This window comes from Lachnellula hyalina (assembly GCF_007821495.1).
Source record: "Lachnellula hyalina strain CBS 185.66 chromosome Unknown contig00129, whole genome shotgun sequence".
Classification (NCBI taxonomy): domain Eukaryota; kingdom Fungi; phylum Ascomycota; class Leotiomycetes; order Helotiales; family Lachnaceae; genus Lachnellula; species Lachnellula hyalina.
Genome location: NW_022157243.1, coordinates 12,030 through 80,362, shown reverse-complemented (window position 1 = coordinate 80,362; position 68,333 = coordinate 12,030). Strand labels below are relative to the sequence as shown.

At 47.0% G+C, this 68,333-nt stretch overlaps 19 protein-coding genes across 19 annotated transcripts; 12 read left to right on the top strand and 7 right to left on the bottom strand.

Moving 5' to 3' along the window:
* Positions 1 to 1,539: 1,539 nt before the first annotated feature.
* Positions 1,540 to 3,378, bottom strand: PAP29 (putative inactive purple acid phosphatase; the record flags this gene model as incomplete). Its single annotated transcript, XM_031152183.1, has 2 exons — positions 1,540 to 2,291; positions 2,451 to 3,378. Coding segments are annotated over 2 exons (1,680 nt in total), but the record flags the coding sequence as incomplete, so codon positions are not given.
* A 1,059-nt stretch (positions 3,379 to 4,437) lies between these two features.
* rhaM (L-rhamnose mutarotase) lies at positions 4,438 to 5,115 on the top strand (the record flags this gene model as incomplete). The annotated part of the gene is made up of 2 exons (XM_031152182.1): positions 4,438 to 4,741; positions 4,889 to 5,115. Coding segments are annotated over 2 exons (531 nt in total), but the record flags the coding sequence as incomplete, so codon positions are not given.
* A 76-nt stretch (positions 5,116 to 5,191) lies between these two features.
* On the bottom strand, positions 5,192 to 5,823 carry LHYA1_G007251 (uncharacterized protein; the record flags this gene model as incomplete). The annotated part of the gene is made up of 2 exons (XM_031152181.1): positions 5,192 to 5,618; positions 5,675 to 5,823. The coding sequence occupies 2 exons, from the start codon at positions 5,821 to 5,823 to the stop codon at positions 5,192 to 5,194; spliced, it is 576 nt and encodes a 191-aa protein (XP_031003267.1).
* A 931-nt stretch (positions 5,824 to 6,754) lies between these two features.
* LHYA1_G007250 (putative MFS-type transporter protein) lies at positions 6,755 to 9,308 on the top strand (the record flags this gene model as incomplete). Its single annotated transcript, XM_031152180.1, has 4 exons — positions 6,755 to 6,956; positions 7,010 to 7,727; positions 7,779 to 8,188; positions 8,239 to 9,308. 4 exons carry the CDS (start codon positions 6,755 to 6,757, stop codon positions 9,306 to 9,308), a joined length of 2,400 nt encoding a protein of 799 aa, XP_031003266.1.
* A 712-nt stretch (positions 9,309 to 10,020) lies between these two features.
* Positions 10,021 to 10,836, top strand: alaXL (Alanyl-tRNA editing protein AlaX-L; the record flags this gene model as incomplete). Its single annotated transcript, XM_031152179.1, has 1 exon — positions 10,021 to 10,836. The coding sequence occupies one exon, from the start codon at positions 10,021 to 10,023 to the stop codon at positions 10,834 to 10,836; it is 816 nt and encodes a 271-aa protein (XP_031003254.1).
* A 1,139-nt stretch (positions 10,837 to 11,975) lies between these two features.
* On the top strand, positions 11,976 to 12,781 carry LHYA1_G007248 (putative pterin-4-alpha-carbinolamine dehydratase; the record flags this gene model as incomplete). Its single annotated transcript, XM_031152178.1, has 3 exons — positions 11,976 to 12,227; positions 12,348 to 12,410; positions 12,569 to 12,781. Coding segments are annotated over 3 exons (528 nt in total), but the record flags the coding sequence as incomplete, so codon positions are not given.
* A 318-nt stretch (positions 12,782 to 13,099) lies between these two features.
* Positions 13,100 to 14,064, bottom strand: ERG25 (Methylsterol monooxygenase; the record flags this gene model as incomplete). Its single annotated transcript, XM_031152177.1, has 2 exons — positions 13,100 to 13,894; positions 13,951 to 14,064. 2 exons carry the CDS (start codon positions 14,062 to 14,064, stop codon positions 13,100 to 13,102), a joined length of 909 nt encoding a protein of 302 aa, XP_031003260.1.
* Positions 14,065 to 14,794: 730 nt separating this feature from the next.
* ERG1 (Squalene monooxygenase) lies at positions 14,795 to 16,297 on the top strand (the record flags this gene model as incomplete). The annotated part of the gene is made up of 2 exons (XM_031152176.1): positions 14,795 to 15,023; positions 15,069 to 16,297. 2 exons carry the CDS (start codon positions 14,795 to 14,797, stop codon positions 16,295 to 16,297), a joined length of 1,458 nt encoding a protein of 485 aa, XP_031003261.1.
* An 852-nt stretch (positions 16,298 to 17,149) lies between these two features.
* CFL1_0 (Ferric/cupric reductase transmembrane component) lies at positions 17,150 to 18,323 on the top strand (the record flags this gene model as incomplete). The annotated part of the gene is made up of 4 exons (XM_031152175.1): positions 17,150 to 17,566; positions 17,613 to 17,653; positions 17,700 to 18,038; positions 18,092 to 18,323. The coding sequence occupies 4 exons, from the start codon at positions 17,150 to 17,152 to the stop codon at positions 18,321 to 18,323; spliced, it is 1,029 nt and encodes a 342-aa protein (XP_031003262.1).
* Positions 18,324 to 23,952: 5,629 nt separating this feature from the next.
* On the bottom strand, positions 23,953 to 25,823 carry LHYA1_G007244 (uncharacterized protein; the record flags this gene model as incomplete). The annotated part of the gene is made up of 4 exons (XM_031152174.1): positions 23,953 to 24,372; positions 24,436 to 24,727; positions 24,781 to 25,393; positions 25,445 to 25,823. The coding sequence occupies 4 exons, from the start codon at positions 25,821 to 25,823 to the stop codon at positions 23,953 to 23,955; spliced, it is 1,704 nt and encodes a 567-aa protein (XP_031003263.1).
* Positions 25,824 to 28,789: 2,966 nt separating this feature from the next.
* Positions 28,790 to 29,680, bottom strand: LHYA1_G007243 (uncharacterized protein; the record flags this gene model as incomplete). Its single annotated transcript, XM_031152173.1, has 2 exons — positions 28,790 to 29,154; positions 29,206 to 29,680. The coding sequence occupies 2 exons, from the start codon at positions 29,678 to 29,680 to the stop codon at positions 28,790 to 28,792; spliced, it is 840 nt and encodes a 279-aa protein (XP_031003256.1).
* A 4,373-nt stretch (positions 29,681 to 34,053) lies between these two features.
* On the top strand, positions 34,054 to 36,982 carry LHYA1_G007242 (Uncharacterized protein; the record flags this gene model as incomplete). The annotated part of the gene is made up of 6 exons (XM_031152172.1): positions 34,054 to 34,173; positions 34,289 to 34,427; positions 34,458 to 34,542; positions 34,609 to 34,655; positions 34,739 to 36,052; positions 36,105 to 36,982. 6 exons carry the CDS (start codon positions 34,054 to 34,056, stop codon positions 36,980 to 36,982), a joined length of 2,583 nt encoding a protein of 860 aa, XP_031003257.1.
* Positions 36,983 to 37,846: 864 nt separating this feature from the next.
* Positions 37,847 to 39,146, top strand: ALG5 (Dolichyl-phosphate beta-glucosyltransferase; the record flags this gene model as incomplete). Its single annotated transcript, XM_031152171.1, has 3 exons — positions 37,847 to 37,969; positions 38,025 to 38,717; positions 38,796 to 39,146. The coding sequence occupies 3 exons, from the start codon at positions 37,847 to 37,849 to the stop codon at positions 39,144 to 39,146; spliced, it is 1,167 nt and encodes a 388-aa protein (XP_031003258.1).
* A 2,852-nt stretch (positions 39,147 to 41,998) lies between these two features.
* Positions 41,999 to 43,506, bottom strand: LHYA1_G007240 (uncharacterized protein; the record flags this gene model as incomplete). Its single annotated transcript, XM_031152170.1, has 6 exons — positions 41,999 to 42,411; positions 42,458 to 42,525; positions 42,572 to 42,689; positions 42,739 to 42,986; positions 43,039 to 43,163; positions 43,216 to 43,506. Coding segments are annotated over 6 exons (1,263 nt in total), but the record flags the coding sequence as incomplete, so codon positions are not given.
* Positions 43,507 to 45,076: 1,570 nt separating this feature from the next.
* Positions 45,077 to 46,702, top strand: andK_1 (Cytochrome P450 monooxygenase; the record flags this gene model as incomplete). Its single annotated transcript, XM_031152169.1, has 3 exons — positions 45,077 to 45,370; positions 45,394 to 46,542; positions 46,595 to 46,702. The coding sequence occupies 3 exons, from the start codon at positions 45,077 to 45,079 to the stop codon at positions 46,700 to 46,702; spliced, it is 1,551 nt and encodes a 516-aa protein (XP_031003276.1).
* Positions 46,703 to 48,541: 1,839 nt separating this feature from the next.
* On the top strand, positions 48,542 to 54,699 carry mug81 (putative helicase; the record flags this gene model as incomplete). Its single annotated transcript, XM_031152168.1, has 4 exons — positions 48,542 to 49,258; positions 49,333 to 49,533; positions 49,581 to 51,001; positions 51,105 to 54,699. The coding sequence occupies 4 exons, from the start codon at positions 48,542 to 48,544 to the stop codon at positions 54,697 to 54,699; spliced, it is 5,934 nt and encodes a 1,977-aa protein (XP_031003275.1).
* A 1,521-nt stretch (positions 54,700 to 56,220) lies between these two features.
* GIT1_1 (Glycerophosphoinositol permease) lies at positions 56,221 to 57,767 on the top strand (the record flags this gene model as incomplete). The annotated part of the gene is made up of 3 exons (XM_031152167.1): positions 56,221 to 56,358; positions 56,413 to 56,451; positions 56,505 to 57,767. 3 exons carry the CDS (start codon positions 56,221 to 56,223, stop codon positions 57,765 to 57,767), a joined length of 1,440 nt encoding a protein of 479 aa, XP_031003272.1.
* Positions 57,768 to 57,928: 161 nt separating this feature from the next.
* DLD1_0 (D-lactate dehydrogenase [cytochrome], mitochondrial) lies at positions 57,929 to 59,623 on the bottom strand (the record flags this gene model as incomplete). Its single annotated transcript, XM_031152166.1, has 2 exons — positions 57,929 to 58,191; positions 58,243 to 59,623. Coding segments are annotated over 2 exons (1,644 nt in total), but the record flags the coding sequence as incomplete, so codon positions are not given.
* Positions 59,624 to 66,028: 6,405 nt separating this feature from the next.
* ded1_0 (ATP-dependent RNA helicase) lies at positions 66,029 to 68,295 on the top strand (the record flags this gene model as incomplete). Its single annotated transcript, XM_031152165.1, has 5 exons — positions 66,029 to 66,528; positions 66,576 to 66,769; positions 66,821 to 67,261; positions 67,311 to 67,802; positions 67,859 to 68,295. 5 exons carry the CDS (start codon positions 66,029 to 66,031, stop codon positions 68,293 to 68,295), a joined length of 2,064 nt encoding a protein of 687 aa, XP_031003274.1.
* Positions 68,296 to 68,333: the final 38 nt, after the last annotated feature.

Sequence of the window (68,333 nt, the reverse complement as noted above, 5' to 3'; positions counted from 1 at the left end):
GCATATAAAAGGGATCAGGAAGCACAAAGCACGCCCGAAGAAGATCAGCCTCGATCAGGATTTGAAACGAAACAAACGTGAAAGGAACACCACAGATACGGAATAAGAGGGTACAGTATAATGTTCGAGCTGGGATAAGAAAGCTGAGGATCGCGGGCATGAGCCAGTGACATGAATCCGCGGAACAATGCAGGATTCTCTCCTTCTGGGACAAAGTAGGAAAACGGCTGCGATGCGATACACGCTCACGGCTCTCGTGGTTTCACCGTGAAGGGACAAGAGCTGTTGCCGCTTGGCAGATGCCGTACCGTACCGTACATACCTTACTATACGGTATTGTATCTGCAGTAAGATGGCAAATAAAAGATGTTGCACAGTGGTGCGGTACAGCACCACTATTATACTGTAACCGCCAGGCTTATATTGCCTTGTTCTCGGTGATGCGTGTGCATTCAATGGGGTAAATGCGTGACCGGGCTGACTGTGTATGTTTCAAAGACGTTGCCGTTCCCAAGATGTGATACGATGGAAGGCTTGGCATGTGTTGGAAAAGACGAGACGGGCTGAGATGCGAGAGGATGGAAACTGAAGCTAGCCGGTTACATATTAGCGAGGCGAGGGAATCCCAGCCTTACATTTGTGGACCGAGACCGAGCTGGAAATAATTGCCGATTCACGGTTGGTACGAGAATTTATTCTATAAATATACAAATTTACCATCCTTCCTTCCTTCCTTCCCTTCTTGAAGTTTACTTTGTTGGACCCAAATCACAAGGTATGGTCTCCTTTCACGTTGTCTCAAGATAAGGGTCTATATAGATAATTGCGGGGGAAGCGCCCCTGATTGTGGGGGGAGGGGGAAACGCACAAGGCATCGGCTATCCTTCCCAACACCACTTCAAATAGGAAAGAATACCTCCGTAAGTACAGTGATCGACTTGATTCTACGTCAGTTCGACAAGGGGTCTTGTAAGCAAAGCTGTATTGGGTTTTGCTTGGGGAAATCGTAGATGACAAGGTCTTTGCACACGTTCCGGTTGACTATATATGAAGTATATCAGCAACACTACAAAAGATGGCTCAAAGTAGCGCTGCAAACCTTACAGTGTGAGATATAGAATCTTGCATCCTGATTCAGGTCTTGATTAGGGGGTCAGTCAGGTGCTGACCCAACGGTATCTTTATATCGTCTTCGAGAGGGACTTTACGCTTCGTTTGCCACTGTCGAATGCTATGGTTCAAACCCAATAACGGGTGCGGTAGCGATTTCAGGCTATATTCTGGGACGATTATGGTAGATACTACCGCAGTATCTAAATTCTGCGGAATGTTGGTGCTAGTAGTAGACGGGGATGAAGATGGAGATGGAGATGGATATAGAGCATCAGAAGTAAGGCGTGCCTACTTTACTACTTGCTCTTGTTTCAGGTCCTCAAATGTCAAACTTGACATCTTCCCACGGCTTGCTACCCCTCGAGTCCAAATCAACAAAGCCTGGTAGCCGAGGCATTCCTGACCAGCAGTCTCAGCTTCAACTCGCTACACAGCTTCCTTTATCTTCTTCTCTAGGGGATTAACCACCGCTCCACTGTCTACAAGCACAAGCTCATCAACTCTGTCCATCGCAAATTCGACCCGCTGCCAAGTCTTCAAGCTCCCGGTACTTGGATCGAGTTCCAAAACCCGAGCTCCTCTGTAAAATCGCTCTTTGCCATACGAACAATAACCCCCGAACCCAGTGCAACCTGTATGACATAGCCAAGGGCCAAACTGGGGGGCTTTATCGCCATCCTGCTGCGTTTGTCGTGGCAGCAGAGCGCAAAAGTTATTCACGTGATCGTGCCCGCAGAATAATCCTGATATGCGTTCCTTGACTAAGATTTTATAGAAACCGGAATTGGATCTAGGGCCCTCAGTCGGTTCCCTCCGGTGGCCTTTGTAAATACGAAGACTACGATATCCGAACTCGGGAAGAGGGATGTGTTGGAAAACCATAGCCAGATGAGAGGGGTTGTTATTATCGTCGTCCTTACGCGTCCTTCGTAGCGCTTGGGAAGTCTTTGAAAACCAGTCAATTTGGCTCTGCTTGATAGGGTCATAGTCGGGGCGTATTATGCTCGGTATTTGACCGTGCGAATCCAGGAAATATAAAGTCGATAACGGGAGCTGTGATGGGGCGGAGGCGAGAGGCAGGACCTGAAGGTAGAAATTGCCTATGCCGTCGACCTCTTCTGGGCCTGACTCGCAGAGGCTAAATGGCAGATCCTGAAGTATTGACATTTGTTCCATGCCTGTAATCTAGTTAGTAAGAATAGACTGCTATCATTCCTAGTAACTTTAACTACTTTGCAAAGCAAAGCAATCTATAGTGTTTGCGAGAGTGTGACAATGTCGAATGTGTTCTCGATCGCTGGCTCTGTATTGGCGGCCTTATAAAAGAAGCTACTTACGTGATAATGCGTACGGACCCTCGCTATCATGATTGCCAAAGACGGCTACCCATGGGATTGAACGCTCAATCATAGGAACAACTACCTTAAAAAGGGCAGACTGGGTGTCGTAGATGTCGTGGTGCACTTGATCTCCAGTGAGAACTACAAGGTCTGGTTTCTCAACATCCAAGATCTTTCCAATGAAGCCCACCGTACGTGGATCAGCCTCGCTCTCTAGTAGATTCTTCCCATCGGCATCAATAGCATCTTCGCATACCCCGACACCAGTGCGCATGTGCGTGTCAGAGATCAGGAGAATCTTGAATTTGCCATCCGCCCCGACTCTCAATGTCGGCTGATCTGGTCGCGGCTTGGCCCTGCCCCGGCGGACGCTTAGTCTTGCAACCGGTAACTCTGGCTGAGCTTGAAGTTGCAATGGTGACTCCATGAGAGCCTGTTGTGGTCGTGGGTCAACGGCATCCACACCAAAGAGAACGTCCACCTCGGTCACAGCCTGATCAATCGCGCCAGAAAATTTGCTTTTCAGCACCCAGATTCCACCAGGTTGACTCTCCCAAGGATGACCTGAGCTAGGGCTAGGAGGCAGCTCGCTGACTATGATATCCGTAACCACCAGATCCTCAGCTGCAAGGTCTTCCTCATTCGCTAGCTTTATATATAGCCATGCACTCTGCTGAGATGTATGTAGGTAGAGCTCTTTCTCTATGCGGCGCCATATTCGTGGGTCCAGTTCGCAGGTGGAAGGAGGAACTGTCGGGGAGAAGATGCATACGGCGAGATCCGTGACAACTGGGTGAGCAACAACGGTCGCAGTATGGGGACTGGACGACGTCGCCATTTTGGAGGGGAAGACTCTAAAAAGGTCAAGAACACGAAGCATTGCGGCTAGTATAACTACTGCTGAGGCAAGTCTCAACGCAGATATCTGTCGTTATTTCGAGAAGAGAGCAATCGCACCTCAATCGCTGGCGGCGGCAGTTATGACATGACTTTCTTGGCAATGACATCTCAGGGCTGTATATGTCCAGATGCAATTGCAAGCTTCTCTGAGGACAAAGATGGAATCTCGACTCTAGTTTCTGATAGGGGGTCGGTGGAAGATGGTGCTTGCACCCGATAGATTTAGACTTTCCAACATCACTTCAAAGCATCAATGATTCCAGATTTGGAATTGAATTGTAGGATTCGATTAACCAACGATCGAGCCACAGGCAATTGTTACCGCCGTGCCTGTGACCTTGCAGCTTTACAACACTGGGAGGTTTAGTTGACTAACATATGAAGCACTATATTAGACCGCTACTTGAACGAAAGAGCGTGTACTCTTCGGTGGACTTCTTAGCGTAAGCGAGGGCCGTTCCGCGATCTACTGTACAGCAGAGGCAGAAAAGCTTCACGGTATCTATCGAAATATCAAGAAAACAGCGCAGAAAACACCACTACAGTCAGTACCAGAGCTTTTCTCAAATGAAATATATTATCGGCGAGAAATTCATCTGAAGCTTTTGTTGTTTTTATGTGCGGGATGTCCGGATAGAAAGAAATACCGTATAAGAACTTGGTGCAGTCTGCATGGTATGGTCACGATATAAAAAGAAAGCTGGGATGGAGGAGAGGGGTCAGATGACAACCTGGAAGGTGGGGTGGGGTGGGGTGGGGTGGGGAATATCCATGACATGACACCAGCTTAGAAATCCGGAACAGGCAATCGGGATGAAGCTCTAAATTTAGTCCTTTACTAATCAGTATCTCGTCTCATCTCATCCCGAGCTCCCATATCCAAAGAAGATCTGGCCGTGATTCTGTTTAGAGTTGGTTTGTGAGTGATTGGAAAAGACGATTGAGTGATTGATTGATTGACTGATCCTATAGTACTGTACCTTCGTATTTATCGAGTTCCACGACCCCGCAATCCTCTCTACAATCATTGCACACCAAGCTCCACCTCCACCTCCACCTTCTTTTCAACAACCAGTTTCCAAGAAAAACCACAATATCTCAAGTCTCATCTTCCACCCTCAATCCAACTACAATGGATACCAAAACTGGACTGTGGTCGTCAGTCAAAGACCCCCAATCGGGAATGTGGTCTCTGCCAACGAGCCCAACGTCTCCGACTGCGCCTGTTGCTTCGGCGCTGCCGCCGACGTACAGGTTGAAGAATCAGGGACGTCGAGTGGCCCAGATCGTGAAGCTGAAGCCGGAGTGCGTGGAAGCTTATAAGGAGTGCCATGCCAAGGTTTGGCCGGAGGTTTTGAAGCAGATCAAGGAATGTAATATTGAGGATTGTAAGTGATAATGTGTACGGGTCTAGAGCTTTGGGTGCAATGTCCTGGAGCTTCCTACTCGTGTTTCGCATTCTGCATTCCTAGCTCATTGGGGTCACTGTGGTTGTTTTAGCTATTAAACGTTCTATGCTAACGTCCCCCCTCCAGATTCCATCTTCCATGATCCTGCATCCACCATCCTATTCGCTTCTTTCAAGTACGTGGGTTATAACTGGGTGGGAGATATGGAGAAGATGCGAGAGAACCCGAAGGTTCAGGAGTGGTGGCGGATGACGGACGGTTTTCAAGAATCGATGGTTGAGGGAGCCAAGAGTAGTATCGATGGGGAGCCTTCATGGTGGAGAGGCTTGGAGGAGGTGTTTTACACTCCATGATCTCCTTGTATGCAAACAATCGAGATCAATTCATGACGATATGAGGAATGAAAAAGAAAATACAAAAAACGTTACACTACCTCATATTCCCAAACAACCCTCCAAACAACCCCGTCCCTCCCCCACCACCACCTCCGCCTTGTCTCCTCGCCTCCATCTTAATCCATTCCCTCATCCAGTCCCTATCCCCCATCTTCCTGGCATCCACGACTTTTGTCTGCGTCTGAGCCTCCCCTCGATCGAAACTCAGCAGCGTCGGCATGCTTGTAATCATGTATTCCATGCCCAATCCACCCTCCATAATATCCGGCGCATCGAACTCGACCTCGCAGAATGAGACGCCGCCCTCGTCTTCGCCCACCCCCGACTCGATCAGGTCCTGGATGATGGGTGACACGGTTCGGCAGGTGTTGCAGTAGGATGCGGTCCAGAGAGTTAGCATGGGAGTGCGCGATGAGGTTGAGAGGAGCAGATTGGTGGAGAAGTCATCGGGACGACGCACTCTTTGGAGTTGTCAGATATATGGGGTTGGTCAATGGGGGACGGATTGGCGTCTTACGGAGTGTATATCCTGTTCTTGGCTCTGTTTTCTTTTGTGCTTGAGAAGTGCCGTAATGTTCGTAATGTTGCTGGGAGGGAAGTAGTGAGAGACCCGTTTCTGTGTGCAATTGAGACCTGCAGAAGTCGTATGGCTGGTTTCGCAATCATGGTGAGGAGACGTGGGAGGTTTTTATTGGCGAAAGTGATAGATATATCTTCAAGCCGCCATGTCTGTCCAGGGAATATAATCAAGATCAGCCTCGGCAGACGCGCTTCACATTCCCAAGGTGCAAGCAGCTGTCTCGCTTGATAACAATAATGGCGTCATCGAGCAGTTCATATGCCGCATCCTTGTCGATCTTGCATGTGCGGTGGAAGTGTGAGGCGCAGAGAGGTTGAAACAGACGGGCGGGGCATCACTTGACAGCTTTCTTGACAGCCTTTTGGACAAGGCGGAGATATCACGGGGCCCCAGGAAGGCCGATCCTTCAGCTTGTGAGATAACATTTCATATATCTACCCAAAAAGGTGTTCGTTCACTCCTCTCACCATGTTGCCTCTTGCCTACCTTTCTTCTTTCTTCTCTTCAAGTCCCTACGTCCCTACGAAAGAGAACATTTCTTTCCCCTCTCTCGCGATCTCATACCATTCCATTGCCCTCTCCAAATCCCCAGTTTTCTGCGGTCCGGGTGGTCTTTTAGACAGGTCTAGAGGAGTTCACCGCCTGGCAAGGACGACTCGAGGACCACCATCTCTCTTGTCGTCTGCATAGATGTCTTTGTCTACTCTGCAATAGATAGCATAGAGCCTTCCTCTTTCAGCGTTGGTTCCCTAGCTCTCTACCCTCCTTGAGCTCGAGACAGAGGCATATTCTCCTCCTCACTCTCCCTTCCTCATCCTAAACTGCAATGTGCAGCACTCTCTTAGCATCAACCTACTTTATCTCCCTTGAACTACCTATGAATCCTCTTTCCAACCCACGAGTCTTTACTACGTGGGCTTACCTCTGACTGTATTCCAGCAGCCCGCGCCTCGAAGTTTTGGAACAAGACTCCCGCCTCCACACCTAAACCCTACACATCCGAGAGTTTCGGCAACGATGACGGCGGCGACACAACAAGAAAAGGAATCGATCTCAACGCCAATCTCAGACCCTAACCCATCCTTCTTTGCGCGTAACCTAGCCTCGAATGGTAACGGCGACGAGCATTTAGCAGTAGACGAGGATGAAGAAAAGGAATCACGGCCTACAAGATGGAGCATGGGAGTTTTGAACGATCATGACACCCACGAAGTACCTGGTAGGCATTCCAACCCTTAACATTTCTACCTTTACTAATTATTACCCCTCTAGGTTCTGTTCTGCTTTTGACCGGCGATCGAAATCAACCACTAGGCCTTGGAAATGCTCCAGCCAGAACTTCTACGTCTTCTATACCACAACCACCTTTAGCGCCCACCAAAACACGGCGTCAATCCCGACAAGATAAGGAACAGGAGGGCAAGAAGACTACACCAGATGGAGCCATCATCCTTGATCCTCAACCAGATGAATCAAACAACGACCCGCTGAATTGGCCAAAATGGAGACGGGATTGTTCTTTACTCTCCCTGGGTCTATACTGTATGGTTGGCGGTGGTATGACTCCAGTTCTGGCAGCTGGGTTCACCAATGTCGCTTCAACCTATAATGTCACTGTTCCCAAGGTAGCGCTGACAACTGGACTGTACATGATGGGACTTGGCGTAGGCTCCGTTATTGCTTCTCCAACCGCCATTTTGTTCGGCAAACGTCCTGTTTATCTTGCCAGCGCTATACTTTTTGTTGCTACTTCTGTTTGGTGTGCTGCATCACCAAGTTATAACTCCCTGCTTGTGGCACGAATAATTCAAGGCATGTCTGTCAGTCCCGTTGAATGTCTACCTTCAGCTACGATTGCAGAGATCTTTTTTCTTCACGAGCGTGCTTATCGTATTGGTATATATACTCTACTACTTCTAGGTGGTAAGAATTTGATTCCGCTAGTTAGTGCAGCTATCATCCAATCATTGAGTTGGAGATGGGTTTTTTGGTGAGTATTCTTTCTGGTGTGGCAATGTTAAATTTCTCTAATGATTTACAGGATTGTCTCCATAGTTGTAGGGTTTGTTGGCATGCTTCTGTTCTTCTTCCTTCCTGAATCTTTCTGGGATCGAACACCACGCCCGAAGAGCCGAAAGCCCTCGAGAAACGCTTCGAGAAATGCTTCGAGAGTTTCTTTGTTCTCAAACAAGTGGCATTCTCACGCAGGCCCCGACATGAAAGGGTCCAATCAGGTTGATGGAACTACCGATGATGGAAGCGCCGGAAAACTCGCAATCAAGAATTTACCAACCTTGGAACTTCCTCAGCGACCGTCTTCCGCTCAGACCCCTGCCCGCAATCATCATGTCGAATTCGCTAGCGACGAGATCGAGAAGGGCATTGAAGAGCACAAAGGCGACGGCCATCTCCTCACCCCAGACCAAATTCGTTTTGCTAGGACGGGCTCAGGTTTGTTACATGCGTACTGTTGCAAAAACGTTATACTAATCATCTACTAGGGAGAAGTGTTGCAACACTTAATAACCCCATCCCCAGGGTTGAGTCCTTTGACCCTGCACATGAATTCAGAGACCGTGTGATTCCTCTTGGTGGCGCTCCACCCACTCCTGCTCTGCACTCTCTTAACTCACCCTTTTATGCGGATTGTGAGAGCGGGAATGTGGATTATCTCACCAGTCGGCCCAATCACCAAATTGACATTGAGCCACTTCCCCCAATCAGCGACAAAGATGATATACCACCCATCGCTCTTCCCACCGAAAAGTCACCTGGTGTTAAACGTAAACATTATACGAATCATCTCAGACAGCGTCCACCACTTACATTCGTTCAACAGCTAAAGCCCTTTAATGGCCGACTGACCCATGACAACTGGTTCAGGGTAGCCCTCCGTCCGTTTATATTATTCGCATACCCAGCAGTTCTATGGTCTGCTGGTGTCTATTCATGTGCCGTGGGATGGCTCATTGTGCTTTCCGAATCAGTTGCTGTTATTTATCGTAGTAAAGACACCTATGGATTCTCCGCCCTCTCAACCGGCCTCATCTATCTCTCCCCATTCATAGGCGGTGTCCTCGGTACAGCTGTTGCTGGAAAAGTCAGTGATATTATCGTTCGAGCAATGTCTCGCCGCAACGGTGGTCTCTACGAGCCAGAATTCCGTCTCGTTATGGCTGCTCCTGTCGCAATTACTACTGTCATTGGTCTCATGGGTTTCGGCTGGTCTGCACAAGTTCATGATTCCTGGATTGTGCCTACAATTTTCTTTGGCATTATCTCCTTTGGTTGCTCCCTAGGTTCGACGACCGCCATCACCTTTTGCGTCGACAGCTACCGGCAATATGCTGGCGAGGCGCTTGTCACGCTTAATTTCAGCAAGAACATCTTCCATGGATTGGTGTTTAGTTTGTTCTTTAATAAATGGCTGACAAATGATGGGAGTAGAACCGTGTTTATGTGGTTGGGCATCATTCAGTTGATTCTCATGGCGTCTTCGGTACCGATGTATATTTTTGGCAAGAGGGCTAGAATGTGGACTGTTAGAAAGAACTTGATGGAGAAGTTCTGATTCTTTTTGGTTTGCTTTTGGGTTTGGCGAAATGTTTATGAAGCTTTTGAGCGGGCGCTAAGTATGATGCTAGAGATTGGACTAGACTAGCATTGGGTATGACTGGCGTTTCGGTATACTTATACCTGAGTTATTGATAAGAATATTGATTATAGCTTTTCATGGATTCCTTGCTCTTCCTAGCCAGTGCTTCCGCTCTCGTTACGACCTACCTTGGTCTAGTCTCGCTCGCACTCGCATCCGTGCCAGCTCATGCCGATTTTTATTTGTTTTGAGGTTGTGTGGTAAAAATTGCCGGTGCGATGCGCAACAAAAGCTAATACTCTCATGACTCTTTATATAGCGATGGACAATTCAATGTCGAATTTCTTTCGCATATGAGAGGGAGTTGTTCGCAATTCTTTAGTTGTATAAGCAGTCGCCTCTACCTGTATTTTCCAAACTCTCCCCCCTACCCACATAACCTCCTGGCCATGCAAGCCTTATTTTAAACGGGGTTCTTGAAGTTCCAAGAGCTCATTCCCTCGAAAGACGGTCTAGTCATCAGATTGGTTGTTTCGCAAGTCAATCCCAGGGCGGAAAGGGCGCAGCTGCTTAGTCAGCCGAAGTACTGTAGCTTATTAAAGGAGAAAGTCGCGTAACTCTCCTATTTCCTTCTTTGGGAATTGCAATACATATCACGACACCTGTTTCCGAGGTAAATTGAGTGGTTATGGCCTCATCCGCTCGCACCTACCTGGCTTTCCAGCACAATTCGAGCCTCCACACCCTCAAGGCAATCGTGACCTCCATCCGCCCTTTCGCCGCTCTCGAAGAAGCCAACCGCCAGCTCTTCAAATCCGGCACCCACGAAGACCATGTAATCGTCACCGACAAAACAATCTTCCATTCCCAAGGCGGCGGCCAGCCTTCGGATGTCGGCACCATGAATGGTCAATCCAACTCGTCTTTTGCTGTGGCAGCCGTCCGCATGGATGCTGTGCGTGACGGGCAGGTCTTGCATTTTGGCCGCTTTACCTCCCCTGGGACCAGTCTGTTTGAAGAGGGTGAAATAGTAGACCAGGCTATCGATGTCGAGAAACGGCTCTTGTACTCGCGGCTCCACACCGCGGGCCACGTGCTCGGCGCCGCGGTACGGCATCTTCTCGAGGCGGAAGTCCCCGGCTTCGACGAGCTGAAAGCGTCGCATTTCCCTGACGCAGCGTCGTGTGAATTCCAAGGCGTTATTGAGGGCAAGTGGAAGGGACCTATTCAGGACAAGGTAGATGAGTATGTGAAGGCGAGAATGCCGGTTGAGATTGGGTGGTGGGACGAGGAGGATTTCAAGAAGCATGGATTGGAGAGGCTGATTCCTGATCGGAGTCTGGCGCCGCCGGGGGAGAAGTTTCGGGTTGTGAATATTGTGGGGGCGGAGGTTTATCCGTGTGGGGGGACGCATGTTGAGACTACGGATTTGTGTGGGGAGACTAAGGTGAAGAAGATCTCGAGGAGTAAGGGGACGTCGAGGGTTAGTTATGCTGTGAATTGAGAGATCAGAGTTGGCTCTAGCTTTACTCGGCTGTTTGGCTCATACAGAGTGTTTTGGACAAAGTACATTGTAGGGTGGTGAGGCAGGCATTGGGACATCTATCCACTCTTTGATTGATCACTCAAGACTTACTCACGTTTCTCCAGGCATCAACTCACCTTCCCAATCGCTGGTTGTCGAATCCTACACGATATAGCTATCGATATGCCTTGCTCCTTACTGTGAACTGAAAGCGTTAGAAAATCAGAGACAATGAATCGAAGTCTGATTAATTAACGCATCCTATCAACTAACTTCACTTGCTGGCATATCAATATAGTGGATGATACATAAAGTTCGATTTTTAGTGAATGAATGAATGAATGAATATGCTAGAATACGTCAGGCTAGAAGAATAATTAGGCAGACATATTAGTGTCGTCGAGAAAAAGTAAATCATAGTGCAATAGCAATTCAAGAGGAGAGAAGAGAAAGAGGGAAACTATGAACACTCTCTACTGGAAGTTCTCACAAGATCAGTTAGGTACCATCCAAAATACATCTGGTTAATTGTAAAAAACTCCTCTTTATGTATTATAAGCCTGCCTATTAATGCAGATAGAACGCGAGTCTGGTGGATAGGATGCCTTTCTTAACAGAAATCGCAAGAGTATATATACTATATAGTAAGGGATGAAATTAAACCTGCATCTAAAGATAGGAATACTATAATACAAGGCAAAAAACAAAAACAAAAGCGAAATTAGGAATATTTAGAATAGCTCGCTAAATGCAATGCTCTATTCGAAAGAATATTTCATCATCTTCAAATATTAGATTCGCTCTTGCTCTGAACGGTTGTTAATTTAACGGCCAAAAGGAATGCATCTCTCTTCAAAGTTACAACTTACAAGTAAGCAAGCGTGTCGTAAATGATAAACATTAATGATTCTGGCATATTTATTAATAGAAGAAATGTATTCTAAAAAGAGGAGGGGAGGAGAGGGGACAGGAGAGGAGAGTTGATATCATCGCCCCACCTAGGTTACCCAATCAAAAAACCCCCCAACTACCTAGGTACTAATCACTCGTCTTCCTCATCCAATAATCCCATTCCCTCTTCCTCACTCTCCCATTCGCTCTCATAACCGCGCAAAGAGATGCGCCTCTCATCACCCCTCCCTCTCAAGTCCTTCCTAAAACCCAAATCCAAAATGTCAACGTCAATGTCAATTTCAAGCACCTCTGCTATTCCCACACCCATCCAGCCAATCTTCTCATCAACATACTCCCAATTCCAAGGAACGCAGGAGCTCTCTACCCTCCTAAAACCGAATGGGAAATGGAGGCTGGTTGAGAATGGGAGGGGGATTGAGAGGCGTGTACGCTTTAGGGGGTTCAAGAAATGTTGGGTGGGTTTTCTGTCCTCCTTTTTCTTCGTGTTTTTTCATATCTAGTATTTGATATACGATAACATGTTCCGTGATTTCCACGCGGTTGAGGCTGAGGCTGATGTGACATGGTAAATTTAGGAATTCATGGATACAGTAGCGTCGGAATGCGTGGTACAGAAACATCATCCCGAGTGGTCGAATGTAAGTCAAGCCAAGTGAAGTCAAGTCGAGTCACGTCACTTACTCATCCATGATGCCCGCCCTTTTTCTTCTTCTCTTTTGAGGAGAAAGGGATCCGGAAACAGCGGAAGAGAAGGGGGGGTTTTATATATGTATGTGTATTAATGCATGCGTAATAGGTATATAACACAACGTTTATACGCTGGACGACTCATTCTCCACCGGGGCTGAGCGAGAAAGATGTATTGATGGCTAGGTATTGTGATGAGATTGCGGGGAAGTGTGGTGAGGTTGAGGATGTGGGTGTGGATGTGCTGGAGGAGAGCGAGGTAGGGAGGGAGTTAGTAGATAGGGTTGGGGTGGAGGCGGGGGATTGTTGTGTGCCTAAGAAGGTTTGAGGTTTGCTAGTTGGGAACTGACTGGCTCAGTCATGGTCAAGGGTAAAGGAAGGCAGTAGGTAGTGTATCGCAATCTAATTAATTAGGTTGGCCGCCGTCAGAAAACGACGGCCTTTGTATAATAATCTAAGGAGCCTCTTGACTCCAACAACGCCGTGTGGTTCTAGCATCTAATACCCACGGATTATATGTCTCCGTTTACCCCACTCTCCGAGGCCCTCTATGGCCGAGCATCCGCTGATTATGATCCCTTAATGCCTGTGTACACTGCCGTGCCACCCATATGTACAAGCTCTCTCTTATCTGCTCCATTTACTGGGCCTTCTTAGCCGCTTTCTTCTGCGCCTTCTCACGTCTCGCCTTAGCGGCCTCTGGTCCAGACTCGGTGTCCATGATATAATCCCACCATCTGAAGCTACTCGCATAATTGCCGATGAACTTCTCGTGGTGAACATCATGATGCTCAGCACCGGCCCAGAACGGCAAGAAGTGGTGCAAGCTCCAAGGGAATTCGTAGCCACTGTGTGCATCGATGGCTTGAAACAGACGGCAGGTGATCCAGAGGTACATGGTCAAGACGTGAAAGTTCTTGGTGCAGAGGGCCCAGACAATTGGGACTACGACTGTGCCTGCGCCGAGGACCATGGTCTCAATAGGAGAGGCGTATTCAGCGGCAAGACCAAACGGAGCCGAGTATTGGTGGTGGATCTTGTGAACGTTCTTGTAGAGAGGACCCCAGTGAAAGAGGCGGTGCGCCCAGTAATGCCATGTATCCTCTATGACGAAGAATATTGCGATTTGAAGAGCCATAGTGGTCCATGCTGGGAAAGGGACGCCGGTGTCCATGCCACAGGCCTTGGCCATTGGGTGGAACAGCCAGATCTGAGGTAATTCGACGGTGAAATGACTGAGGAGGACGAGCTTCGTGCATGCCCATTGTTCTCTAGCGGTTGGGATCTTTTGCCCCTGAATCTTGTATTTGTTGAAGTAGGGTATGGCATCGATTATAATCCAGGGAATGCTGCGGCCAAAATAGACGGCTTCGTGCATGACGAAACTGAGGATTCCGGTCGCGAGGACATCGTTTTGCATGTAGGCATACCAACTCTGGACGGTGGGTTAGTAGACATCTCAATCATATGGCGGTTGATGGTGATACGTACGGCCCACAATCGCTCAAAGATGTTCAAGTGAACATTATACTTGGACAGCTCGTTGTAGATACCTATGTAGGTGTCGGGGGCTGTTAACAGCGTAGAGTTCGACATGATGTCCATCGGGCAGAGGTGCGCAGGTGTGTAGCAGAGGGAGTCGGAAAAAGAGAGAGAGTTGTTGGGGATGAGGAAGAAATGCTGGTCAGGGTCATTCCGGTCTTTTATTTAGCGCCAATGAATATCACACACCACAATCAAGGGGTCGGAAACTGAGATGCCGGTTGGGTAGAGACCAGCGCTAGTGCCCAATTAGGGATTAGTTCCTGAATAACGTATTCTACAAGGGTGCAATAAAGAAATTTACAAACATCAACATCTGTAAGGTACAGGGTCAGGTAGGAAAGAATAAATAAAGACGAAATGCAATTATGTATGACAATATACCCTTGCAATGATGTATATCTCCTGATGCTCCCCCTTATCGATTTCTCACAAAACTGCTGCTGAGACTCATCATCTTCCCTCCAAATTATAACGGCTTTCACGTGCGTTGGTCAGGATTAATTGTCCGATTTCAGGGGAATGTCGTACCACGCCACGGGAATCACCTCGCAATTATAATTTCTGCTAATAAACGACCGCCTCGGGTCACTTGTCAGTTCATTGTTTGTACCTGTCAGCTCATTAATACGTTCTTTTCACCTTGAGATGATCCGATAGCAACCTTTACTTCGACCTGCTTGTTCACCTTTACAACAATAATAATACGCTAAAAACTTCCGATTTCCCCTCCAATTTGTGCCTACGCCTTGATCTTCACCTCCACTCCATCGCCACCTCCACCTCCATAACCATGTCCACGTCTACGATTACCCTCGAAGCATCCAATGAACAGCGCAGACGTCTACATCATGAGGCAGATGTAGTCATAGTTGGTGCTGGCGTTTTTGGTTGTGCTGCGGCGTTTGCGCTGGCAAAACAAGGCCGCAGTGTAATCCTCCTCGAACGATCGTTAAAACAACCGGATCGGATAGTTGGCGAACTACTACAGCCCGGGGGTGTTTCTGCGTTGGAGAAACTAGGTCTGTCGGATTGTCTGGAAGAAATTGACTCGGTGAGAGTCGTAGGATATGAGGTTATATACTACGGGAATCCAGTCTCAATTCCGTATCCTGCCAATGCGGGCGCGGCAGCACAGGGAGGTTTCAAGGATTCTAAGAACGAGAAGAGCACGCGACCGGAGGGAAGGGCCTTTCACCATGGTCGATTTATCTCCCAATTGCGCAAAGCATGCGCCAGCCAGCCAAATATTACAATCGTCGAGACAGAAGCAACCGGCACAATCACGAGTCAGCATTCTGCACAAGTGCTTGGAGTACAAACGAAGACTTTGAACCCTGAAACTGGAAAGAAGGAGAATGATTACTACTTTGGACACCTCACGCTCATCGCGGACGGCTATGCATCGAAGTTTCGAAAACAGTACATTGGAAAAACACCTATTGTCAAGAGCAAGTTTTACGCCCTAGAATTGATAGATTGCCCTATGCCAGCTCCAAATCATGGCACTGTCGTACTCGGCGATGGTTCACCTGTCCTACTTTACCAAATCGGCACACACGAAACTCGAGCCCTTGTCGATATACCTGAGAATACACCATCAGCAGCCGTGGCTGTTGGTGGCGTTCGCGCTCATATCAGAAATGTTGTACTTCCCTCATTACCCAAGCAAGTCCAGCCTTGCTTTGAAGCCGCCCTCGCGGACGGGAAAATTCCACCCAGTATGCCAAACAGCTGGCTGCCGCCTAGTACGCAAGTAGAGAAAGGTGTGGTGGTCTTAGGAGATGCAATGAATATGCGACATCCTTTGACTGGAGGCGGAATGACAGTTGTATTCAATGACGTTGTCCTACTGGCAAATCTTTTGTCTCCCGAACGCATCCCAGATCTGAGCAACACAGCAAAGGTCCAAGCAGCAATGAAGGAGTTCCATTGGAAGCGCAAAGGTCTCTCCTCCATCATTAACATCCTGGCACAAGCCTTATACAGCCTGTTCGCCGCAAACGATAAACAGCTCAAGGCTTTACAGAAGGGATGTTTCTCCTACTTCCAAAGAGGAGGCAATTGCATCGATGGTCCATCCGGTCTACTCGCCGGCATCATCAGACAACCAATTGTGCTCTTCTATCATTTCTTTGCAGTGGCCCTTCTTTCAGTATGGATCGTCATGAAAGATACTATGGGATCAATTCTCGGTTTCTGGAAGTTCCCACTCGCAGTAGAAAAGAGTCTTCTCATCTTCTGGAAGGCCTGTATTGTGATTTTCCCATTCATTTTCAGCGAGCTGCGGAGCTAGTAATATAGGTTGGAGCGGCTTAGAGTGGGATAATCTGTAAGATTACATATTGCTTTTTGGTGGGCAGACTGTTCGTTGGTATGATAACTAGGAGCATGGGATTGGCGTTGCGAGATGGGTTTGATTGAGCCTACAGGGTTTTACTCGGTCGACATGCCTTCAATATAATCATAATACCCATTCATAGTTGCAATTGCAACTTTTCTTGATCTTTGTTCAATATCTTGTGCTTTTTTGCTTCAGTGTTTCTCTAGTCTTCCGGCATTGGCCGATATGGGTCTGTTTGTTTGCTTGTGACTTGGCAACGGGAAGCACCAAGACGAAGTGTGGAGCTCTTACATAACAGCTATCGCGATAGCTTCGAAGTCTAGGTGGAGAGTCAAAATTTTACCCATCCTGCGGCGAATTCGCTGAATTCGCTGAACTAGGTGGCCAGACTTTCAGCACTTTATCAGATCGAACTAAAGGCTTAGTGCGAAGTCTAATCCATTATCAGATGGCGCTAATGTCCACTATTCGTCCTCAATGTAACTATCACGGCGCACCCCACTCAATATGCATAGGTTTTTCCTCCTTATACGATGTTTATAAGCCCAGAATCCTCCCAAGCATACTTGATGGCATACAAGCTTCCTCAGTGGAGTATTGCATGACTGAGCGAATGCGTCTTCGCTTTTATTGTCCCATCTCGTACATTTTACAGTCCACCAGACCCTCCACATTATTTTTAATGAGTTGGTCAGTGGCTGTCAAAGATGGCCCGGAAAAGTACAATATGCTGGCTATCCCCTTCCCCACACTCTGCCAGAAACACCTTTCGATAAGATCTTCACAGGTGTGTCTCCAACAAAGATGTATTTCATACTTATATTTCTCACTTATTTCTCCTCCTTTACCGCAGCCGTCCCTTCAGACTGTCTCAATGGCATCGAGGAAGCACTTTCGACGTTCGTCTTTGCTGAAGCGGTAACCCCCTTCCAAAGCCTATGCCAAAACAACCTGAGTTTGTTTTCTATGTGGGCAGCAGCTAAAGTTTATTGCATCACCGAGGAACAGATATCTGCTGGGGAAGAGTGGGCACAGGTCTACTGTACCGAAGTGGGATATGATCTTCTTGTGCCTTACGCGACAATTCTACCCAATCTTACTGATGATGCTATTGCTGCTCTTCCGGTGGTCGACTTTGTTGATAGGCTTGATACCACGCACGTGTGGAATACTTCTGTCCTCATCTCGGAGGCGCTGTATGATACCGGGAAAAGAACAATTGTAAGTGCATGCGGACATTGTAAGGCTTGTTACTAATTGCGAGTAGGTCGTGTTTAATGATTCTGTGAAGATTCACAAGAAATATGGGTTAGTACCTATTCCTCTTGTAGTCACCATTCTAACTTAGTTTCAGATGGGGTGTATATGGCTTCTGGGGCTGCATCCTATTCATCGGTATCATCAACCGTCTCGTCAACGTCCTCCTTTCCATGCGCAGTAGCAAAGCTTTCGACCACCAACGCACCATCGAAGAACAGTCTGCTCCACGCAGTCACTCCATCGTATTTTCAAAGACCTATCGCTGGTTCCAAGCCAACCTGATTCTCCCACCTGCCATTGGAACACGCCACCAGCGCCATGTCTTCGGCTTCACAATGCCCACTCGTATTGTGACGCTGATAGTCATAGCCTACTATATCTGGTCCATCGTCATCTGTGCCGTCTCATATGATGTCTTCTTTCCCAACTTCTAGTATGTTACCCCCTTTTCCCACCAAAATCTTCTTACACCATCTCTCTTGCTAGCTACAACGACTACAGCCAAGGCTGGCGCTACGTCGCAGACCGAACTGGCATACTCTCCTATGCGAATTTACCTGTAATGTGGATATTTGCCGGACGAAACAATATCTTCCTCTGGGCTACAGGCTGGGACTTCCCTACATTCAACATCTTCCATCGGCATATTGGGATCGTGGCTACTGTGCAGGCGATTGTTCATGCTGTTGCTTATACTGTTGAAGAACTCGCAGGTTAAAGGCCTCGTACCCTAAAGTTACAGCATTGATGCTAATGTTTGGGAAGATCTTGGATATTGGGATGATTGGAAGGATCAATACTGGTACATGGGCGCCGTCGTACGTTCCCCATCCCCTTCGCACTTTTAGAAACTGACCACAGTAGTCCCTAATAACAATGTCTCTCATGCTCGTCTTCTCCTCATCTTTCCTCCGCCAAAAGTCCTACGAGCTCTTTTTAGTTCTCCATATCGTCCTCGCACTGGTAACACTCATTGGTCTTTTCTTGTAAGTCTTACATTAACCTTTGACACGCCCCTTCTCGTCTCCCAATCCTCTCCCTAACCCATCCCTTACAACAGTCACACAAAAATCTTCAGTGGCGAATACGAGCCCTACCTCTACCCCATCGTCGCAATCTGGTGCTTCGACCGCCTCCTCCGCCTCCTCCGCCAACTGCACCTCAACATCTCCCTCGCATTGCCCACCCCCTCCACGACCCACTCCACCACCGAATACCACGCCGCCGCCAACCTCCTAATCCTCACCATCACCCTCCCGGCCAAACGTCTTTCCAAAAAGCACCCAAACAGCCACTTCTTCCTCTACCAGCCTTTCCAGTTCCGCGGCTGGGAAAACCACCCCTTCACCGCTGTCGTGAGGGATGAGCGCACAATGTGTTTCTACATCAGACCGCAGGGCAAGTTCACCGCGCGCTTGATGCAGAAGAGTCATCCGAGACTTATCGTCGAAGGGCCGTATGAAGGCAAGGGTGTTAAACTACAGGACTACAATATCATTCTCCTCGTTGCTGGCGGGAGTGGCGTTAGTGCCACGATTAGTTATCTGAAAAGTTTTCTCTACATCTCCGAGAATGAGAATGCGAATCCAAATATGATTGTGGGTGTGGGTCGTGATGTGGGGAAGAAGATTCGGTTTTTGTGGGCGGCGAGGGAAGAGGCTTTGGTTCGCGAGATTGTGCAAAGGGAGCTTTCGACCATTACAAATACAACGGGTTGTAAGATCGAGATCGAGATTGAGATTTTCGTCACGAGTGCCGAGGCGCAGGTTTGGGGGCAGCTGGATGAGAAAGTACTTGAACGGACTGCTGATAAAGAGGTTGCAAGTGGAAGTGGAAGTGGAAATGCTAGTGATAATGAAATCGGGCCTAGGAGTGAGAGCATAAAGTATCATTATGGGCAACGCCCGGATTTGGAACAGGTCATTGGGCAGGCGACTGAAGAGGGCACGAGGACAGCTGTGGTTGTCTGTGGACCGCCGGGGATGGCGGATGAGGGGAGGAGGATTGTGCAAGGGGCTGTTAAAGGGGGGGCTAGTGTTGAATTCTTGGATGTTGGATTTACATGGTAAGTTAAAAGACTGAAAGGTTTTATGGTTGAAAAGTGCAGTGTCCTTGATCTGGAGGTTTTCCAACGATTTGTTTTCATCTACTGCAGTAGATACTAGATAAACATAAGTACCCTCGCCATGAGAATGGATTAGCTATTTAGATATATATATATACTCTGTAATCCTATATGTAAGAGAGAAAGCCTACCTTTCAACATTCTGCCATAGAAGAAGTAAGCAGGAGTACAGTTGCAAAGAAACCTACTCTGGTCTTTGCAGAGATTACCTTACAGCTTTATAGCCTGCTGCTGCTTACATGCATGCGAGATCTTCGCATTCCTTTGAATCCCATGGGACCTCATAGCCATAGATCAGAGCCGCATGTTATACTCCCCTCCCCTCTACGATACAAGTAGCCATGTTATTACCTACCTACTCAAGGCCGTCTTCTTTCCCTACCTCATACTCACAGCCCCTTTTCTCGCTAAGGCTGCCCAAAAGCGATTAGTTCCTAAACTCAGTCCTGCGGGAGCGAAAGACATGTTCTAAAAGTCCTCCCCGCCGCTTATATGGCGTGCAGATAGATACAAGGTGTCTTTGTGCTGGTTAAAACTCACCCTGGGCTCATCACGTTGAGCGTTTCTCAAGCTGGGGTTCTAAGATCGCCATCGGCGCGGCCCTATTAGATTGATCGCATGATCTCGCACACTCTGCAACTGGCTCGGTCTAGGTCTTGGTCTTGGTAGCACTAGGTGTGATTGATGGTGTCTACCTTGCCATAGATTCAATACAAGAGATATAATTTAGTTTAGGGGGGGGGGGGTGAGGTTATACTATGTGGCGGGCCAGAAGTGTGGGACTATGGGTAGAGTTATTGGGATTTGACGGCTGTTTGAGAGGTGGGGGGATGTATAGGCTTATTGATAGATGTTGTTGTTTATCCTCGCTGGTTTTGACAGTAGGACAGGCCGGTATTTCGACATGCTTTAAAGAAGTAACGGGGTTAATTGGAGTTGTGTTTTGGTGGATTCGCTTCGATCTGAGTATGTGGATTTTTTGGTTCTTATGTGCTTGCCTTCTTATTAAATAGCTCAAAAGATGTAAGCGGTGTTTCAACCTCTTTACACCGTATATTTTAATCCGTTGCTTATTACATTCGCCTCTATTGATTGATACTGGCGTGCAAGCTCTCGCGTCTCTTTCTAACCTTATATATATCATATCTAGGCCTAAAATAACAATCTCATAAAACGAATAGTAATCCGTCACCTCGATCTCAACTCCAGATATAGAGAGAACAGCCAAGCTATACATTCCTAAAGCCCCTACTCCAATTCTTCTCCCTCAGCGTACTCATCCGACTAGAACTAAGTCCGGATCCCTCGAACTAAGTGGGGGACTGAGCGGCGGAAGCGGAAACTCCTGTAGCGTTGAATCCCGCAAATCAGGATCCACACCCACCTCATCAGTCTGCAGCCCCTTGAATCGATTCCTCAGATCCATATGCTGGTCGTCCAGCCGTGCATGTCGATTCTCCACTTCCACTTCCACATCCGCCTCCAACGGCAGCAGATCTTCATCCCTGCTATCTCGTTCGCTCTCCAACCGCTGAACCCGTATCACGCTTGAGGGGTGTCGCACTTCCGGGGCGTAGAGCTCGTATACTGCTGGGGCTTTGACCATTGCTTCTAGTTCGCGGGGCGAAGACACAGTGGAAGAAGAGCCGCCTATGACTGAGGATTGGGGGCGCGCGCCGATACTGCGGATCGAGGAGCTCGAGTCGAAGGAGTAGCGGTTGCGGTCTGGTGGGATCCATTGCGGGCGCCGGTGGATCGTTGCTGTGTCGTCGGAATCGTCGCCGCGGGATTTTTCTCATGGGTAGTTAGTATAATTAGCCAATAAGCAAACTGGCTGGTCGATCGCGCTGGGCAGGTTAGCTGGATTGAAGAAAGAGAACGTACTTTTTGCTTGAGCTTGACTTTGGTCTTCTTTGAAGGTCCGTGGAAAGCCGCTAATGGAATAATCATCGCTCTTCTCGAAGCGGATCTTCATGTTGATTATGGGCGCCTTGCAAGATATACGAAATTTGATCCCCGGCATTTGGAAATGGAGGTTGAAGATCATGTTGTCGACGATTTCTGAAGTTAGACCGAAATATCTGAGCTCCTTGGTTTGCTCTTGGATTAAAAAGCCAGGACTGCCGAATTGACCGTCTTGCAGCAAGATTCCAATCTCCCGGACCTCTGGTGTGTAATCTGATAGACGGCAGAGAATTTCTCCTGCACGAGGAAGAATGTCAGTGTCACACACTTGACGAGTTTGGTAAACGTACCCTTCAAGAACAGTTCCTTGTTAGGTGTTTCCTCAATCTCGCCATCAAAGTAGAAAAATGTGGCAAATATCCGAGAGGCCAATCCGCGTATCTCACTCTCATCGATGCATTTCCGCGCCATATTATGGAAGAAGTCGAGACTGTCAATATCGTTCGAAGCTGGTACTTCTGGCACTTTTACATTCAAGTGTGTGAAATTACTAGTTGGGGCATCCACGGGTAGACTATTGAGGTAGTCGTCCCAGATCTTCTCGTGGCGTTCCTCAGCCGATTGTGAGTGATGCTGTTTCTGCTTCACCCTCAGAATATCTTTTCTGGACTTCACACTCGGGTTCCTGCTGCTAGGTCTGTCAGATGGTAGAATTGTTTTGTCAGCTGTCCCAGTGCCGATCCATAATAGTAAGTCAGGATAACTAGAGGGTGCATCACGCCAGATTGCTTTGTATTCTGTGTCGGCCATAATGATTGGGTTGCTGACGTTAGAGTTTTCGTGCGAATACACTTCATTCGAAGACTTGTGGTTAAAAGGGTTGAAGAAGAGCTGGTTTGACATTGAGGCGCGCGCACTAAAGTTTGATCAGTCGGGTCTGTACAAAATGGATAGCGAACTCACGCTTCCCAAAGTCTGATTTCATTCTGTGTGTTCTCTGGTCTAAATAACCTGTGTGCGGCTAGATAAGATCAAATTAGCATCCAAATCCGTGCGGATAATTCTACTTGAGAAACTTACGATATGGTAGACTCCGTCGATTGTAATTGGGGAATAGGGTAGTCTTGCCGTTGGACGAGATAGCAGAAACAGCAACTTTCGTATGAGTCCCAAGTTTACCAGCATTTGACCCCCCAAACAATGGCTGAGATTCCGAGAACGCCTCTTTAAGAGCCTTTTCGAGGTTGGCTGAGCCGTATTTGGATTTAGATGACCTTCCTAGACGTCGGTGAAAGTTTCGAAATCTATGAAGACTATCTCCGACAAAGCCTTGTTTGCATATTATCGAAAAGCTTTCCTCGCATTCATTTATCGTCCAGTTACTGGCAAAAATCGCGAGAGCAGGTATGCTACCAGACCTATCATCTTTCATTAGTCGCAGTGCGGTCGTTTGTCTGAGATACATGTTCACCCGTTTCCGATGACTAGGTCAAAGAAGAATCTGACAGGAATTCTAAAGTTGAACTCCTTTTCCAATAGGTGAAGAATTTCTAATTGGATAAGACCCCTGATTCCGCCACTGCACAAATTAGTAATGTCTCAGGCCTTGCAGAAAATTTATACGTACTCGTCTAGTACCAGTATTCGAATACCCGCAGCCTCTGGTTTGAAGTATATCGATTGTGGTTTGCTTGTTTCATTCGGTTCGAGGGGGCATTGATGGATCTCCACCATCGTCCGGCTGAATATCTGCCCATACTCTCTGACGCAGGATGTACATAAAACATGACCGCATGATAGAGTATGCTCTGGAGGCTCAAAGAGACAACACCAGCAAACCGTGTGATCACTGAGGTTGATAAACTTGTTCTCTTTGCCGGATTCGTGTAAGAAATCCTGCATGTTGAGACGATGCAAGGAAGTTGCCGCGGCCAGTTGTAGAACCTGTTTGTCGTTACCCGGTAGCTGACTGAGAAATTCGCCTAGAATATAATATACACGGGCATGAAATTTGTCCCTATTATTTTCAAACGTGAATTTTGATGTATAGTTTCCTCGGGACAAGATTCGGCCATCTGAAAGTTGATGCCCTTTAGATCCATGCCCGCATCGCATATTCGCACAGCGGTAGAAAAAAGTGTTGAATTTCAAATCATTCTGGTATTTGTACGTGCTGAGATCATACGTGATGTGATCTGGTTGAGTACGGATAACGAACTCGCAGGGCCAATGCCGGTCGCAAAAAGTGCTAAGTGCATAGTCCAGGTGCTTTATATATTGTGGAAATATGTGATTCGCAATTCCTACTTTCAGTCAGCTATACCTCTGCCGCTATAGGTCTTCTGTTTGACGTACCTAGAATTCTGTGTCGTGCAGCATCTAAGAGAATGCAGGATGCGACTAAACGACTCAACCTCTCGAATATAGCTCGAGCGTCTGGCGTTTTCTGTTGATCTTTCAAGGCGATTGCCAGTTTCAGAATACTGCCTCCAAAATTCGCTGGAATGGGATTGAACAGAAAAGATGCTTGCACAAAGTCAAAGGGAATTTCAAGAGTCCGGGAATAATGATCGAAAGCATGCTGAAGATAGTGCTGCAAGCTGTCTTCGTCAAGTAGCATTCGTAACTCGGATTTTCTCTCCCTGGCAACTTTACATCCAAATGTAATTTCCGTGTAGAGCTTCTGAGCTTGGTCGAGGACTAGCTTAGGTTCTGTGTCGACTGGGAGGTGAACGACCTGGGACGCATGTCTGATTAGTTGATCATTGTCAAAGAATCAAGCTGAACAGCAACTACATACCCTAACAGAGCTATAATAGCACATCATTAGATCCTCGACATTCTCGAGAATTCGGCCTCGTGCTTTCCAAGATTTTGCATACTCAGCGAAGACAACATTCCGGTTCAGAGTTTTGGACAAGGAGTCAAGGAGCGCTTCTGTCGCAACATCAACATCCCACAAGCTTTGTTGAATATTTGCGGGGGTACTATTCAAAACTATGACTGCATAAGGGAGGATAGGGTGATTGTATGATGCCTCTAACGCATCGGTCGCCCACTCAATGAGCTTCTCCAGAACGCTTTCAATTGTCCTAGAATCGTATAAGTACAGTTTCGACGTACTACCAAAGGAGATGGTAGATACCTCGGATTTCTATGGACAAAAATGACAACATCAGAGAATGTAAATAGCAGGCGCGGGTAAAATTTAGCAACGACGAATTGCCGTGTCCGTTCTAGTGGGGATTTAGCCCAGTGAAGCTCTCGTTTGGACGAAATCTGATTTGAAACGGTCTCTCTATTGTCCCCCTCGGTTTCGGACTCGTCGCGCTTGTGCCGAAATGTAGTTGCCATGGGCTCTCTTGCCCCACCATCGATACCCTCGCAATCTGCATACAGGATCGGATTAGTGGATAGAGAGGAACCTGGATCCAGGTACAGGTGGACGTCTTCTGAAGTAGGGACATCTTTTCCAGGCAATCCCGCTACCGGGCGATGGAAATTGAGTCCTTCTGCAGAATCTTTGATCTGGATCAGAAGCTTGATGAGTGTACTCTTTCCAGCACCAGTCTGACCAACAAATGAAACAAGACTGGGGGCTCGAGGATTCGGGAATGGGAAATCATCATATATCTCTTCGTACACTGAGCTGGTTCGCTCGTGAGACTTCAAATAAGCATTCGTGGCTGCCATAAGGCCAGAATATCTCCCATAATCGTGGAAGTAAAGTGGGCTGTCTTTCACGGACTTCCCTACCCCTATTACACTGAATTAGCCTATAGCTATATTTCAAATCTCAAGTCACCTACCAAACCATGCCGCGTCTTCTTCGGCAGCCAACCATTTCTCAAGACTTTTGTCGTCCGGTGGATTTGAAAAGGCCGGCTGGACTAGCCTCACGACGGAAAGGGGAATTTTGACGTGCTCAGCAGGCTGTGATGCTTTTCTTTTCGGTTTATGTACAGCCTGTGCTCTCCAACAACCACCGCAAAACTTCCACTTACAAGCCTGGCAAAAGAATAACTCGTCGTCGTACTCATCGCAGACATCACAACCGTCAGCATCACGCTCATCTGTCTCTTCTCCGTCATCATCCGGTTGCTTGATAACTTCCCCTAAGAGGGAGTATATTCTAGGAGTTGGCCCGCTGGGATTCATCACCAATGCGTGGCCGTTCATGAATTTCATGAATTTGTACGTGGATGAACATTTGCCACGGTAAGTCGGTGGGTGGTTAGGCTGGGCCTTTTATGATACTTGAAAGAAAGAAATTCCAAGTTCAGATTCGGGCGTGCAACGGGCGTTTCTTTTTCTGACACATTAGTTTCTATTGGACGCCTGGAATTGACGTGCTCGATGCCTGAAGAGCAGCATCGCTCACGTGATGTGAGACGGCAACAAATTTTAGAACCAACGTCTTTGATCCTTTAAGTTACCTGATTTGCATAGACAGAATCAGAGAAGACAGTACCCCCAATATAATGAATGCAACAGAGCGACTATGGGCATTTGGCGTAGAGAGCTGTAGAACACCCAGCAGATTTCCTCTGCACGGCGGTATGCGGTGTACTTCCACAGTTCCTCACTCGAGTACTGACACTTGCAGAATACAGCTATAGAACTATCGCAGCTGGGAGCAAAACCACCTCAAAACTCAGATAAGAGGAGATCCAAACGTGCTGGTCATTGGGTTGACCTGCCAAAAACAGCAATCACGACACATAGGTCAAGCTGTGCCGTATATTCGGGTGCAGTGTTTGCCAGGATCGCAAGCCTCACGTTACCAAAGGCAACAAGGAGGCTCGTTTAACTCTGCCATTCAATGGTGGCGTTTGTGATGAAATGAGGGAATCTGATGTGCTTTCGAGGTCGTTGATCAACGCCGCCTACCGAAACCATATTATAACGGTCCGCCGGCAATATCCCGCTTTCAAGACATGATTCTGTACAGCACAAACCCAGATGATCAGCAGGAAATACAAATACATACCTTTTGAAGCAGATTCTCTCTTTTCTTTTTCTTTCTCTTTCTCTTTCTCTTCCCTTCCTGAGAACTTGAGTGGTTTGAAGCCTAGGCTCGTCATTAGGGATACGATGTTGCCATCGCACAGCGCTTTCAGGGCTGTCATTGGGGGGTTCTCACGACCCATGGCACTGCACTCCACTCCAACACAGAACACGTGCCCCTTCACCCATCCCATCTCATACGCACGCATGCCATTGGCCTTACAGTCTTGCTTAGGTGCATACGTAGTCAGCTATCAAACTTTGCATCGTGTAAAAGTTCAAATAGTAACGCTCCTAGAGGAAGTGGGGAAATACCTGGATTAGCACTCTCCACACGATTACCCCTCCACCTACCTGCCTACCTTCCGCATTCAACTCCTCTCCAAGAAAGCCAGGCATCAAGCCACTTGAAACTGAAACACCTCAATAGTTCCATGCAAACAGGTCGATTCTATACCAACCCGTGCATGATAAACATCCCTCCCTCTACATCTAACTAACCCACCCTCTCCAGAATATAATCAGCAAAAGCGACGACCAAAAGGGAGCGAAAAGCAAAATTCCACGCCTTACAATAATCAGTAGAACAACCCAAAGCCTTACAAAAAAAACGCCGCCCCACGAGTTTCCAACCCAATGTTTAGTTCCAGGCGCACCCACGTCCCATCCACAGTATATAATCCAGCCCGACAGTGCGAGACCAAAGTTCCAAGCTCGCCCGCCCGCTGCCCGCCCGCTTATTGTTACTCGGTACCTTTAGGTCGGTCGATTGGAAGCCACATGAGAACCACATGCGAAAGTCAAACGCCTATCTATCATTCGTCTATTATAAGAGAAAAACACCACGCCAACCACACGGCCACGTTCTGCAAGTCAGTCAGTCATAAAGTCATAAAGTCATACTAAAGTGCTGTACTGTAGTCGACACGCACGAAACTCCCGCGTTTTGTTGCTTACCATAGGTAAGATTACTATCTCACCTTACCTTACTATACTTTTACATTTCCGTTTATTTATTTATTGGCAGTAGCTGGCTGGCTGGCTAGCGGCGCTTTATTCGATGCTCGTACGAAGTAGGATTGATTGGTTTGCGAATACTCCGTAGTTTATTACGATAAGCGATGTAGGGGAGGGGAGTCTGGAATTAAGTAAGACTCACATGAGATTTATGGTTTTGATAGGGATAAAGTAGTAAGTACTGTATGGACTAGATGAAGCAAGCCTCTTTGTTGAGACGAGACGAGACGAGATTATGGGGTTGTACGGAGGAGCACTGGACTGGTGGTGCATCGGCGGGTGACTGCACCGCACCGCACCGCTTCGTTACTGTACTGTACCCCAGAACTTCCAACAGTATCTTATGTTGTGAGATTGCGCAAGAAAAGTAATTAAGCATAAGTGGAAGAAAGGGATGTCTCATCTCATGTTGCAGTTGGCCAAGCTTGGAACATCACTACTCGAATGGTGGTTCTGAGGAAGAAGAAGAGTCTCTTGAGAAGTCATTCATTTCATGTTGTGAAAATAGTTATCCAGCGTCTTCTAAAGCAATTATCACCGCGTGCGCCATGTCATCCATCCCCATCGCTTGTTCCTCTAGCCCAGACGCGTTTCTAGATAACTCCGTTGCAAAATTCCCAAAGTCATTAAAACAAGTACAAGGAGCGTGCACACTCTACCGTCCACTAGAATGATCCTCGGAGAGATACCCTATTGAGACGCATAGTAGAGGCAGTGTAACGTTCGGCTCGTGAAAGAATCATCGTGGTGGTGGCATGGCTAACCCGCTTCCAGAAACATGTAGCATACCGTTTAAATCCAAACGCCGTTAGACAAACTTCATCCAGATGAAAAAGAAAATACGACAAGGAAATATATGTGTGTAGTTCGTGAAACCAGAATATATCTTGTAAGGTGGATGCGCTGAATATTTCTGTGCGCTACACGTGTACCATCTGGACATGCAGAGATATGCAGGTTCGCGAGAAAATTGGATGACCCATGGGAAATGGAAGTCAAAGATGCTTCGAGATCCTGCTAGTCCAATATTCTACAGCGGGATGTCGTGCATCTGCACCATCCCGCCTCACATGCTCATAACGAGGTACATAGTGAGGTTCCGTGGAACGTGTCTGTCGAATTTACTGAAATCATGCTACGGTATTGGCGTTGGGTTTTTTCCCTAGAAGGCTCCATCTTGACTTCTTCGATGTCTGTTCAACCGGGCTCACTGCCGCCGTGGGGGGGTTTGTCACAATCGGGGGGCTGTCATATAAGGGCGCTTCGCCGAGTTTTCGTGTGGTACTTGTGTGCAATCGTGAAAATATATCTTTCTCGGGGAAGACAGTGCCTTGTGGTAGCGACATGCGGTTTGTACTTTGGGAGTGCGAGCCGGTCCGAATGCTGTCAGGCCGCTGGGGGATATGGTAGTTTCGGTTGGGTCCAACTGAAATTTCGAGGTTGTCGGAAGAGTCGGAAGTGTCACTGTTGCCAGACGAGAGAGCGGGGGTGACATCTGCAGTTCTGTTAGTGGGTGGTCTGTGAATTCAATATAGAAAATTCATACCTTCGCTGTGCATATTCGAAGCCAGAGGAGAAGGTCCAGCACTGGGTCCAACGCCGGGATCGTGATATGAGTGACCTCTAGATGGCTTGTATCTCTTTTGGACAGGCTCATGCGTAGTATAACTATCCACGCCTCGATCAAACCATGCCGGGTTGTAATTGTTGTAACTGCCACTTCGTGGCAAAGGAGCAGGTCCAGTGCTAGGCCCGGCAGAATTAAGATGAGAGGTGGTTGCTATTGAGAGAGAACTTGTTGCCCGGGTGCTTGGCATATGACTCCTCCGCTTGTGCTGTTCCTTGATCTTGGGACGATCCTCGTTTCTCCATGTTGCTGGGGCACCGTTTAGGGCATCAACGGCTGCGTGTGTTGGTACATGTTTGTATGGCACCTTGACGTCCTTGTCCTTCTCTGCGACCTTGGCTTTGTGCTCCTTCGCGGCCTTCCTCGAAAGCGAGATCTTTGAAAATACCGACATTTTGGTTGATGGGATGTAGAATTGGGTTGGGGTGAATGGAGAACTTGGGTTGAGAGAACGAAAGAGTTGGGACTGGGACAGCCAACTTATTTATCGATGTCAATGTTGTACTAATAGATTGACTTTACAGAAGGCGTAGCCGTTTTGCTGCTTTCGAACGCGGGGTATGTAAGAATTGCCTGTTTTCCTGGAAAGGGTCGGTTCTAGCTTTTGATCAGATCGGAATAATAGGGCTAGACAAACGTCCACCCGCCGCCACGTTTGCGGTAGACCCGGCCCGTCTTAGAAATAGACTTCCACGAGACGTTAAACGATTAGGCCTCAACGGTCTTTCCTAGATTCGACTCTAGTTGCCAACGGCGTAGAAAGTCTTACCGACAACCTAACTATCGGAGAGGCGGGGCCAAACTATCGAAAACCCTAAAATTGAGGTTATAGTTGATAGAGAGAGTATGTTCCTAGGCAGAATTCGTCTCGAAGGATAAGTAAGAACTGGAGGAACAGTATGCTGGGGACTGAGGATGCTTTTAAAGGAGAAATGTCTGGTTCAGGATTAATAAGGGTGAAGGAATTTGATATGGATTTGAGAGATACGAGGTGCTTCGCGCTGGGCTCAAAAAAGACAAGGCACCTTCTGCAAGCAAGACTACCCTTAACCCCACGCACACAACGGCTCCCAAGTCCCAACCACATGTCAGCCGCGTGGGGCTAGAATTCGCCTTTCAGCTGCCTACTCTACCTCCGTAAGTTGCTCGGAAATGGTCACTGGGATTTACCGCATACAGCCCATGTCCTTCTCATGTAGCAGTGCAGCGATGGTGAGATAGCCTAATTCAACAAACCTTCCGTCTATTCTTGGGATGCCGTCACCCGTGTAGCTCAAGCCGCACATTTGGACGGTCCACGCCGGCGTCGTAGACTCGGAATCGCAGAGAATCGTGGGTTTCCAGATTCCAATGGTTCCAATACAGTACTCGATGGTCTGCATGTGCATGGATGAAGAATTCCGTCAAGGTTAGAATAAGCAGCGAATCGTTTTGTGTTGAAGCGGAGCATCAAGAATCTCACCAAGCTGAGGCCACCCACAGTGTTGGATATCAAGGTGGCCAGGATTTACGGAGTACGGATCGCGGAATGCGGATGGTGGCATGTTGGGAGGACAACTATCAGATTCGCTACTTGGACCCCTTCGTATTCTATTTCAGGGCACACCAGCAAGCAAAGTGTGACAAGAATTCGAAACGAACCCTGCGAGTATGAAATCCACAGCCCTATTTATCAGGATAAGCAGTGGGTTTCTTGTGCACTCTGCTGATACCAAATCACTTCTTTATTCGATGACGAGCCTTGGGGATCCCTCAATACAGCTTCGGTCGACGGTATCATGGGCATGATAATGCAGTATTATCTTCGGAACCTAGTAAGATAACAAGCTTTCGGGATCTAGAGTCTAGACTGATTCTATCAGAAGCTTGATGATTGCGGTCCCTATCTCAAATCTGGCTTCTGCTTGGTAAGTATGAGGTCAGATTTCGGAACCACATATGCTCCGGCACTTCGTAACCGTATTGTATCACCAAAAGAAATGCATGTCTCTATTATAGTACATGCGGCTAGAGAGCGAACCCAACGTGCGTTGTCAAACATGGCTGACATGCAGAATTGGTGCAAAGTTTGTGGCTGCTGCGGCTCCTGTCTATCCGTTCGTCTTGATTAGGACTTTCATAAACCGTGGGCTCTGTATCTCGTTTATAAGTGGTGGTGTTTCACGCAACAGACGTGATGGCTTGACGAAAAAGGTTATTTGGAATGCCACGTTTTCGTAGAAAAGGCTTCATTCAGCTCTGCCGAAATTGTTAAAGAGCACGTCAAGGAGATGCTTTAGGCAACTTTTGCGAAACTGTAGTATGGGAAGGCGGGTAATATTTCTCACGATCCTTATGACTGCAGATATTGTACGCGGACATAAGTAGATGTACATGAACGTATGGAGGTTAATATCAGAGTTGTAGAACTCCGCCGCTTCCTTGACCTTGGTGCATTACCGGGCTTTAATGACTATTAGCACAGACATTCTGCTCATTGATGTGTTGATTCTCGAGGTACTGTATAGTTCTCGTCCTCGTGCTCATCCTTATGCTCAACTCACAGATGCTTATCTCTGTTCCTTAGTCGGAGAATCGATATTCCTTGTCGATCTTGGATTACTTTAGGGATTACTGTGACATAGCGTCGATATGAACGAGCCCCGTTTAACCACAATACTGGCTTGAATCCCGTCCCGTCTTGAGGGTCCGCTTTGATAGACGGCTAACCGACGGCTCCTTTTCCATAATCACTCCTTTCGGCTCTGGTAGACTTCGTCCGAAGTTTGAGATTTGAGCTAAGTTTCAAGTTTCAACTCCTGATCTTCTCAGCCTCAGAACAAGCGAAGAACTGCAAATCATCGAAGGATTCTGCAGTTGTTCCGTGCTCCCGGCTATCAATGCTTGAAGACTGGTAGATAACTCGTAGATGATGCTGCCACGTGCTCCCTCAAATGAGATGTTTCTCTCCCCCTTGATCACATATCATATCAGGTGAAATTCAAATGGGTCTAAAGCTCAGGTCACACGGCAAAGCACCCAAATTGACGCCAACGTCTAACACAATATTATGCATGCAGCATTGTGGATTCATTTCCAGTGACAGGTAACGTTATCTTCGCCCTATCGACATGCGTTTGTCGGAGGCTGATCCAAGCCTCTGTATGCAGACAGAGAAGTCCTCGGCCTCTCATAAGGGTCCGAGGGGACGAGAGGAACATACATATGAGCTGAGACTTGAAGCGGTGTATCTTAACCTGCTGGTACTTCCGAGTTGTACTGGCACGTGTACCGCATGTAGAACTATATAGCTTCATTATCTCGGCATTTTGATTCCTCGATGAAGAGCGAAACCATCTGGGGATTCTCCGCTTAACGATTCCATTCTAGGTCGGTATGTGCCGTGGGGGAAAGATCGACATAAGCCCCATCCGTCAAGAATGAGGGGCAAGCTGAAGCTGATTCCCTAACGCGTGCTGGACAAGAAAAAGCGGCACCTATTGTCATCATCGAAATAATCTCCCACGCCGTCTGGCACATTGTAGATTGGTGCCGCCTTTTCTGTCCACCACCAGCCGAACACCTTGGAACTCTATCAAACACCACGGAGTTCAAAATTCAGTCCCAAGACGAGGTCGAACACACTAAAAGCGTCAATTCCAAAAAAGAATAACAGGTTAGTAATAGCAGATAAGAAGTATTATGGTAGAAGATTATGCTATCCTATATGACTAGAAGGAAGCAATCTGGGTTATATACTTCTCCCACTTCCACTTTAAATGCTAAGCAATATCAACTAAAACTATAACCATGTTATACTAGCTAGTACGAAGTGATCTAATTAGTTACCTTTAATACTAACAGATTCTAGATAAGACTCGACCGGCAGTATAGTAGTCATAACTTTACACGAGAACTACAATCTAAGGGTATATGGCCTGGCTATAATCTCAAAGCAAACTTGAGTGAAGATTTATTAGAAAGTAACGTAAATCCTAATCCTCAGACTCAGTCCAGGAAAGGAGAAAATGAGGTTATTCCGATCAAGCCGGTTGGGGCAATCGTTCACGGTACAGTAGTGTTAATCAGGGGTCGGCAGGCTCGTGACGGGCTGAATAAGCTGAACTCAAAGTATGCTATTCTGAAACGGAATGACGCATTTCCTCCGTAGTCCGCGGTTCGTTGGCGGAGACTTCTTCTCGTCCAATAAAACGCGTGGAGTACGGTGCAGGTCACGTGCGCAAAATCAACATCTTACCTGATCTAGAGACGCGCAAGAGGGGCAATTGTATCAGGCTTGAAATAACATGCTGTGTATACCATCTTATCGAATATCAAAAGTAACAAACCTCTCAAGGTCTTATTATCACTAACCTCGGCACCTTCTCTTCACATTGGTGGTGGCTGCCAGGCTGCCAGCAGCCAAGATCTCCATTTAGCGAGAGGCTCTTTTGCCAGCCAGACGGCAAACACCTCCGTGTCAAAGAACGCCAGCCCAGCGTCATTATTCGCACATCCCCTCGACGCCGCAAATACACGACAACGCGGAATCCACGAAGTACATGCCGGCTGCATTCAACTGATCGCTCGCTGCATCCGGCCCCTCGATACTCTTCGACCCCCCTGCCTAGACTCCGGCGCGCGCGACTTCGCCCGCAGCAATCGAAAGTGGCGCTCACGGTTCTCACGCAACAGGCGCCGCTCTCTCTCCAACAACAGCTCGAGATCGCACCAGATATCTTGAATTGTTCTTCTGAGCAATTAGACGGGGAACTACAACCTTTGATGATGGCACAAGCGGTGCCTGATCCTCCGCCGAACAACAAGAAGAGAGTCAAGGTCTATGAGTTGCGCAACAGCGACTGGTTCGATAGGGGCACCGGCTTTTGCCAGGCGGGCTATTTTATCGTATGTATATCTCCCAGTGGAATGGGACCTCCATGAGAACTTGCGCGTTGCCCGCATTGGCCATTCACGCTGTACATCTTGCAAGAGCCCTCGCTGACATGATTCACGTTTCTAGGACGATGCCACCCACCAGGAAACTCCGCGTGTCACAGTAGAATCAGAAGATGCACCAGCTCGGGTACTCTTAGAGACGAAGATACTCAGGGAGGATGGATTCCAGAAGCAACAAGGCACGTTTACTCGAGTAGACCGCTGTTATCTGCAAGGCTAACACATACCGACAGATACACTTATCGTATGGACGGAGCCTGCTACGGGCATTGATATGGCTCTTAGCTTCCAAGAAGCTGAAGGGTGTGCTGTCATCTGGTAAGAACGCCTAGGTCTTGCGACGAGAATGATTGAAATTTGAATACTCATTCGTCTGATTTACAGGAAGTTCGTAAACACCATTCAGCAGTCGTTCGTAATAGGTGGCCCAGGTACGTTTACACACAGACATGCTCTTAGTCTAGAACATTTTCTACCATGCACATTGAGAGTTGCTAACTTTGATCGCCTGCAGAGGATGCCTTAGACGATGACATGCCACTTGATCATATTACGAACTCGATCTCCTTACCGTCTCCCACACTTGGCAATTTGGATGTGGTAGAAAAGCAGGTTAGAGATTGCAGCATGACCAATGCCGGCCGCGAAGCTCTGATCAAGTTCGTCGTCACCGAGGACTACATAAAAGCGTTAATTCCACTGGTGGAAATGGCCGAGGATATGGAGGATTTGAAAAGCTTGCACCTGCTGTGCAACATCATGAAGACATTCATTTTGTTGAACGAGAATTCAATGATGGAGCTTGCCGTCAGAGACGATTTGATTATGGGCGTTGTAGGAGCTCTCGAATATGATCCGGATTTCCCAAGCCACAAGGCAAATCATAGACACTGGTTGAGTAAGGAAGGAAGGTACAAGGAGGTGGTGCGAATCGAAGACGACGAAATTCGGAACAAGATACATACAGTATATCGGTTACAATACCTCAAAGATGTTGTGCTCGCGAGGATCTTAGACGACCCCACCTTCTCTATTCTCAACGGCTTGATCTTCTTTCAGCATGTCGATATCGTCCAGCATATCCAATCGAACCCAGGGTTTCTAAAGGAGTTATTTGGCATTTTCAGTTCTGAAGAGACAGACCAGGAACGCAAAAAGGAGGCTGTTTTGTTTATTCAGCAGTGCTGTGCCATTGCGAAGAGTCTGCAACCGTCAGGCCGACAAACGCTCTTCAACAACTTTTTAGCTCACGGCTTGTTGTCTGTAATAACTTTCGCTCTTCGTCACAGCGATGTTGCGGTTCGGGTGGGGGCCACGGACGTTTTGGTCTCAATGATAGACCATGACCCCCAAATGATTCGCCAGACGATCTTTCGACAGATGGACGAAAAGCAAACTCCTTTGACAGACTCCTTGATCGATCTTCTTTTGGTAGAAGTAGATCTTGGCGTCAAAGCACAAATTGCAGATGCTATCAAAGTACTTCTCGATCCTGGCGCTCAAGCTGGGCCACTCGAGGGCCCCGGTAAGGGAGGCGGAGAGTTTGGTCCTAGGTTACGGCCTGCTCCGGATCCTCAGCAACAAGAGCTAGTCAAGAACTTTTACGATGACTCGGCCAAAAAACTCTTTAAGCCTTTGGTTGATTTGAAAGATCGAGGCAATATGGACTTCAGCGTTCACGAGGTTTCGCTGTTTATTTACCTGATCGAGATCCTCTGCTTTTTCGTTCGACAACATACACATCACAGCAAGTATTTTGTCATGTCCGAGAACCTAGGTCAGCGGATCTCTCAATTGCTCTTGAGTCCAGAGAAGTACTTGAAACTCAGTAAGTTTTCAGATCAGCTCGCAAGAAAAGTCGAGTCTAACATCCCATTTAGCTGCCTTGAAATTCTTTCGAAATCTCATCGGACTACAAGATGTTTTTTACAACCAACAGATGACTCAAGGAAAGCTCTTTGAGCCAATCTTGAACCTAATAGTCGAGACGATGCCACGTGATAATCTCCTGAATTCGGCATGCCTGGAGTTCTTTGATTTCATCAAAAGAGAGCATATCAAGATCATAATCAGTCACTTGGTGGAGAATTATCGTGACAAAATGGAGGACATTACCTACGTTGATACTTTCCAAAATTTTATCCTCAGGTACGACCAGACCCAAGGCTTTGCCCCTAACCTGGAAACATCATTTTTGGACACGGAAGAGGACACCCCAAAGAGAGAAACTAGAGGGAGCAGATGGGAGCATGGCATCAAAGACCTTGATGCTACTGAAGAGGAGTACTTCAATACGTCTGATGATGAGGATGATGTCGGAAAAGCTACCAGCCGACCCTCAATTAACGGGGCATCTCCGATTTCGAAACCCCTCGTCGATTACCCATCGGATGAAGAGAACGATATCATGGATACCGATGCCGGTGCGGTTGAAGCAAAGACCCCTCAAGCAAGTCCCTCAAAACATCGTTATAATCGGTCGCCAATTTCGGCGGTTCCGTCCCCTCCAGAGAGGCTTTCCGAGAAGCGTCGCCGTGAAGAGGACGAAGAGGATGAGATAGGTAAACTCTCGCAACCGAAACGCCGAAATTCGAGCAGTTCTGTCGAGTCCAACACAAGCAATATGCTAAGGAGAAAGAAGAGTTTCGCAAGCCACGGCGGCGGAGGTTCTGGTAGCAAGCCGAACAAAATTGCCATCAGCCTGTCACCAGCCATAAAAACCGGCGGTGAAGCTAATGGAGGAGAAGACAACAGTTGAGAAAGCCCCTTTTAGAGAGTGGGGGATCATTTTGCACAGGCACGACGGCGCAGGTGGTTGGAGTTATGGAGTCATGAAAGGAGTATTATGTTGATATACACAGGGTCCCCCATTTGGCTGGTTTTGCATGCATGGACACAGCAAAATGATTGGAAGTAGTGGAGGACGAAGAAACTTGCTACATGCGAATGCACACCTTGTATTATAGATGGGTGGGAGGATCTGGAGTGCACATGCGACAATGGAAGGAATTAGGTGAAATCAAGATACCGGGCTACGTAACGCTATATGGCGTTGTGGACTCAATATAACCATTTTCAGCAAGCATTTATTCTTATATGATGTAAACTTAATACTTCTCACCCTTGATTGTCTACTGAAGTGAAGGATAAGGCCGCTAGCAAATTCATAAGAGCTTCTCACGCCAGATATCCTGTCCATCCAAAGGGAATACATGGGAAGGAATTGAATTATGAGAATGAATAACTTAACTCCCAATTACGGTTCACTGATCCATTTACAAATCAGGCCCGGGGCCACTAAAAGAAAAAGGGGTTCAGCCTTCCACACAGCCTCGCGCCACAGGGGTCATTACCCGCTAAAGCGCCGGTAGCCCTTCTAAGCTTTTAAGATCACCGTGTTCATAAGTTAACACTGCATGCGCCTCGACAACACGACGCACCATCCCCTCTCGTTACCAATTGATTGTTCTTCCGGACATGTATTAATAGTTCTGCCCTCCCAAATTTTCATGCGCGCGGCGCTTTTCGGATGTTACGAGTACCAGCCAGGCGTTCCTTTTTCATTTCTTTACAGCCGCGTTGAACTTAGAAAGGTGTCCTGAAGCGCAATTGAGAGAGTAAGATGGCGTCCATACTGGACATTCCACTGCGGGTGCTGGGGACTGTGCTTGAGACTGCGAAAACAACACCGTTGCCTATACTGTTTCTGGTATTGTTTACAACGGCACTCTCTACGTTCGCTTTTGTACGCCCCTCTCAACTCTCTCTCTTTTCTCTCTACAAAACTGACCAAAGTACAGATTTATGTCCTCGTCTTCCTCCTCGCGCCCACACCCCGCGCACCATATGACTCGGAAAAAACCTACATTACAACCACGCCATCCGGCTCCACCACATCCCCCAAGCCACTCCCTTGCTGGCATGACGAATGGCTAGCCCACCGGCACGAAGCCGCGTCTCAAAAGGCGGAAAAGAAACATACTGGTACAATTGATGACGCGGAAGTGGAAGTCAGCGTCGTGATCCCAGCATACAATGAAGAAGAGCGCATAGTCATCATGCTCGAAGAAGCAGTGGAATTCCTCGATTCAGAATACGGGCGGTCTCCTTCGAAATCCAAGGGCAAAGGAAAAGCGAACGGGAGTGTGGCTGAAAGTGGGAAAGGGATCGGCGGGTATGAGATCCTAATCGTAAATGATGGGAGTAAAGACAAGACTGTGGATATCTGTTTGGACTTCGCCAAGACGAATAAGTTGCACGATATATTGAGGATATGCACGCTGAAGGAGAATAGAGGGAAGGGTGGAGCGGTCACGCATGGGTTTCGACATGTGAGGGGTGCGTATACGGTGTTTGCGGATGCGGATGGGGCGAGTCGCTTTAAGGATCTGAGGAATTTGGTGGAGGGATGTAAGAAGGTCGAGGATGGGCCTGGAAGGGGCATTGCTGTGGGAAGCAGGGCACATTTGGTGGGAAGTGAAGCTGTTGTCAAAGTATGCCCCCCTCTTCCCCATTTATCCGTTCTGAAAACGCCATCAAAAGCCGAACTCGAATGCTAAGAAAAAAACCAGAGATCGGCCTTAAGAAACGCCCTCATGCACTCCTTCCACCTCCTCCTCCGCCTCCTCACGCCCCCCGCCACCTCGCGCATCCGCGATACCCAATGCGGCTTCAAGCTCTTCTCGCGGTCCGCACTCCCGCACATCATACCCTACATGCACGCCGAAGGCTGGATCTTCGATGTCGAGATGCTCATGCTTGCCGAATCCGCACCCTCTGGTATCCAAGTGGCGGAAGTGCAGATCGGATGGCAGGAGGTCGGTGGCAGTAAACTTAATGTTATGTGGGATAGTCTGGGCATGGCGTGGGGACTGGCGTTGTTGAGGTTGGGCTGGATGTTGGGTGTTTATAAAAGGAGGTAGATGACGATGTGTGTGGTGATAGATACATGGGGGAAAAGGCAAGACTTTTTGGCTGTATATATATATATGGCTGGACAAAGGTATAGCGCCTGGATTGGTGCTGCGATGGGACATACATCTTATCTGGAATGAATACGGTGTTTTCTTCGGGCTGTTTTAGGTGTTCACGCACCTGAGACTGCTTCTAGGGATTGCTTGCGAGGTCTAAACCACTGAACCAAAATATTTGATATCCCTTTCTTGGAGACAGGTGCTCTAAGCTACCAAGATTGAGTGGGAGTAAATCACATGACCTAACCTCCCCCCTTTAAAGTGTACCCAGGTATAAAGTTACCAAGACGAAATATCTCAACGCTGAAACTTAGGCTACACCGCAGAGCAAACTTAATTCTAAGTTGGCCAACACTCAGCGCACTACGCTGTTCACCACTTGCAACTTGCATCCAAATTAATTGTCATATAGCATCATCGGTAACAATGGGAGACTCATCTGATAAGCGCGTTTGAGCAAGACTGAAACCTAGCTCCGCTCCTTTGCTTCGGATCTCAGATTGCAAGAGATTAAACATCACTGTAGCGTTGGACTTATCACGGATTGGATCAATGAGATTAGGGCTGCGTGGATGGCTATTACTACATCATCGGATGAGAGCAAGAAAATGTTTCAGTCGCTTGGCCGGACATGATACGCTGCGAAGATCATGTATCGGAACCTTTGAGCGAATGGGAGATAGATGGTAGGTGCTGGGAGGTCACAGTTACTACTGGCGAGATGGTTTGCAGGATGCTTCATTTGATAGATCTTTCCGACGAAGGACTTTCAAGTTACACATCGGGTCACGGTCTTCTGTTTCACGGTATTCAGGTAGGGATTGGGTATGATTGAGAACTCTGGCGGCTTTGAAACCAAGAACCATTGGTTATATGCATCTCTTCAATTTGGGTTAAATGCCTGATGTGATTATTGATTCACTAGTAAATCCATCTCGAAATCCTCATCCCGTCATACTCAAACCCAAGTTTCAAAGAAACGCTACTCACTACTATATGTAGAATTTTACGACTCCTCCCCACCAAACCTCAACCCATCACGTCCTCAGCAAGCGTCTTCTTCAATTCTCCAACGACAGCTGAGATAAATGATGCTTTCTGGAAGATGCGCCACTCTGTCGATGCCAAGATATTCGCCTTCAGCTTCTCCAAGAACTTTCTCTGCTTGTTCTTCAGCCCACCAATCTCTACCGCAAGATAATGTTCTGATTTCAACGACTTCGCTTCCTTTCTCATCAGCTCGGTTTTCTCGGTCATCTCCTTTCGTTCGTCTAGGATAGCTTTCAGCTTCTCATGAGTAGCTTTCAATTGTTTCAGCTATCAATCGGGTCTGGATTAGTGAATGTTTGTCAGGAAGGAGTGGATGGATATCGAACCTCTTCTATTTTTTCCTTGTCTAGAGCTGTTAGATGCTGACCATTCTCATCTACAGGAAGAGAGGGATCTGATCTTAACATATCCTTTGCAGAAGAAACTATCTGTCCCATGTGATGCACTAGCTCGGGGAATCGCTTCCGCTTCCTTCTATTCGGACAAGAGTGGCTACCCTAAAGTTCGCTGCTGTCAACTCTCTTTGAATCTTCATCAACGTCCATCACGCAATCGCTCATCCAAGTATCGACAGCAGTCAGAGGCGCGCTTTTGTACGGGATTGGTGGTCTGCACTTCAACCATGTGGATTCGAAAATCGACTTCGTACGGACACCCTCCATGCGACGCTCATCGAAGGCGAGGGTTGCAGCCAGCATTTTGATGCGGTATCCGACCTTTAGAAACGCTGCCTCAATGGGTGGCTTGGCTAAGAGCCGTCTTCCATTTGGGGTATCCATCAGATGGCTGGGACTTGGGTCACCTTATAGGAATTGAGTGACGATATCAACTGCCTTGGCGGAGTCAAGATCGAGGTCTCGAAATTTGATGTGGCTTAAATCGCATAAAATACTTGTTTCTTGGAGAGGAAGGAAGAAAGAGAAAGAAAGAAAAAAAGGGGGCTACATAGCTAAGCAGAAATATGGGGTGGTGTCACGTGCCGCTAAGCGAAACAATGAGATAAAGCGAGAGAATATTCATTGCGGTTGGCAGCTCAATTGACCAGTAAAGATAACCACGTCCTCTGGGAGGACCAAAAGGCTTTAAAGACCTTAGTCTCTACACGTTTCTCGACTAAGAGCTCACTTGATAAAAAACGAAGGCAATATTCTTACCGAAATAAACTACGCAAGAATGGACCACGTAGCAGCCATACTACCTCCAGCATTTAGCTCAAGTGTACATTATTACTACCTCGAGAGTTTGTCACTGATAAAATAAGAGCATAGCTGTCTTTGGGTATGTCTGTCCTTAAGCAGCCAGTCAAATAGAGCTATGATATTATAATCAGTATCTCCGTACGCTTTCGTGGCTGAAGAAGTTGATTGAACTCCTTTAGTCTCCTTGCCCATTTACTTGTTGATGCGTGTTGTAGACTCAGAGAGTTTATACGGAATGGAATATGGAACTTGGGTTTTAGATGTGTAGAATATAGCCCCCCTTGACGCTTGTCTTCTGCTCTACGGGGGTGACATATAATATGATTGTGGTTGAGGATAACGAAGATGGCCCTGGGCATTACAGTTGGGCCATTTTGCCCGTGCGTGTCTTATCATAACGTTTCACTTTCATGACTCGAAAAGGTCTTCCGAGGGGTAGAAGAGGAAAGTGATGTTGAGCGTTGTTTTCCTCGTCATCATGCTATGTACTGCCTGTTGATTATTATCCTCCATAAATTTGGTACAATGTGGCCATGGTTTTTGCCCGCCGTTTTAATGACCCTCGTTGGGTGCAGACCAATTCTTCTTCTTCTTATTTCCCCATTGAGATCCCTGGTCATACTCCACTTGCACGGAAATGACGTTCGTACGAATGATATTCCCTTCTCCCTGCGCCAATATGCTCTTGTCACTTTCATCGTCTTGTTTCCCCCCTACAACAGTTGCCCTTGAATAATCGTTATGCGGCTCTAGGTTGAGCTTGTGGTTACTGTCGGTCTCTCTGTCTACTCCGATATTGTCGAGATGATAGCTGCGCGTGCGCAGGCGGTTGGGGTTGTCGCTGTATGAGTGCGTAGAATAGCCTCGTATCCTGCTATATAAAGGTCGAAGACAAGGGATTGTTGCGGTGAGAATAGTGACCATAAGTTCCGTGGAAGACCAGAGGATCAACCCAATCGTATCATCTATGTGGGTTAGCGGATTTTTAAGCAACCAGGGAAATTGACCCACAAGAGTAATCAGATCGAGATGTTAATGATTCAAGTGCGATTGCTCGAATGATACCACAAACCATAGCGCTGTCCATCATTAGAGATGTGCATTCAAAGTATGCCATAAACTTACAAGAAACCAAGACTCATGGAAGCAGCGATGAGACGCTTCTCCTTGCGCTTCATTTGAAGATTCCACAGAATGAACCAAGGCATTACAGCGAGAACGAAGTCGGCTGCAGCAGAGAAACCTATATAAGTCAGCAGGTGTGGTAGTTCGATAGAGATAGTAATATTTACTTCCAGCGACTATGGACAGTGTTGCAAAACCTTCAGTTGAAACCCAGCATTTGGCATCAATAGTAGGATTCCAAACGTGTTCAATTGGGTTGCAACGAATGAAGTCAAAGAGAGCGTCTATGATAACAACTATAGTAACTGCAAACATTAAAAGGTATAGGACCATTTTATGCCATTGAATAATAGTAATTCGAAGGAGGAAGATTGCAGCCGAAGATTTGCTGGTCGCAATACCGATAATGCAAAACCTTGGTTCTGTTAGCAGTAGCTAAAGCATTTGCATGATCATATGGAACATACGTTTGACCAATAATCTCAGCTTTGGTTGCTGCTACAATTCCGTCTAGAGTGAGCTCGGTAGAATGTCTTCCAAAACCATGCGTAACAGCAACTGTGCATCCGACGGTGTACGGCATCAACATCAACTATTGGTAGCTCAGTCATTGTGTTCTCAGGATCGGAGAGAACATTTCTTACCCAACTTAATACAATGAGATAGTCATCCCAGCCAACAGTCTGTGTAATTCTGATCCGTGTCCACAGTCGCAAGCAGACGAAGAGAAGAGCAATCGCAGTTTCTAGCCACTGCAACGAATTAGCAACGTTTTCTGCAAACAACAGCCACCGAGATGACGAAACACTCTTCGAGAGTCTGAACACTGAAGAATAAGGAAGCAAAAGAAAGGAATGGTAGCTTACCATCACAGATAAAATAGTATGGCCATATCCCCCGATGTCCGACATACTGAGAACTTGCTGAAAACTCAAGCCTCAATGATGGTACTACAAGAAGTGAATGAGTTGGCATAGAACAGGTGAACAGATACAATGCATTCCCATATACGGTAGCTTAGACTGTTCAGCCTTCGAAAAGCGGGAGTGAGCTAGCAAGCCTAGACTTTAGTGCAGTCTACACTAATGACAGTCGGCTAGAGACGAGACGATTATCGTCAACAAAGGAGGAAAATCATCGAAAAGTGAAGCAGTTATAACGCTTCCCAATAACGAAATTGCGGGATGAAAGGTTTTTTAGTGTGAAGGAATTCAGTTTCCCATCAAAGCCATAGGGAATGAGAAACTATTCCTTGTTATACCGGGCTCTACGTATGTCCGAGAAATACTCTGCCAAATAAAGTCACGTATGTGCACCAAAATTCGCCGGTGCACGCCAATTTACTCGGCAGAGTATTTCTCGGACGTAGAGACCGGGGAACACAATGCCGGGCCACAGGTTTCACCCTAGACGCAGTTTTTAGGGATAGTGGCAAGGTATTGATTGGCTATAGCCTTAATAGCATTAAGACTAGGGTCTGAGCACCGTATCATCTTGACGACGATATACCCCGTACGTAACAATAAGGCAGAGAACTGTTAAGATACGTACTTCCATCCGTATCTGTAGCAAAGCTATGTGTATAATTATACGTCGAAGTAAATTACTCTTACCCTTCCCTCTTATATATCATAATCACCTTCTATTAATTCGAAGCAAGTTCGACACTTCGTATAATAAATTATATTTATAGAAAGATAGACTTTCGCATATAATAGCGGAGCTAACTTTAGTATAGAGCTTCTTGATTTACTTAGAGCTTAGAGATATATAGGAATGGTGGTTCAAGGCTTCTCTATACTCCACTCCCTTTAGAAGTGTTACTATTCTAAACAAAATATATAACACGTAATAATACATACTTGTAGAAGATAAGTAAGCGTACTAGAGTAATTTATAACATAGTAGGCGTATTATTAGAGCATACCTTGAACTTAATTTAAAGTTCCATGGAAGCATCTGGCTATCTTGTCTAATCTGGCTTAGTTACTTCCTGCATGCAAATCATTCGTTGCTTAGTGTAGAGAATGCTAGATATATTTTATTTATATAAAATATATGCCGCCTGAATATTAAATACCACTCGTAGGATAGCCTATCTGTATGCTTACATCCTCTATGCCTTTTGACCTAAAGCATGCCACTTCAATAGGTGCTAGGCGTGTACATTCAGAATTATTCAATACCGTATTAATTCACTTCTAGCATATCTTTTTACACGGTCTCGCTTAAGGCTATAACATACGTGGGGCGCGGGAGAGTGATAGGGAGGGTTTAAGATCCTCTTTTAACTTACTCCACTCTACTCATATGGACTAATCGGATAGCCTCCCGCAGCGGCTATTAAAGCGAGACTGTGTCAAGAGATATGCTAGAGGTGAATTAATGCGGTACCCTGTTATAACAACTAGCGTATTGCAATCATCGAGCAAGTTCCTTTTACTATCTGGTCGGGACTTTTACCAAGTTTCGTTTCTTACAAAACCTAGTTACAGTGCTGACGAAATGTTGCTTCTGTTGGTTGCTCTTCAGAGCCTGGGTGGTCTATTGTTGCTGGCAATAATCCAATTATCCTGGACATATTTTACAACCCCGCTTAAGAGCATTCCTGGTCCTTTCTTTGCCAAGTTCACCAATCTCTGGCGTTTTTTCGATACATACGGAGGACGACCAGAGCTCACTCACCAGCTCCTCCATAAGAAGCATGGAAGCGCCGTACGGCTCGGGCCTAATGTAGTCAGCATCAGTGATCCAAAATATCTGAGAGTCATTTACAATACACGGGGTGACTATCTAAAGGTATGTTTAAGCAGCCTCTTTAGCTAAAGAAAACTGACCCCTGGAAGAGCAAATTTTATACGGTTAACGATACGAAAGTCGGCAACCAGATCATTAAAAATGTCTTCAGTACCCTTAGCAATGAATGGCATTCCACAGCCCTGCGCCCAATACAGAAGTTCTACAAGATGTCTGCTGTGTTAGCCCAGGAGCCACTTGTCGACCTTACTATTCACTCATTTTTCAAGCATCTTGACGAGAAGTTCGTCGACACCGGCAAGGCGTGCAAAATTGACGAGTGGATGCTTTTCTTCTCCTGGGACGTGATTGCCCAAATGACTTTTAGAAGGCCGATGGGCTTCATGGATGAAGGTAGAGACCACTCTGGTCTACTTCACACGGCCGACAGGGCTCTTGACTACTTTGCAACAATTGGCCAGATCCCGGCGCTCGATCACTGGCTTGCCAAGAATCCAATTCGACCCATTGGACCCCCAAGTTTCGACTCAGCAGCCGTGTTTTGTGCTCAGCAAGTCATGGAGCGAAAGCAATCGGAATCAAACCCTTCACGCCAACCAGATATGTTGGATGGGTTCCTCGAGACACAAAAAGTGAACCCGGAGGCCGTCACTGATAATGATCTTATTAGCGCCCTCATCGTCAACATTGTAGCCGGTGCTGATACCACGGCCAGTCTTCTGCGATCAGTGATTTACTATGTCTTGAAGAATCCAAAGGTGCATAAGAGACTTCAGGAAGAGCTTGACAACGCCAATCTCGCCACACCTGTACCATATGCGACAGCCACTACCTTGGTATATTTTGATGCAGTTATCAGAGAGAGTGGGCGCATTGGTCCAGGCGTCGGACTCCTCCTCGAGCGTATTGTACCTCAGGGCGGACTTGCACTCTCTGATGGGAAACTCATTCCAGCCGGGACTATTGTTGGAATGAACCCCTGGGTTATCCATCAAGACAAGGAAGTTTATGGCGAAGATGCAGCATCTTTCAACCCCGATCGCTGGCTGCGAGATGTTGCATCGGGAGAGACAGAAGAAGACTTCCAAGCTCGTTTCTCGCGCATGAAGGCTACTGACCTTACTTTCGGTGCTGGCAATCGCATCTGTCTTGGGAAGAACGTCGCGCTCATGCAAGTGTACAAAGCTATCACTACTTTGTTCTTGACTTATGATGTAAGTTACGCAATTCTATATCTATAAGACGTACCACTAACGAGGATTTTAGATGAGTCTTGTGGATCCAAAGAAGGAATGGCATGTACAGAACTCGTGGTTTGTACGCCAATCTGACATCGATATCAAAATTCAGCGACGAAAGGTAACGAAAGCATAAGAGCCGATAATTTATACCACGAATAGCGTTCTTTAGTATATCAGAAGTTGTGTTTTGTAGATGAGACGGAAATACATGACAATATATCAGAATTCGAATAATGATAATCAAAAACTCCGGGAGGCGCCACCTCCTGGTATACCTGCGCGCAGTGACTAAATTACTAATCGCCAAAGTGTTACTGGCTACCGAAGGTATATGAGAGTTTCGATTAGGATTTTAAAATAGAGTCTACTAAGTCAGAGGCTTCGGAATCTCGCCGAGCTTCGACTGCTTTGTGCTGTTTTAAGGTCGTTCAACTGAATACCGAATGCATCATTGGCCAGATCTTAAGCTGTAACAAGAAGTGGCGTTTGAAAGGGACCTAGTAAGGAAGTGAGGTTGTCTCCAGGATGCGGAAATTTGTATTTACGGCGCTGCGACGGCTTAGGTATCAAACCTTATTTTCAGAGGAACACAACATAAACCTACCAGAAAACAATGGAAACAAAGACTTTCTTCTCGCTAAAAGCTACAATGATTCCAACGATCTTTTTTAGAGCATTTCTTGTATGCAAACATAAAGGTTTTACTTTAAGCTCACGGGTTATCTGATCTCACTCTTCCTACATTTCGCTTAGCGTGGTGTGGCGCTGGCTTACTTTGGAAAAAGGCGTTCACCCCACAGTCTCTACTACAAAAAGTCAATCAAAGAACATTTAAATAAAGAAGACCTTAGAAGGGGTAGAAAATGATAGCGTAATAACTTTACTAGCTTTAACTTGATAGTTATATGAACAAAAAAAAATTCTCCAAAACGGAAGGGCAAATTTGATGATATTCGCACAAAAGACAAAAAATTAAATGGATGACGAAGAACAAATTTTATTTGTCTCCTCTGCTAAGGCTTGAACTTAGAACCTCCCGATTGATGTATATAACAGTCGGACGCGCTAGCCAATTCTATGGACCGTTAGTTATAATTTTGTATTTATTGAACGGTTGAACTTACGCGCCACAAAGGATGTTTTGGATCTCAAATTTGTTATCTTAGTATATTACCATACTACTGGCTGCCAGGTGGTCTACATTCCGACCAACGGAAAAGAAATGGTGCACGTGCACGTGGACTACCATCTACTGTATTAGCTGCGTTTCTATATATATAGCCCTCAATTTCTTCGCTATCTTTCCAGAATCCGTCTTTTATATATAAGTAGTTATATACAGGTAGGACATAAGACTTGTCTAAGGTACTAACTTGCCCGAGGAGTCGAGGACATAGACTCCGCTGGCCCTAGGCGCATATATCAGCATGGACTCACAGAATATGGGTATATCTGAACATGGGCACATAAATAGGCAGGACTACTATGCTCAATTTCTAGATCATTACAAACTTAAAGGATTTTCGCTTCAACTTCAATTTGATTTTTCATATCGAATCCTAACTCATACTAGGAGTCTATTACTGTGTTTCTTGGCGTCGTTGGCTTCCTTTACGCGTTACTCTTGGCACCCGGGAAGATCACGTGACCACATCTCTGAGCTTATACTGGGGACTAATGTGGAATTCACAAGAGTATGTAAAGACGTATGACTATATGTGCATGTGGCTTATGGCAAAACCAAATAAAACTATCCAAACAAATGTATAGAAGCATTTCTTTCCATACTGGTGATATGCTGTGCTGACTCATCGTCACGCACTAAGCTTCGCTTTCTGTCAACCTCAAATTCCATGTCCTCATCATCCCGTATCAGTAAACCGAATTGAGAGGCTACAATCCGTATTCAAAAAGTTCATCACTCGGAGACTATCCTCAAAGTCTGGCTAGAGAAGAATAAAGTACGGCAAGCATGTCTCCCGCAGCGTTGGACTCCGCGGAGGCACGATGGCAAATCCAGCTGGCAGAGATGAGAGCTGCTTTGGCAGACCTCAAACTGCCTCCTACCAATGCTGCCTCGCTTTCTTACGGCTCCGATATTGAATACGACGAAGACGAAGATTTCACATCTGGAAATAGTGGCGATGACGTTTGGGATTTTATTAGTGATGCCGAGGATGATTTCGACAGCAGCGACTTCAACGAAGACCAAATACCAGATGCAACAGCCGCTGGATATGGCCCGCAGTGGCTGAAAAGCAAATGCTTGATGTTTGCGTCTAGAAAAGAGGGCCTTTCCGGAGAAGACCTCCAGGAGCAAATTATGGCCCTTTTGGCGTCGGACAGCGTGGAAGAGGAACTCCAGTCAACCCTCACGGATGTTATTGGCTTTGATGATTTTGATTTCATTATTGAGCTCATTTTACATCGAAAGGAGATCACCGCCCCTTCACCATTTTCATCAAAGCAAACTGATGGGCTCTTTGGAAAGCTTCAGACGAAGCGAGAACGCGAGGAAGCTTTGAGGCAGAGGGATTATGAGCATAAGCATGCTACTTTGGGTCCAAGTCTGAATCGAGATGGACCTCAATATCCACATGTTTACAAGACTCACTCCGCTGGCAATATTCTTGATTCTCGTGGGCAGAAGTATGCCGTGCCTATTGGCACCGAAAGAACGGAGCACGAGGTATGTAATTTACTTCCTTCGTCATTTTCGAGACTTCGTGAGGTCTCAATTAGCAGCTCACTCAATATGTATAGAGATATGAAGAGTACGCGATTCCAGCCGGGAAGGTTGGGACTATCGGAGTGGGGCGTAAACTCGTCCAAATCTCGGAGATGGATGGTCTTTGTCGAAGGACATTCAGAGGGTATCAGACTCTGAACCGCATGCAAAGTCTAGTCTACCCCGTAGCATATCGGACCAGTGAAAATATGCTCATTTGTGCTCCAACTGGTGCTGTAAGTCAACCAAAATGACTACTTGGGGGATCTTCTAACGCAATCAGGGTAAAACCGATGCAGCAATGCTCACGGTTCTTCATGCAATCGGCCAAAATATTACTCCAAATCCCGCAGAAGAACCCGAAGCTTCTGACTTCGTGGTAAACACTGAAGACTTCAAGATCGTCTACATTGCGCCCATGAAGGCTCTTGCAGCTGAAATCACGCAGAAGCTTGGCAGTCGCCTTGCTTGGCTTGGCATTCAGGTACGAGAACTGACTGGGGACATGCATCTCACCAAAAAGGAGATCGTCCAGACCCAGATCATTGTTACTACCCCTGAAAAATGGGATGTCGTTACCCGAAAAGGAACTGGAGATACGGAGCTTGTGCAGAAAGTTCGATTGTTGATCATTGATGAAGTACATATGCTTCATGACGATCGTGGTGCTGTCCTCGAGTCATTGGTTGCGCGAACAGAAAGACAAGTCGAATCGACCCAGTCGTTGATTCGAATTGTTGGGCTTTCTGCCACGCTGCCGAATTATATAGATGTTGCAGATTTCCTCAAGGTCAACAGATATGCCGGTCTATTCTACTTCGACGCAAGTTTCAGACCAGTACCTCTGGAGCAACATTTTATTGGAGTCAAGGGCAAAGCTGGCACCAGAACTTCCAGGGATAACATCGATACCACTGCATTTGAAAAGGTCAGAGAGATGCTCGAGCAAGGCCATCAAATTATGGTGTTTGTGCACTCGAGAAAAGATACCCACAATACAGCCAAGATGCTTTACGAAAAAGCCGTTGACGATGTCTGCGTAGACCTTTTTGATCCAACGAACCACCCGCAGTACGAAAACGCGGCGAGAGAAATGTCAAAATCGCGCGGTAAAGAACTTCGTGATCTTCTTCCGAAAGGAATGGGAATTCATCACGCTGGTATGGCTCGTTCAGATAGGAATCTGATAGAGAAGCTGTTTGGAAATGGAGTACTAAAAGTCCTCTGCTGTACAGCAACCCTAGCTTGGGGTGTCAATTTACCCGCTGCAGCAGTCATAATCAAAGGTACTCAAGTTTACAGTGCACAGGAGGGTAAATTTATCGATCTCGGAATTCTGGACGTTCTTCAGATCTTCGGCCGTGCTGGTAGACCTCAGTTCGAAGATACTGGTATTGGTATGATCTGTACTACACAAGACAAACTCGCGCATTACCTTCAAGCCGTCACCGCTCAGGTGCCAATCGAGTCTCGATTTTCAAAGCACCTTGTTGACAATCTAAATGCGGAAATCGCATTGGGAACAGTGACTTCTGTTCCAGAAGCAGTGCAGTGGCTTGGATACTCTTACCTTTTTGTTCGGATGCAACGGAATCCTCTAACATACGGTATCGACTGGGCAGAACAGCGAGATGACCCAACCCTTGTCCAGCGCCGACGACAGCTTGTCATTCAGGCAGCCAGAACCCTCCAGCAAAGCCAAATGTAAGTTCTCTTTGAAAAAGACCATCGCTTCGAGATCGTTCACTCATAAGATTTTGTAAATCATGAAACACGGCTAAGCAATGCTAATCGAGGAATTTAATAGGATCATCTTCAACGAGACTACTGAAGAACTTCGAAGTAAAGATGTTGGTCGTATCGCAAGTCAATTCTACGTCTTACACACGAGTGTTCAAATCTTCAACACCATGATGAAACCTCAAGCTACTGAAGCAGATGTTCTCAAAATGATTGCAATGAGTGGAGAATTTGACAACATCCAATCAAGAGATAACGAATCGAAGGAACTCACGAAATTGAGAGAGGAAGCGTCACCCTGTGACGTCTCGGAAGGCAACGATACGCCACAAGCCAAGACGAATATCCTCCTTCAATCCTACATTTCCCGGGCTAACCTGGAGGATTTTGCGCTAGCAAACGACTCAAATTATATTGCTCAACAATCTGCCAGAATATGCAGAGCACTATTCATGATTGCCTTGAATCGGCGATGGGGACATCAGTGCCTCGTCTTACTTTCTCTTTGCAAATCGATCGAGAAGAGACTTTGGCCTTTCCAGCACCCCCTGCACCAATTTGAACTCCCAAAGTCGGTTCTGAATCAATTGGACTCGAAGGATGCAGTCTCAATTGAGACATTGAGAGATATGGATGCAGCTGAAATCGGCTCGATGATCCATAACCATGGAGCGGGGAAGGTTGTATCTAAAATTCTTGACAACTTCCCAACTATCAGTGTCGAATCCGAGATTGCCCCTCTTAATAGAGACGTGCTTCGAATTCGTCTATATCTGACACCAGACTTTCGGTGGAACGATCGTCACCATGGAACATCCGAGAGTTACTGGATCTGGGTTGAGAATTCGGAAACATTAGAGATTTACCACCACGAATTCTTCATCCTCAATCGGAGAAAGCTTTATGATGACCACGAACTCAACTTTACGATTCCGCTCTCCGATCCGCTACCTACTCAGATCTACGTGAGAGCAGTCTCTGATCGTTGGCTTGGGGCGGAGACTGTTCACGCTATTTCCTTCCAGCACCTGATCAGACCAGATACAGAGAGTGTCTACACAGATCTCCTCAACCTCCAACCGCTACCTGTCAGTGCCCTAAAGAATCCTGCACTGGAGGATATCTATAGCCAGAGATTCCAATTCTTTAATCCCATGCAGACGCAACTCTTTCATTGCTTGTATCATACACCTGCCAACGTTCTCTTGGGCTCACCAACCGGATCCGGCAAGACAATTGCCTGTGAATTGGCAATGTGGTGGGCTTTCAGAGAGAAGCCGGGGTCCAAAGTCGTTTACATTGCTCCCATGAAAGCTCTTGTCCGCGAGCGGGTAAAAGACTGGAGTGCACGTCTTACTCGGCAGATGGGACTCAAGCTAGTTGAGCTTACGGGTGATAACACTCCTGACACTCGTACCATTAGAGATGCAGACATTATCGTCACCACCCCCGAGAAATGGGATGGTATCAGTAGATCATGGCAAACGAGAGGCTATGTTCGACAAGTCAGTCTTGTCATCATTGATGAGATCCACTTGCTAGGAGGAGATCGGGGGCCAATTCTCGAGATCATCGTGTCTCGTATGAACTACATTGCAGCTCAGTCTAAGAACTCTGTCCGGCTAATGGGCATGTCAACAGCGTGTGCCAACGCCATGGACTTGGGTAATTGGCTTGGAGTCAAGGAGGGCCTTTTCAATTTCCGTCACAGCGTCCGTCCTGTTCCACTGGAGATATTTATTGATGGCTTCCCCGAAGTTCGTGGCTTCTGCCCTTTGATGCAGTCCATGAACCGACCTACATTCTTGGCAATCAAGACGCACAGTCCTGACAAGCCTGTCATTGTCTTTGTAGCATCCCGAAGACAAACACGCTTGACGGCTAAGGATCTCATCAACTTCTGTGGCATGGAAGACAATCCTCGGCGGTTTGTCAAGATGTCTGAAGAAGACTTACAGCTCAACCTTTCCCGTGTCAAAGATGATGCCTTGAAGGAGGCGCTGAGTTTTGGAATTGGTCTTCATCATGCTGGTCTTATTGAGTCTGATAGGTCTCTCGCGGAAGAATTGTTTGCAAACAACAAGATTCAGATTCTCGTCGCTACAAGTACTCTTGCTTGGGGTGTCAATCTTCCAGCTCATCTGGTGGTAGTCAAGGGAACGCAATTTTTTGATGCTAAAATCGAAGGATACAAAGATATGGACCTCACCGATGTTCTTCAAATGTTGGGTCGTGCTGGTCGTCCTCAGTTTGATACCTCTGGTATTGCTCGTATTTTTACCCAAGACTCCAAGAAGGCTTTCTACAAGCATTTCTTGCATACTGGTTTCCCCGTTGAATCATCTCTCCACAATGTCTTGGACAACCATCTTGGCGCTGAAGTTTCCGCTGAGACTATTACCACCAAGCAGGATGCTCTTGACTATCTAACGTGGACATTTTTCTTCCGGCGCCTTCACAAGAATCCCTCATACTATGGGCTTGAGATCTCTGCAGAAGAGCACAATACCATTGCTGCGCAACAAATGGCAAACGAATACATGGTTTCCATAGTCAACAAATCTCTCGAGGAACTAGCCGAATCGAAATGTCTCGAACTCTATCCCAATGGCAACGTCGATTCAACCCCTCTTGGCAAGATAATGAGTTACTACTACCTCTCTCATAAAACTATTCGCCATCTCGTCACACATGCCACACGCAATGCAACATTCGCCGACGTCCTCGCCTGGATGTCCAGCGCCACAGAATACGACGAGCTTCCCGTCCGCCACAACGAAGAGCTCATCAACGCCGAACTCTCCAAGAACCTTCCACTTCCCGCATCATCGTTCGATGGTCTCCCCATGTGGGATCCGCACGTGAAAGCCTTTCTGTTGTTGCAGGCACACATGTCACGTATCGACCTTCCAATCACAGATTATGTCGGTGACCAAACCAGTGTTCTCGACCAGGCAATCCGTATCATCCAAGCTAGCATCGACGTCCTGACCGAGCTAGGCTATCTTTCAAGTTGCATGCAGATGATCACCTTACTGCAATGCATCAAATGCGGACGCTGGCCTACTGATTACCCATTATCCATTCTCCCTGGAGTACCATCCGAGAAACCAGATGATAAGGACCTCCCTCCGCGCTTGCAGGATTTCTCCGCAGAATCGGAACCCGCGTATAAACGCACGATTTCATATCTGGGGATTGGAGCTGGACAACTCCCCCGATTTGAAAAGGCTGCGGTTATGATACCGCATCTTAAAATACACGTCCAGGATCTTTCTGCTGCATCTTTAACTGTTGCTTTGAACCGCCAGAATCCTCTCACAGACCGAGATGGGAAGATGTACGCGCCTCGCTTCCCAAAGTCTCAGACCGAAGGCTGGTTCGTGCTTCTATGTAAAGAGGATAGAGACGACATTGTTGCTATTAAGAGAGTCGGATGGAGTAGTAGTGGAAGTGGAAGGGGACCGGCGAGGTTGAGTGCTAAGGCTGTGATTAAGCTGCCAGCTGATGGTGAAAGTGGAAGCGCAGGGAGGAAATTGGACGTCTGGGTCGTGAGTGATGGGTATTTGGGGATGGTTTACAAGATTGAAGGGGTAGAGATTCCAGAATTGAGGGTCATGAGTGTTATGGATGATGGGAAGAAGGGGAAGGGGCCAACTTAGAGTGAGCAGGGCTCAGCTGCTTGATGCATGAATGAATGAACGTCCGTTAAGAATACGAAGTAGATGCCGGAAGTTCTTCTAGCATATTGTTTGAGGATTTATACGACTTATATGGCCAAATTCATGAAAGAACATCGTATTCATAGGCATATGAGAAAGAAGGGACCCGGACAGTAACTTCGAGCCATTAAGTTCCTCCTGATTATGGGTTCTTGGGGGCAGTTTCAGGCCTCAAGTAAACAATTTGCGACCATCTTTCCTTCTTAACTTCTCGCCTATCTATACGATGTGAAAGAATGAGTTTGTCGTGGTATTAAGCAAGCTTAAATATTGATATAGTATCAGGAGAATGGTATAATAACCCCTCATTTTGTATTTCAAATTTGCACTCCAAATCAAGCACTAAACTACGAACTATATACTCAGCACTACGCATACCTTGACTCCCTCAGTCTAGCTATCACCAACACCTTCCTTGTCTTCCCACTCGAGAAGTGCTGCTATACCGGGGCTCGAGCCTCTATTTCTTCGCAAAGTCTTTTGGATCAGTAATAAGATATGCAAGGCTCCAATGACAAGTATCAATACTATCAGAAAAACTTGCAAATCTGCCATAATGAATACCTTTTCGGGGTATAACAGCTCAATTTCATCTTCAATATCCTCTTGCATTTTCCACTCAGGTTCTTCTGCCCGCATTTTCAGGGGATTTGCTGGTGACCTATGCATCATTTATTCATTGTATGAGATGGGAATGGCGATGTACTTTGGATTGGGGTACTGGAATGTATTTATAGATTTTCTTTCATTGATCAGTATCGAGAGTTGAAAGAAAGAGTCTTTGTATAGGTGCATCTGGGGCGTCCTGCGCTGCTTAAGGGGTGTCGGCTAATAAATTAGCCGGGATTTTTTGCTGCGGAAGAAGGGGGCTGCTTGCAATGCAATTCGGAATTAGAGATTGGGCTAGAAGACATAGCAAAAAGTTTTAAATTAAATGAAAGCCATGTATAGGGGAGTAAGCTTTTTACATCAGAAATGAGGTTATAAAAAAGTCACCAAATCCTAATATTTAGGGCGATAAAAACGGCTCCAGACAGTACGTACTTTACACACGTGTTAATAACACAACACGCAGCACGTTCAGGTCAATCATTATCCCTCTGGGTCTTCGATTTACGTACCGCCTTATAGCTTGTCTAATAAATGGAAATTCTGCACTCAATGGGCATACATACCGAGAATCCACCGTTTTCGCCCCCGGTCCCGTCTTATAGTCTCCACTCCGACAGGAACCACCCCACTATAGGACCGCGAAGCTTTTCAGGATTCGCACAACGACGGCAGCTAGGAAGACTGCCGGACTTTTTTCGCTTGATTAAATTATACTCTTTCATCATCAAACATGGGCATTGGAGTTTGGTGGTTGTTGGAAAGTGGGGTGGGTTGTATGACTACGAGCCCTCAAGTCTCTCTTTTCCACGAAAGCTGCACGTTAACGTTAAGACCTGATTGCCTCTCAAAATGGAGGAAAACGGACTCCCAGCAAGGACCGAGCAGAAAGCAGTAGAAGTGAACGAAGCTGTATCTTCCGATTCTGAATCAGATAATTCTTCGAGAAGGGCGACACGAAATGAGACAATATGGACGATATTCGGCTGTGTCAGTATCCGGTGATTCGACTGAGCATGATTGATAGGACTAACATCTTCTCAGGCGCTTGCCAATTTTTCAGATGGCTATCAGCAAAGTTTGGTAAGATTGATGTAATTGATCCAGAATACGTCTCAGTCTGCTGACCTGCTCAGGCATCAAGCACCAACGTCGTAATGAACCATCTCCTAGGAACCAAAGTATATACGGCAACGTTCCAGACTCGCCTCTCCAATGCCCTTCTCATAGGCTCAATCGTCGGCATCCTCATCCTAGGATACGCCTCTGACCTGTTCTCCCGGAAGAGTGGAATGCTGATAACGTCCACCTTGGTAGTCATCGGTTCTCTACTCTCTACTCTCGTCTTCCAAGTATCACCCGCAAAAAACATGCTCTGGTTCCTGATTATCGCCCGTGGGATCGCCGGCGTGGGTGTAGGGGGAGAATACCCAACTTCTGCGGCAGCAGCTCTCGAAGGATCAAATGAGTATTTTGACAGCAAGCGCGGCCCAATCCAGGTATTAATTTCGACGTTGATGGCCACCTCAGGAGGACCAGTCTGTACATTCGTCTACCTCATGACTCTTCTAGCCACATCCAACAATCTGAAGACAGCATACCACGCCATTAATGGAATCTCCATCGTCCTCCCCTTTCTTGTAATTATCTTCCGGCTCAAGATGCACGACGGGCGACTTTTCCGGAAATCCAATTTCAAGCAAAGAGCAGTTCCATGGATGATTCTCCTGAAACAAAAGAAATATCTCATCAGACTCCTTGGGACAAGTTCTGCATTCTTCTTATACGATTTTGTCAATTTTCCCAATTCGATCTTGTCGTCGGCCATCATAAATAACATCGTGCCAAATCACAATGTCCGTCAAGTGGCACTTTGGCAGCTCATCCTCGCTTTGTTTCCAGTCCCCGGAGTTTTTCTCGGCGCGTGGCTTGTTAATCGCATCGGAAGGCGATGGACTGGAATTATTGGCTTCAGTGGGTATATAATCATCGGATTTATCATGGGTGGAGCGTACACAGAGCTAACAACGAAATCAATCCCTGCATTTGTTGTCTTGTATGGTCTGCTCCAAGCCTGTGGACATATGGGACCAGGAGCCACGATTGGCCTGATCAGTGTAGAGAGTTTTCCGACTGCTGTGCGAGGAATGGGATATGGTGTCAGTGCTGGTTTTGGAAAGGCGGGCGCTGCTATTGGGACACAGGTCTTTACGCCGATTCAGGCTGCGGCAGGAAAGTCGGCGACTTTCTATGTGGCGGGAGGTATAGGAATCATTGGTGTTGTCATTTATTGGCTCCTGCCGGAAGGAAGAGATGTCGATTTGGCGGCCATGGACGAGGAGTTTGAGGCCAGTTTAAGGGAAGCTGGTTACTCGGAAAAGATGATCGAGAGCTCTTGATTTGAAGATTCATTCTACTCGTGGAAATAATTTGCCTCCAGATTTGACTTTCGAAGCTGAAGTCGACCTTGAATATCTACGTGCTGCCTTTCGTGTCTACTGCTATATAGCTCACGTGACCCTATTGCACGGTGTTCCTCGCTCACCTTCTCTCAGTCCGACTAATCCTTAGAGGGTCGGAGTCTCATGATTTTACCTGGATTCAACAAGCCCAACGGATCCAGAGCAAGTTTCAATCTTCTCATGGCATCGACTGCATCTTCGCCAAGCTCATATACCAATGCATCACGATTTTCGAGCCCAATGCCATGCTCGCCGGTAACAGTTCCATGCATGTCGACACCAAGCATCTGAGTATCACGTATAATTTTTCGTGCAATGGATTTCTCGTGGGGAGAATAGAGTACAGTTGTATGGAAGTTACCTGGAAGGTACGTTAGCGTTTTTGAAGAGCGTTGACACAAATATACCTCACCATCACCAACGTGTCCAAGACAAGATCCCACCAAACCGCTCTTTTCCACCATCTTTTTCGTCTCGTCAATGATATCTGCAAGCCTCGAAATGGGGACCGCTACATCTGCACTCAAAAAATCGTCACCTGGATCACGCTTCATGGCAAGCAAGCTCCAAAGCGCCGTTTTCCTGGCTTGCCACAACGCAGCAGCCTCTTCATCTGTTTTCGAGCGCTTAAATGATCCGCAATTGTTTACCTTAGCAAGCTTCTCAACACGATCGATCTGTTTTTGAACAGCCTGAGGGGTCTCACCAGAGAATTTGAAGAATATTGTAGATTCTTCGGCCCATGCGTCGTTCGTGTAGCCGGCCTTGTTGATAGCATGCATCGTAACATCATCAAGGAGTTCCATCGCTTCCAGTTGATGGCCAGAGCCTGATATTTGAATGGTAGTGTTTGTAGCTTGATGCAGTGTTGGGAAAGAGGCAACTGCTATCCGAATATTATTTGGCTTGAGAGTAACTCTCAAGGAAGCCTCCGTGACAATTCCAAGCGTTCCTTCAGACCCAACGAACAATCGTGTCAGATCATAGCCAGCGCTAGATTTCCGTGGTCGATGGCGCGTTTTGATTATGGTACCGTCTGCAAGGACTACGGTAAGCCCAAGCACCCAATCTTTCATGGTACCATAACGATACGCATTCGTTCCCGAACAGCCTTGGCCGATCATACCTCCAATCTGAGCTCCTGGGCCTGGATCTGGAGGGAAAAATAGATTCAACTTTGACAGAGCCTGGTTGAGATCCTCGTAGCCAACCCCAGGTTGCACAACAACATCCATATCATCCCGATGAACTTCCAAGATCTTGTTCATTTTTTTGAAGTCCAAACATATCTCACCATTCTCTGCAGCAAGTGTGCCCTCGAGAGAAGTACCGCCCGAGAAAGCAATCATAGGTATCTGGCGTTTATGACAAATTTTAGAAATGGCTGCTGTTTCCTCTGTTGTAGAAGGATATACAACGAGACTCGGACGATCATAGTCACCACGCGGGGCTTTGGACCATTCTGTACTAGAATGGGCAATGCGCGTTCCTAGATGGTCGGTAACGCCCTCCGGACCTAAAAGCTCTTGAAGCTCTTTTCGGGCCCCATCTAGGTTGGATTGAGATAGGTTATATTGAGGGGTATTGTGACCTTTTAATGGTGTTGTTGATCTCATGCCTGAGAGGCCAGGTTCTGATCGACTCACGAAGAAAACCGATAAGCCCAACGCCGTTGATAATATAAAGCCAACGAAAAAAGATGTGGGGTTGAAAGAACCTCCAGGGAGCCTTTCCTTTGCTGAGGTACCCGATGGTTGAGCAGAGAAATGCCTCACATAATAAAGGGGCTTCCCCGCTTGAGCAAAACGCGTATGTTGGTGTTTGGATCTGAGTCCGAGCTGAAAACGAGGCACTCTCCTAAACATGTTTTGACCGGTGGTTTCTGCCCTTCTCAAGCTGTTAATAATAGCTTGAGGGACAGGTCTTTGGACTTAGCAATGATGTTTGTCGATGTCCCCTTTCCTGATGTCGCGCTTATGGCTATGCATGCCAAGAGGCCCGTGCCAACAGGGGGTGGGGGTGTACGCCGCAAATATATGCAAGGACCTGAAATACAGCGCCGGTCCCCTGAATCTGCAGCGAACGTCCACAGCTGATGGACGATTAGATGCTAAAATAGCTATAAAATTAAAATAGACCTTGCAGTTTAGCTTCGGCCATCAAAAAGTTGATAGTTTTTAACGCAGACAATACTCGAACTGCGAAAGCAGGGTGAAATTAGAAGCCCCTTTCAATTTTCCGGGTGCAGACTTTTCAAGTCTTGCGGCCATTAATAGACTGCATACCTAGAGCACTTATACTTAAAAGCTCTAAATGATAATATCAATCAAACAGTGACTTTTCAAATATTCGGTATAGAGAAAATCAAACGGTACATGCCATAGAAGAGAAGATATTGAGAAATAGCAGGGTGGTAAATAGATGGTTCAAGAGACTATGAGTTTCTATAGACAGCAAAGCTTATAATCTTCAAGCCAATAAACCATTCTAGGGGCTAGAACAATACCTACCTTACCAAAGGTAAGTATATTTGTACTTATTGACGCCCCTTCACTACTCAATCCGAATCTAGATCGTGGGCTTAAAAGATGAAGGATCTGACATTTTATTTCCTACTATTTACATGAAAGCTACTCCCAATACCAAAGTTTCTTTCATCAACCATAAACCTGACTTCAACTATTAACAGAGAATGAAATAACATATATATGACTTTCGCCAATACATTGATTCCCCCAAAACAACTCAATACGCTGATCTCGACAACGCATACGGTATACCCTCAACCCTGAAACCAGCCCGCTATCAACGCCAACTCCTTTTCTCAACCACATCTACACTTAGCATCATACTTATCTTCATCCCTCCATCACCCTACACAAACCTCGATTCAGGCCCCAAAACCATCTCTCCAAGTACATCATACTCCCCCAGACCATCATATATCTTCACAAAAATCACGCACGCCGCGAGCACAAAGGCAACAGTGCTTTCCTTGCATTCGATTTTCCGAAGCTAGCAGCCGGGACAAGATTTGGTAGAGGTAGTAGACATCGCAAAGGGCTGTTGTTGCGGAGGCGCGGGGGGTAGATGGTTAGGATTGCCCTGGAATGATTTCCGAATGATTTCCGGGGAGGGTGTCAAGAGAGGAGACACGACAAGGGCATAGGGAGGGAGCTGGAGGGTAAGGAAGTAGTTCCCCTCGGAAAACACAGGGCGAGGTGTTTCGTTTCTGATCTGGTTGTGGATAGGAGAGGAATCAAGGGAGGGGTATGCGCGAATAGCCTTCGATTATGTATAATAGATAGCTGGGTAGTGATCGTATTTCAATAAACACATCAGTTAACCTCCTCTCCTCCTACCCCTCAGAGTCGTCCCTCCCCAACCACCACACAGATACTACAAGCGCAACGCCACAAACCAAGCCCACTGCATGGTCTCCAGCCCATCTATCCCAAAATGTAGGATTTTTATCCAGGCCTTGCGCTTGCGCCGTCCTCTCTTTCGTGCATACCGGACAGACGTCCTCGCTGCTCTTCTCCTTGGATTCGATGGTTTGTTTTTTGCAGACGTTGTTACTACAGTAGCTTGCTTCAGCGAGCCCGTAGTGGCCGCAGACGTGCCGTGTGGAGTAGGAGGTAATACACATTGGTGTATCATGGGGTTTGTGTTGCGTGGGTACTGTTCGTAGGTATTTCTCGCGATTGATTAGCAATGATTCGAGGGTACTGACTTACTTGGCCTCCAGACAATACGAAGGGAATAGTTGAACTTGCTCGTAATTAGCTGCTTGCGGGTGGATTGGGTATTGCTCTTTGTTTAGGAAAAGGGGGACTTTTGTGGAGTACCCGAAAGCCTTTGTATGGAGCTATCTGCCTACTTCATGGTGAGGAGGACATTGCAGTTAGGCTTTGTTACCTGCTAGTCCGCGCTAAGAACTCAGGCTGCGCACTTTCAGACTGTATTGAATCAAATTCATGGGCGGTATCCTACGCGACTTTAGGGGTAAACGTACAACATTTTACACTTTCAAAGACCGATTTATGACAATGCTCGCACAGCACAGTACTGCTTTTCATCATTTGAAATTCGATTGATTTAGCAAATGCGCACTTCTGAGATTCTCGCAGATGAAAGGCTCCACTAGCTGTGATCGAATATCCTCCTCTTCTCTTTCAATTGCTCATCTAATCTTGAACCAAGCTGACTAGAGACATCCAATGGGACTCTGGAACTAGGACTATTCCGATACAGAAGTCTATCCGATGCAGAAGGACTCAAGAGCTTGCATCTACGGCCCCCTTGAAGCTGTTCCAAGCACCACTTCGAGCCCTACGAAGGATTTCCCCTTGAGCAACATCGCAAGACACCATCGCCGCCGAAAAAACATTGCAACGAAGGAAACAAGTTGAGCAAATGGACAATGGGCGTCGCAGAATCACACGTGGGATGATGGAAGGGTGCGAGCTTTCGTGATATGCTCAAGGAGTAGATCGGGGTGCACCAGGCTGCGCTGCAGTCTCAGACTCTCCTCCCTTGCTTCTACTCCTAGTGGGAGATATGTTGCTAGTTGAGAATGCAAACCACGGTGTATGCTCCGAGGCATTTGGCCTCCTGAAATCTACATCACATGGCTCAAATATGGTCAAACCCTTTCTCTTGCAATGGTCAATTGCTAATAAAATGCCGGCTCCTTCGCAGCCTTTGGAACGAATGCATGGGGTCTCAACTGAACTCTGACATTGCGCAAATCCACAAGCAGATTGCGGCCTAGTTAACAGCTCTTGCTCGTGCAAATTGGATCGCCGTGGCATGAAGCGGGTGGCTTGTCACAATGAAGTTCAAGAGGAAGAAGCATTGTGGTGAGACGACACGAAGAGTAGAAAGGGAAAGATCACAAGTGCAGGATGAGGAGACATATGAAGCTACTAAAGTACAGTAGACTAGAATGTCTACTCCAACCCAAGTGGGAAAAGACTGAAAGATTTGAGTGAAAAAGAGTTGGGACTTTCTATGGTTCTCGCCCAGATACCAAAAGACTCGGTCGTTCCTAACGTGTTTGAGACCCCTTGGGCATGAATGGAAGCGTGCTGATGGTACACTTTTTTGATTCGTAAAAGGAAGATGTTCACAGTCATGTTCTAAACATCACTCTCTTCTTCTGAAAGTAAGACGAGTAGAGGAGTGCAACAGTAGAATGCTTTGCTTCAGTAATCGTTCAAGATGTTGTGTCAGAGATAAAATGATTTGAGACGCTTGTTCTCGTGAGATTTCGGCGAGGACTTTTATCAGGAGTTCATAGATGATCCGACTTCACGACCGGAATGTAATTCGAGCTAGTAGCTTGCTTTCCGGCATGTATTACTCGCTATGTCTTCGACGCCAGCCTAGCTGAAATGTTGTTTGGAAGAGAAAATCGGGGTGAGTTTGAGTTTGCGCACTGCGCGACAGATGGACCGTGCACGGGGCTACAGTTTCATCCAACCTCAAGTCTGCTCTCTTTCGACAGTAATTCTCATGATGCTCCCTTACAGAATGGGGACAGTATATTTCCATGACTCTCTGATTGCATATAGATGCTATGATTCTGCCTGCTATTTGACCAAGGCAACTAAAGCACTACATGTCCACTTGGGCGTCTCTTTTAATACCCACGAGCTTCAAGGCACTACCTTAAAGCCAACCATTATGTCTTTGAGAACGCCTTCTTCTTGTGCTCACAGCCTGAGCTTGAAAGTAACGATGGATACTGGATAAGTAGCAAGTGCTTTGGAATTATATTTGGAAGGTGCGTTTGAATATCCAGTCGCTGGGTGATAGCTTCTTAAGAAAGAAGGAATCCTGATGCGCATTAATTAGCTTGGAGACGCCAATAATTCTGCTTCGTTGTTAGTAGCAAGACGTAAAATTATCCGAAAAGATTGCCTACCTGATGTTGCCAAGTCCGGGTAGCTAAAGGCTGGGCAATGATCATGTTGCTGAAGTAGTTTGCTTCGCACAAGACGCGACCCTTCATTGGCAGGTTTCCTTGTAGATTGCAATTGTCTCCTCCAATTTGGGCTTTGAGCGAAGGGTACGTTCAAAGGATATCTGCTCCTAAGCGTATGATGCCGAAATACAACCCTGCCAGAGATATCTTTCATTGTGAGTATAGCGCTTCGTGCTGTTCATTCTGTATGTGCCATTCCATCAATGCAGACGACGACAGTTGTATTTTGTTCTTCAGAGATCCGTAATTCCAGCGCTAGATCCTTGTTGCTCTGTCCTCTGTTGTCTATGCTCGAGCATGGTAGGGTCCGAATCAGGAATCCATCGCTTCTTCTTCTATAAAGACAAGCAGCAGCAGCTCCATTTCGCATCTTGGTACGGTTCGTAGGTATTTCCTAGGGACTCTTTGGCTCTGAATGTAGATGCCAGGGCTGAAGGGCATGTGGGATGTTTCCTTCGCGGGTTCATGCATCGGTCAGTCGTATTGTATGTCGTGGTGTGGGTCGTTCGAAAGAATAAAGGCTGTCGGGTCGTGGCTTGCAAATTCTAGAACTTGTCAGCGCGATACACTTCCAGCAACTCTGAATTAAGGTGTGTTTCAAGGAAGAAGTCGTATCAGATACCTTGTTCCAGGCCTCTATATAATCTTGTTGCTATCCAGTCCCAGTCTCCTTGCGATGGCTGTACCTTTTCCATGTCTCTCTTATGCCTCTTGTATTCAAATTCTTCGGCAGTGTCATCGCTCCGTCGCCCCCTAATTCATGGTAGTGTCTCTGCAATGCATGCTGTCCTAGTCTTTGTTCCGTGCAGCAGCTCATCTGTCCAAGCTGCCCAGATAAAACCCACCTTGGGGCATGGCGCTGTGCTATTGTTCTTGGTATGGGACAGGGGGCGGGGTGTTGGGAAGTCGGGGCCGCGACAAGAGATCTTCTCCCCCTTTACAGCTACCTCGCTGGTACCTAGGTACCTACGTACCCCCTCGAACTCAGTCATAACTCCTGAGGCACACACAGGCATGCCTCCCCTCTATCCAGGCGTTCCAATGTGGTAGATCTAGCCGTGTAGGGTTAGTGGAGGTGCTCGCTTAATGAATGGGTTGTCTCGACGTGGTACAAAAGGTCAGGGTCTCCCACAGCTTCGAGCTTTCTCGAAAACAAAACAACAAAACATTCAACTCGATCATCAACTTCAATCCCCCTTCTACCCCACATCCATCTCACCCTCTGGCACACTTAGCTGTTCCATCTACTTTGCATTGTCTACCTTACGTGTCTACCTCAAGGTAAGCTGTTCTACTCTCATGGCCTCGTCGCTGCGCTCGAGATCGGATTTATTTGCATTTTACATCTGCCTTCGCACAACCACCACTGCCAGCCTCCATCAGCTCGCATCCCATCACCATCCTCAACATCTTCCACATCATCACGCAACAGCAGCTAACCTATCATCCACCGCAGCGCTGTCTACTCTTGTACAATATCGTCAAGTCAACTGACATCAAGTAAGCATTGACCCTGCTCCTTCACTCTTGCTCCCCCATTCCTTCGCGCGTCTCTTTCTTCTACCCTGTCCATTTCTTAGCTATCGCTCGCACATCGGCGACAATCAAGGCGTGTCACGCTGAAGAGCAAGGTTTCTGCTCAGCCCCTCGTCTCGATCTGGGTCCTCCTCTTCTCCTTGCCTCTTCATAGCATCACCCTCAACACATCTCCTTGACATTGTGCTCGCATTTGGCTTGCTCCACGAGCAAGAGAAAATCTTCAATTTTGAAGGCATTTTCTCTGGGGCTTCTGAGAGCGGTCCCAAGTGAATCTATGAACATCGGCTTTTCTTCGTCTAAATTTCCCACAACATCACAACATTGCCCGCTTTCCACCTTCTACCTCCACCTTCTACGTCCGCCTTCTACTTCTACCTTCCACTTTCCTTCTTCACTGCTACATCACAAACGCATCATCTACATCTTCAAGTACTCTGTGCCTCTCAGATATCTCAACATCTTTTATCTACCTGAATCACATTCTTACCATTTCATTCACTGCTCTCTCAGATTAACTTCTGTTCGTTTTCCCTCTGTCCTTCAACCCCACTGGTCTTGACAACCACTCCTTTACTCTCTCACCCCTTCAACACTTTCAGCTATTCACCTTTCATCAAACTTTCACTGAGCTTGGCTAACAATATCTATCAGCTCCAAACAATTGACCGTCATGTCTTGGCAAAACACCAAAGACCTGGCTGAGGCCCTGCCCGATGCTTCTTCAACTGGCTGGGGTACTGACACCAATGCTGCTCCGGCTTCTGATGGCTGGGGTGTAGATGCTTTGGTCGACACTACCGCCGATGTTGAGGAGGCCCCCCGTCCATCTTATACTCCTGCTGGCATCACCAAGACACCAGGTGAAGTCGGATGGGCTGACAATAAGAATTCTGCTTATGACTATGCAACCTTCAGCAAGTCGAACAAGCAGCTTGCCGATGAAAAGGCTGCGCATGGTGAAGCCGAAGGTCAGACTCCAGGTGATGGCCAAGACCCTGAAGCTGAGCCCGTTGGTGCCGTCGGTGGTTTGACAAGCGGCGAATGGGCATCCAGTGCTGTTGTTTATGAATGGCGCGAGGAGTATGGAGATGTTGGCCCACGTTTTCCCGATCTCGAAAAGCAATTGTTTGGTTCCGAGCTCCATGTCCGTGAAGGTATCGAATTTAAGGAGTAAGTTCCAATGGTGTCTTCTCGAACGTATGCTCATTACCGTTTAGGATCTCTGAACTTCAAGTTATTCAAGAGGGCAACATCAAGCTCAACCCGGTCCGCAAGTTCGAGGATGCTGGTCTACATCCAGTCATGTTGGAGAACGTTAGGTTGGCCGGCTACACTGTCCCAACCCCCATTCAACAGTACACCCTTCCTGCCGTTCTCAAAGGCCATGATATTGTTGCATGCGCTCAAACTGGTAGGCAGCTTTGCAATCTTGCGGTTTCATTCACGTTGACATTTCTCATAGGTTCCGGCAAGACCGCTGCTTTCCTCATCCCGATTCTGTCAAAGTTGATGGGTAAGGCCAAGAAGCTTGCGGCTCCGCGACCAAACCCTGCAACCTTCATATCCGGAACTCATGCACCCGTTCGTGCTGAGCCTTTGGTCTTGATCGTATGCCCAACTCGTGAACTGGCCACTCAGATCTTCGATGAAGCTCGGCGCTTCTGTTACCGAACCATGCTTCGTCCTTGCGTCATTTACGGCGGTGGACCCATTTCCGAACAGTTCATTCAACTCCAAAAGGGTTGCGATGTTCTCGTTGCAACTCCAGGTCGGCTGTGTGATTTTATCAACAGACCCACTATTCTCACCCTCAAGCGTCTCAAGTACATGGTGATTGATGAGGCTGATGAGATGCTAACATCTGACTGGGACGTTGAGCTGAACCAAATCATGTCCGGTGGTGGTATGTTTACTCTTTCCTTCGCGGCGACAGAATTGCTAACAGAAAGTAGATCAAGAGGATGGCAATATCAACTACTTGATGTTCTCCGCAACCTTTCCTAAGATTGCCCAACAGCTTGCTACCGAGCACCTTGCGCCCAGTCACGTTCGCGTCCGCGTCGGTCGTGCTGGTAGCAGTCACAAGAACATCAAGCAGGAGATTATCTACGTTGAGCCTTCGATGAAGAAACAAGCTTTGTGGGACTTGCTGATGTCTGGAAAAGCTGCTCGCACCATCATTTTTGTCAACTCCAAGCGTACCGCTGATGAGGTTGATGATTTCCTTTTCAACCAAGACCTCCCCTGTACCTCCATTCATGGCGATCGCACTCAGCGTGAGCGTGAGGATTCCATCCGTGCTTTCCGCATGGGCAAGGCCCCAGTTCTTATCGCCACTGGTGTTTCCGCTCGTGGTTTGGACATCCACTTCGTTGCTCATGTCATCAACTACGATCTGCCTTCACACAATCACGGTGGTATTGAGGATTACATCCACCGCATTGGTAAGTTCTGTCGCTCATTGTTATTTATTGATAGTTGAAGCTAATGAGTTCATCAGGTCGTACCGGCCGTATTGGAAACCTCGGTCTTGCGACTTCGTTCTTCAATGATCGTGATGCCGACCTCGCCGAGCCCATCGTCAAGGTTTTGCTTGAGACTGGTCAGGCTATCCCCGACTTCCTTACCGAATACATCCCAGAGGGTTTCGAGGATGGAAAAGGCGATGTCTCAAAGTTGCAGTTTGAACCTTTGGAGGAGGAGTTTAACGTTGCCGATCCTGCTGATCCTGGATGGGGAGTAACTGAACCTGCGCCTGTCCATAGTGGATGGGGTCTTCCATCTCTGGCTGATCTTAAACCTACTGCTACTGGCTGGGGTCTTCCTACTACTGGCTGGGGTGCTCCACCTCCGGCTCCTACTCCAGCTAAAGCTACTATGGTTCCTGGTGGATGGAACTCTGAGGTACCGCCTTCTTCTTCCAAATCAGCCTGGTAAATCATCCGCCTTGCGCTTGATTGGCATCACTCATGATC